The sequence below is a fragment of the Lotus japonicus genome, chromosome 6 (genome assembly GCF_012489685.1).
Source record: "Lotus japonicus ecotype B-129 chromosome 6, LjGifu_v1.2".
Taxonomy (NCBI): Eukaryota; Viridiplantae; Streptophyta; class Magnoliopsida; order Fabales; family Fabaceae; genus Lotus; species Lotus japonicus.
Genome location: NC_080046.1, coordinates 44,990,347 through 45,061,406, shown reverse-complemented (window position 1 = coordinate 45,061,406; position 71,060 = coordinate 44,990,347). Strand labels below are relative to the sequence as shown.

The following is a 71,060-nucleotide window of genomic DNA, read 5'->3' as shown; positions in this document are numbered from 1 at the left end:
TAATGATAAAATAACTTTAACAGTTATTCATTGAATTATTAATAAAATGCCAGATTAGTTATTTTAAGGCCGTAGATGTTCTTCACAATGTTAGGACAACAACTGTTAATTTAAACCCCAGTCTATGTTTTTCCGCAAACCACAGTTGTTTTACCTATCTATTTCAGTACAGCTAACATTAGTTGCCAACTTGCAATAACATTAAGAATCTTCCTTGTCCCTTGACAATCTACCTAACTCAAACTCACTGCTTAGTTTGTTTTTAAAATCCAACAGCAACAAGGCTGTGCAAGAGTTATCACCGCGTCGGTGTATTCACAATATTAAGCCAGCTTAGGATACCTAGCAAACTAAATATAGAGACATGGCCAAAGGCTGATATACAAAAAGAACACTCATGAGTAAACTATACAGCTTTCGAAGATAATGTTCATTATAATAAAGGATACAAAAGCTGAACATGAATACATGATACTCTGAGTATGGAAGACAGTACTTGAATTTAACAATGGGTGGTTGTCATTTGTCAAAAAATCAGTACTGGCAGGACAAAGATTCTATGATTCTAGATCTATAAATATGTACTGTCAGTACTTGGTGATAAAGGGATATATTTCAATTAAAAATAAGAATAATTCAGTATCTTGTTCACTTGCAGTGTAACGGTAAATGCGATTAATCGGGGCATTTTATCTAACTTTTACCTTCATACTTCAGAAACATAAACTATCCGGATATATATGCCTTTCAGCCTATCATTTCGACATTTCTTAAAATGCTTCCTGAATTTTAGTCTTCTTCCCTTAAATTGAATCCTAGAACTGTTATTCTTACTTACTTCAATTTAATTTGTTATACTAAATACAAGCCATGTTCATATAGTTCAAATTATGGATAAGAAAATTATGTATAGTTCAGACACTAATAATTCTAGCATTGCTTGTCTTATCCTGTATTTTATTCTTGATAGTCTCAGTATTACACTTTAACTATAATAAATTCATAATAGCACATGAATATTAGTACTTAAAAGATCCATACATGCTTAAGAAAATCATTTGTTGGGGAAGTCAACAAGGTTAAGGAAGATATTACCGACCAAGTTCATAGTAGAAGTCACCAATTCCTAACAGCTCTGCCCAGAAACCCTTATTTGAGGCCAAAGGATCTACTCCAACTTTAGCACACATCTCATGAAACTGTGATCTGAATGCAGGGTTCTTGCGGATATCATTCTGAACAAGTGATATCAACCATTAGCATGACTTGATTTAATCATTAACTGTTTATACATATGAAGTAGGACTTTTTTAAAAGGGCCGATATAAGAAATCAGAGGACATGAACAACGCGAGTTGTTGGTCAACCATGCCCCCGAAGTTACAACTTGCCAGGCCTTCAAATTATTCAAGCACACCCCGGAACACAACTCTCCTGGCATGCAAAAGCTGATAGCAACCACCAAAACATTATCGCCATTACGTCACTCAGCAATCAACATCATAGCTACAAATACATCAAATCCATCCTTTTCCCACACAATGATTGCAATCATGCCGTTAACTCCCCGGAACAGCTGTGTTTCCAACCACAACTTCTGCAATTAACCTCACAATTGACACCCAACTATATTGAAGTTTACCAGAATCCAAGAACAGCACAACAAATCTATCTCCAGAGCTACAAACTTTCATCAACTCCCACTCAAAAACAGCCAAACCCAGATGCTAGAAATTATCAAAACAACTTCTCTTGCATTCAAAACATTAAATTTCAGAGACCCAGTTGAAAAATTCCAACCCCCAGAACAAAAAATCAACTCTTTATTGCCCCCACAAACTTAGTATACAGTATACACCCACACAAGGCCAAGTATAAAGAAGAAGAAAAAAAGAAACCAACCTTGTGTTTGCGAGCAAAATCTTCAAGCTGAGAGCGAAAAGTGGAAAGCTGCTCCTTCATCATATCGGTTCTGATCTTGGCTACATTCTCACCCAGCAACCGATATTGATCCCTTGCAGCAGCAGCTGTCTGCAACCCTCCAATTCCAGGCCTTCTTCTCATTGTGATTTTGCCAAATCTATATCCCAATTATCGTTTCTGCAAATTGGAATTTCTGGGGCAGTGTTTTGGATGATCAAAGTTCGCTTTCTAATTCAACATGAGACCGAGGTACCCTTGAACCAACGTGATTCCTCTTTGACGGTGGAGATTCATCGGAGGATCACCGTTGATGGAGAAGCTGCGGTGTTTTGACTGATCGGAATGGATGGAAACACACGATGAAGGGGTTTTAGAAATTAACTACGACGAGGTACAATTTCATGTTCCCAGTTTTGTGTTCAAAAGTCTCTGACAAAAAGAACACAATGTTGTGTGGACTCTTGGGTAGCGTTTGGTAAACAGGTGCGAAGGGAACGGAACTGGACATTTATGTGTTTGTCATGATTTTGAGTTGGAACGAAACGGGACATAAGACCCCTGGAACGGGACATTTTGGTTCCATAGAAAAGGGTGGAACGGAAGAAAACAGAACAGAATACTCAATTAAAAGACAAAAATGCCCATAAATTTATTACATGAATCTGCTTATCAATTCACTCTACTATAATATTTTTTTCATCAATCTAAGAAAACCTGAATATATATATATATAGGGAGCATATCAGGTGAGAGGAGTGGTTTATGGTGAGAGATGAGAGGATATAATAATAACCGTTTGATCAATATAAACGGTTTTTTTCCCAAACCCACGCGCATCTCTCTTTCTTTCCTGCGCGTGTAACCTATCTTTGTCTTCCTCCCCTTTCTCCCATCTGCCATTGCCACCCATCAGAAGAAGCTTCCAAAATTTCTACGGCATTTTTCCTCTCAAATACCCAGTCTGAACTCTGGACCCATGAACCTCATCAAATTTCGCTTGGAGGTCAAAGATCCTCTGCCATGTGGGTAACAAGCAATTCAAATTTTGTTTCTGAAATTGGATGAATTCGTGATCCATTCGGTAACTGCATCTAATCCATTTGATGGTTAGCATAACAGTAAGGATTTTAGTGACCAAATTATTTGATTGTAATATATATGTGTTCCGTACTAGGGAGTTCTGACGTCGGAAACTGACAGAAAGTAAACCCTAGCAGAGTACTAAAAATATCACAAAAGGAATATTCTCATTAAATGTTTGAAAGGTACTTTTTACAAGGAGTTGACCTCTCCTTTTATAGAGGGAATGATCATAACATGGACTGTCACTGTATTTGGGTCTGACAACCGGGGCCCAAGCCTCTATACATATAAGACAAAACTAAAGGAATCTTCCAGCTGGCGCGTGGACCCATCCAGAAGACGGGCGGGCTTCGACGTTGTTCCATAATCCCGCCATGGCTGCTTTCGTTCATCTAAATGCTTGATTTTGGCGGGAATAAGGGATACTTATATCCCGCCCAGTCCACATGCCCCCAAGACATGAGGCTTAAGTAAGTTGAGTCGAAATGTCTTTATACGTTGCTTCGTCGCCTACCTTTATCATTTACTTCGTTCTTCTGATAATTGTGTCGCCGTTCTTTCACTTGTGTAGGTGTCCCGCCCAGTCCACATGCCCCCCCAAGACATGAGACTTAGGTTCCTTGAGTCGAGACGTCTTTACAGTGTATCGCCATTCTTTGTAGTCATGGGTCTGTCGTCACATTCTTGCTTATGAATTCTCGCCATTTTCATGCTCCTTTATATGTCGCCATTCTTTATCTTTGTCGATATCTCGCCGTTATCACACCTGTCAAACACGTCTTTTCAACTGACGCACGTATCCTTCTTTTCCGGGATTTTGCCATCATTTGCCATAAATGTCGTTGTGCGTCTCGAGGAGTTACGTCTTTTCGTTTCATACCTTTTCAAATTTCGAACCCACGATCCCACGATCCTTCGCAGTTTTTCCCACCCATTCTCTCTCTTCCTTTTTCTTCTATAAATACCCTTTTTACCTTTCACTTTTCACTTTTCTGAAAACCTTTGCTCTGAAAACTTTTTCATCGCAGCTTTCCCTCTCTTCTTTGCTCTCCGGTGAACCTTGCTCACCCCGGCCGTCGTCATTGCGCGGTGCTCCCCCATCGCCGACGTTCTCTTTACTCAATCCTCCGCTTCTTCCTCCGGTGAGTCCTTCCCCTTTCTCTTTTCTTGACACTGTGTCTTCTTCTTTCTTTGTGTTTGGACCTGTTCATCTTCTTTTTTATTTTTATGAAATTACCCAGCATGTCGACACAAAATTTTAGCATTTCCTCCTTAGAGCTCACTTCCCCTTCTACGGAGGGGGAAGTTTCTGCCCCCACCGTTATCGAAATACAATCCTCGCCCTCCACTCACGAGGATTCCGGTCCCGCCGGCTCCGTTGATTCTATTCTCTCCTCTAATGGAGATTTGTCTTCGCCCGAATGGCGTTCCAATGCGCATTTAGTTGAAGATAAGTGTCTTTGGCGCTCCATCTGGGGTAGCCTTGGGAGCATCAGTTCGCTTCGAATATCTTCTCAAGGGTTTACAAAGATAAATCCCGCCACCTCAAATAACGAAGATCACCTGTTAAATGTTCTTCCATGTGGCGAGGACGATTGCGTTCTTTTTCGCAAGGAACCCACTGATCAATCGCCCGATTTCTTTTTTGTTTATGGTTATTTTTTCTTGGATTTGAATATCAAACTCCCTTTCTCGCCCTTCATATGCCACGTTCTTACCTTTTTGAACGTGGCGCCTTGTCAACTCCAGCCCAACGCCTGGGGTTTCATACGCTGCTTTGAAATTCTCTGTGAACATTTGAGTTGCACTCCCACCTATCCCTTATTTTTCCTTTTTTATAAGACAGTCACCACAAAACCTACATCTGTCAAGTGGGTTCCCCTTTTGGCTCGCAAGAACATGAGCCGATTCACCGCCCTTAAAAGCCATTACAAAGTGTGGCAGAAAAAATATTTCAAAGTCATGGAGTCGCCTGAAATGAATAACTTGTTTCGAGATTCCAATAACCACCCTCTTTTCCCCTTTTACTGGACAAAAAACCCTCGCCGAAAAATATCCGTTTCATACGACGCCTTGGATGAATCCGAGCAAGCCATCGCCGATTACCTCCGCACCTTACCAGTGATCTCTGGTCATGACTTGATTGAAGCGTCGAAATCCGGCACTTTAAATCAATTTTTTAGTAAGTTTATGATTTTTGCACAATTTATTTTTCTTTTTGTTTATGTACCTCGCCTAATTGATGTTTTCCATGCAGCCACGATGGGAAAAAGCAAGGTTGATGCCAACCCCCTCAAGATGAAGGAATACCTCGCCCAGTCTGCTGCGGCGGCGAAGAAAAGGGCCGTCGAGACTGAGCAAAAGAAAAAGAATGAAGGTACTTCGGGCTCTGATAACGTCAGGGACCCAAAGCGCCAAAAAACTTCGAGCACTGCTGGTGTTAAACCTCTTCACCAATCAACTCTTGACCCAAAAGGTCGTCCGACTGAGAAAAAGAAGGGGCATGACAATGTCCCGCCACATCAACCGGATTCAGGCGCACTGATCAACCGCCCTTCAACTCCATTCGTCCAAGCTGGCCCTAGCTCAGCTATTGGTGGCGAGGCTCCTCCCCCTTTGCTGAACCTATCTGATCCTCACTTCAACGGATTGGATTTTATGAATCGTACCTTTGACAACCGGATTCACAAGGATGTTTCCGGTCAAGGCCCTCCCAACATTGCTTCTGTGGCGATCCATCATGCGCTCTCTGCCGCCAGTACTGTGGCGGGAATGGCTCAGTGCGTGAAGGAGTTGATAGCAACCAAGAACCGTTATGAAAAGAAGGCGGCTGACTATAAGACTGCCTATGAGCAAGCAAAAGCCGATGCTGAGACCGCCAACAAAAACCTGAAGGCTGCTGAGGAGAGGTGTGCTAAGTTAACTGATAACTTGGCGGCTTCTGACTTGCTTCTCCAAAAGACCAAATCTCTGAAAGAAACTATCAACGACAAACACACTGCTGTTCAGGCCAAGTGCCAAAAACTGGAAAAGAAGTACGAACGCCTAAGCGCTTCCATCTTGGGGCGTGCTTCTCTCCAGTTTGCTCAAGGCTTTCTGGCGGCCAAAGAGCAGATTAGTGTGGTTGAGCCGGGCTTTGATCTTTCCCGTATTGGGTGGCTGAAGGAGATCAAAGATGGTCAAGTAGTTGGTGATGATGACATTAGCCTCGACCTCCTTCCCCAATTCGATGATGAAAGTGAGCCTGAAGAAGGTGGCGAGGATGGGAATGAGCAGCACAAGAACGAGGATCACGAGAAGGAAGACCCTCAAGCTGGGACAAGCCAGGGCAACAACGCCAACAATGAGAACCTGGCTTGAATTTCTTTTTTTTTTTTTTTATTTCATGAAGTTAGAATTTTGCTTTGGGCATTGCCCTGTCTTTTATCATCATTCCAAATTATGTACGGGCGTCGCCCCCTTTGCCTTACTTTTAATGAATACAATTTTAAGTTCATTCGTTGTTACCTTGAGTTGTTGCTAACTTTTGTTGTTACTTTGAGTTGTTACTAACTTTTGTTGTTACTTTGGTTTGCATACCTTAGTCGATTTTTCGACGAGGCTTGGTTTCTAGTGGCCACTAGAATTGCCAAGGCTTTTAACATTTGATGGCGACACTTTCTTATTCCGAAAGGTTTACTCGCAGTATTGCATACTTTGATACGATTTGCATTGCATGAACTCGTAATATAAATTATATTGAATTAAAAAATACAGGCAATTTTGTTGAAATAACCTTTTCATTAATTTTCTTTCACATGAGAACAATTGTCCCATTCTTTTTACATGCCGCCTCATTAAAAACCTCTCCAAAGAAAGGAAAAAAGAGTGCGACTTCATTCACCCTTGGTTGTTTCAATTAACTAAAATACTGCTTGAGATGAGAGGCGTTCCATGTTCGTGGAACCTTTTGACCATTTAGTTGTTCCAACTTATAAGCTCCTCCTCCAACATCACCTATAATCCTGTAAGGCCCGCCCCAGTTGGGTGAAAGTTTGTTGTGTTTATCGGGTATTGTATTTTTTCGGAGCACTAAGTCTCCTACCCTCATTTTTCTAGGCACTACTTTCGTTGAGAATTTTCTTGCAACCTTCACTTTTCCCGCCTCATTCCTTATGTGAGCCTCACGTTGTTCCTCGGGCAGCATGATTAGATTTGCTATTAAATTTTCCCCGTTGTCATTCTCATTAAACCGAACCACTCGCCAATTTTGATTTTCAATTTCAACTGGGAGCATGGCGTCAGTCCCATAAGTTAAACGATACGGGGTTTCCTTTGTGCTTGACTGTTCAGTGGTGTTGTATGCCCAAAGAACGCCTGGTAGTTCCTCCGCCCAAAGCCCTTTTGCTTCATCCAGTTTCTTCTTTAAACCTTTCAGGATAACCTTGTTAGCCGATTCAGCCTGCCCATTGGTTTGTGGATGTTCTACAGAGGCGAATCGCATCTCGATTCCCATTTCTGTACAAAATTCCCGGGTAACATTACTTGTGAATTGTGTTCCATTATCCATTACTAACGCCCTGGGGACCCCAAATCTACAAACAATCCTTCGCCACAAGAAGCTCCTGACCTTGGCAGCCGTGATAGTTGTCACCGCCTCGGCTTCTATCCATTTAGTGAAGTAATCAACCGCCACGATGATATACTTCATTTGTGCCTTCGCTACTGGGAATGGTCCCAAAATGTCTACCCCCCACATAGCAAATGGCCAAGGCGCCATCATGGTTGTTAACTCTTCTGGCGGAGCCTTGTGCAAGTCAGAGAAGACTTGGCATTTTTCACATTTCTTAACATACTCAAGACAGTCCTTCTTCATTGTCGGCCAATAAAATCCAGCTCTCACGATTTTCACCGCCAAGGATTTCCCGCCTATATGGCTTGAACAAAAACCTTCATGGACTTCCGCCATTATTCCATGGCCGTTCTTGGTGTCAACGCATTTGAGCATAGGGGACATAATTCCCCGCCGATACAACTCACCATCCACCACTGTGTAAAAACTGGCTTCCCTTCGTTTCGCTCTTGTGTTCACATCGTCATCCTTTGGAGGGTTTTCTAGGAAGATTTTGATTGACTCCATCCAAGAAGGCTCGCCTTCAATTACTGACTTGACTGCTTTCAACTTTATTTCTACCAAATCAATGCTCGGGCGAGGCAGGGTTTCCTGAATGACTGTTTGGTAATTGCCCAATCTCCCTGTGCTCGCCAATTTTGCTAACACATCTGCCCTCTCATTTTGGCCCCTCGGGACATGTTCTATCTTAATTTCTTTGACCTCCATCATCAATCTGTGTACCACTTCCAAGTATTTGGAAAGTTGCGGATCCTTTACTTGGTACTCGCCTTTCACCTGTTTAACCACTAACTGCGAATCTCCCTTGATAAATAACTTTTGGACCCCCAGCTCAATGGCTAGCCTTAAGTCGGCAATCAAAGCCTCATACTCAGATTGATTGTTGCTCGCCTTGAACTCGAACTTTAGAGACTGTTCAATGATCATTTTGTCTGGACTTTCAATTGTTATCCCAGCCCCACTTCCAGTCTTATTAGAGGATCCATCCACAGATAGGACCCATTCTCCTCGAGTCTTCTCGCCTTCCGTGGGTGTTAATTCCGCCACGAAGTCGATCAAACTTTGAACTGTGACTTGGCCCCTTGGCTCATATTGTATGTCATATTCTGACAATTCCACTGACCAGCTAACCAATCGCCCTGACAAATCGGGCTTCTGAAGTACTTGTCTTAAGGGGACATCAGTTTTAACTTTAACTTGGAAACTTTGGAAATAAGGCCTAAGGCGCCTCGCAGTTTTCAAAATCGCCAATGCAGCCTTTTCAATTTTTTGGTACCGCAACTCTGCCCCCTGTAAAGTATGGCTCACGAAATATATAACTTTCTGCTTTTTTCCCTCTTCCTGGAGCAACACTGTACTCACCGCCTTGTCAGTAACTGCTAGATAGAGCACTAATGGAAAGCCTGGTGTTGGCTTGGAAAGTACTGGCAATGTGGCCAATGATTCCTTTAATTTGGTAAAAGCTTGTTCGCATTCCTCTGTCCACTGAAACTTTGAATTCTTTTTTAAGCATGTGAAGAATGGGGCCGCTTTGTCACCCGCCATTGGCAAGAAACGTGACAAGGCGGCCATTCGTCCTGTCAAACGCTGAACTTCTTTGACACTTGTTGGGCTTTTCATCTCTAAGATCGCCCTTCCCTTATCAGGATTCACTTCTATTCCTCTCGATGTCAACATGAATCCCAAGAACTTTCCTCCCTGGATCCCAAAAGAACACTTCTCAGGATTTAACTTCATTTGATATGTTCTTAATTGAGTAAACGCTTCCTTAAGATCGCCGCCATGATCACTAGCCCTGGTGGACTTTACGATCATGTCGTCCACATATACCTCCATATTCCTGCCCACTTGTTTTGAAAAGATTTTATCCATGAGCCGTTGGTACGTAGCTCCTGCATTCTTCAATCCAAAAGGCATTGTCCTGTAACAGTAATTCGCCTGATTGGTCATAAATGTTGTACTCTCTTCATCCGATGGATGCATCATGATTTGATTGTAGCCCGAATAAGCATCCATGAGACTTAAAAGTTCATTCCCCGACGCTCCATCCACAAGCTTATCGACATTGGGAAGTGGATATGAATCTTTAGGACACACTTTGTTCAAGCTTGTGTAGTCCGTGCACATTCGCCACTTCCCATTGGATTTTTTTACCATCACAACATTGGCGAGCCATGTCGGGTACTGCACCTCACGGATGAAGCGAGCCTTGATTAGTTTCTCTGTCTCTAATTGTACTGCCTTATTCTTTTCATCACTCATTCTCCGCCTTGGCTGGATGACTGGGGTCGCCCCTGGTCGAATAGCCAATTTGTGAGTGATCACATTGGGGTCAATCCCTGGTACATCATTGATGGTCCATGCAAAGAGATCCAAATTATCACCCAGCAGCGTGATCAACCTTTCCTCTTGTTCCTTTGTCAAACTGCTGCCAATCTTTAAAACTTTATCCTTAATTTGCACTTGCTTGGTTTCTTCCAGAGGTTGTGGGCGGAAATCATCAGCATCGTCTCTTGGATCCAAACTGAATCCCTCTTGCGGAAAGATTTCTGTGATTCTGTGACTTTCTTTGGCGGCCTTACGCCCATAAAGCGCCACACTTCTTAAATAACATTCTCTTGCTGCATTTTGGTCCACATGTAATACCCCAACCTTTCCATTGCAGGCTGGATATTTAACAGTCAAATGAGCTGTTGAAACGACCGCACATAGCTTGTTGAGGGTGTCTCGTCCCAAGAGTACATTGTAGTTGGCTCTGCACGCCAGGACTAAGTACTTCACTTGAAATTTCTTTACAAACTCTCCTTCGCCAAAAGCAGTTGGTATTTCCACATATCCTCGAACAGTGACACGGTCCCCTGTAAACCCTACCAAGGTTCCTTTATACGGCCTCAAGTCTGACTCTTTTAGCCCCAGGCGATCAAAGGCATCACCATAAATGATATCCGCCGAAGACCCCTGGTCTAAAAATACTTTCTTCGTGACATAATTGTTAACCCTGATTGTTACCACAATTGGGTCGTTGTCATGGGGAATCACGTGCGCAAAATCCTGAGGAGTGAATATGATAGGGGAGTGATTCACCCAACACTCGCTTTCGCTTGCCTCATGTACTGAGTGTACTGCCGCCACATAGCGCTTTCTAGCCTTACTTGAAATTGCACCCCCGCCAAATCCTCCTGCAATAGATGAACATTCCCCAACAGGATCGCCCAACTCTTCCACTATCTCCTTGCCTTTGCCTTTGTCTCCTTGGGTGATCCTAGCGACTTCTGGCGTTGCTGTGTCTTTAACGAAGTTTGCCAGATGACCAGCCTTAATCAATCGATCAATTTCCCGCCTCAAATTCCAACAATTATCCGTCGTATGCCCCAACGCTTTGTGGTACTCGCACCACCTATTGGTATCTACATTAGCTGGCGGTCGCCGCGGGGGTGGCGGGTACTGCACAACATTCGTTTGCCCAACGGCCCTTAAAATGGTGCTTAAGGGCGCATTTAACTTTGTAAGTGGAACTGGAGCTGGCGCAGTACCATGCTGACCAGTTGTGGCTGCAGCGGGACCTTGAGAATTACGGTGCCATGTATTTTGAAATCCTGGTTTGGAGTTTTGATATGGTCCCGGTCTTGGTACACGGGGGGTTTGTGCTACCCTGGTTTCCTTCCCTGCCTTAGGTTTATCCTGCGAAACCCCGCCGGAATGGGCTTGCTTGCGTCCTTCCTCTCTTTCTTGTTTTTTCTGATCATCCTGCTCAATTAATATGAATTCCTGAACACGAGCACGAAGGTCCATCATGTCTTTTGCTGGTCGCCTCGTCAAGTCCCGATTCAAGTCACCCGCCCGAAGACCATTTTTGAAAGACGCAAGGCAAACATCCGGATTGCCCTCCTCCAGTTGAACCGCCATTTTACTAAATCGCGCCATGTAGTTCTTGAGCTTCTCCCCTGGCTGTTGATGTATGCTGATAAGATCAAACATGGTTGCCTTGGTAGTTTTATTGGCGGAGAATTGAGTTAAGAACTTTGTGGACAAATCAGTAAAATTGTCAATGGAGAAGGGCGGTTGACGGATGAACCATTGCATCGCCATCCCCTTGAATGTTGATGGTAACAACCTACACTTCACCTCATCTGTTGCTCCTCCAATAACCATTTTCGTGTTAAAATAACGCAAGTGTTCCATGGGGTCTAAGTCACCTGAAAAGGCGTCCAACGCCATCGTTTGCAGATGTTTTGGTATGCCCACCTGTGTGATGGCGGGAACAAAAGGCTGGAATTCAACAACGTCTTCGGCCTCGAGCCGTTGTTCTTGCTTATAGTCTTGTCGCTGAGTTAAGTACTGCACCTGGGCTTGCAACTGCTCGTTCTGGCTTTGTACTTTTTGCAAAGTGTCCAACATTTGTTGCAAGGCCGCCGGAGTGATTCCCGTCACCACCTCTGGCGCTTTTCTCGGAACGCTGGTTTTGAGGTCATCTAGATTTACATACTCAGGCGGCGCTGATCGTCGGCTGACTCCTGGATCTGATCTAGCTATCAGATCTGAAGGTCTTCCTGGAGCTGCATTCACCAACGAGACCGGTGACTGCGCCACCGAGTGAACCCCCGCCGAAGAAGCCTCCTGCTCCGGCTCTTGAGGTACTTCGCGGTTGTTGTACCGTCCACCGCCGCGGCCGCCGTGACGACCACCCCTCCGGCGATGATCGCGGCGGCCCACACCACACGAACGAGTTTCCATGGATCTTAAAACGCACCCTCTATGTCAAGTAGTAGATCGAAGTAAGACCCACAGACGGCGCCAATGTTCCGTACTAGGGAGTTCTGACGTCGGAAACTGACAGAAAGTAAACCCTAGCAGAGTACTAAAAATATCAAAAAAGGAATATTCTCATTAAATGTTTGAAAGGTACTTTTTACAAGGGGTTGACCTCTCCTTTTATAGAGGGAATGATCATAACATGGACTGTCACTGTACTTGGGCCTGACAACCGGAGCCCAAGCCTCTATACATATAAGACAAAACTAAAGGAATCTTCCAGCTGGCGCGTGGACCCATCCAGAAGACGGGCGGGCTTCGACGTTGTTCCATAATCCCACCATGGCTGCTTTCGTTCATCTAAATGCTTGATTTTGGCGGGAATAAGGGATACTTCTAAATGCTTGATTTTGGCGGGAATAAGGGATACTTATATCCCGCCCAGTCCAATATGTCATGTGAGACCCAAACAAAGTAAGGATCTTGATTTGCCAATTTTCTTTACAGATCGTGTATGATTATGAACGGAGAGGGATTAACTGCGTCTATGGATGAGTGGCAATGGCGGAAAACACAAGCAGGAAAGTAAAGGTGCATCCATGGTGGGGGTCGGAAAGTTACTGCGAATGAGAAAAGGGGGCCAGCGGCAGCGAGCGTGTGGGATTGGGGAATTGCTTACGTGTATTCATTTAAGTTGGAATAAATCTGAACCGTTTATATCAATCAAACGGTTATTATTATACCCTCTCATCTCTCACAATAACACACCACTCTCACCTGATATGCTCCCTATATATATATATATATATATATATATATATATATATATATATTATTTTGGTGTTTTGCTAATATTTTATTTTAAATTTTATTATTAACATAAACAGAATTAATTATAACTATTTAACTTATGTAACTAAATATATAAGTTTATTGATGAAATTTATTATAAATCGGAGATAATAATAAATGAGATTAATGGATATGCACTGTCAGTAAAGAAGTTTTACACTGACGTCCAATCACATTATGCCACATAAGACTAAGTAGTTACAAATCTTTTTAATTTTAATTAGTAAATTAATAAATTGCTGATGTGGCGGAAATCAATTGGGTGCATGTGTAAAACAAGTTTACACTGTCAGTGCATCTCCTATTTTCTCATAATAAATTTTAAACTTTTAAGTTAATTTGTATACAATATAGTATATGAATAATATAATATATGAATAAGTTATTCTATTTAATTAACTTTTTTGTTTAATAAATATTAAACATGATAGGGGTATATATGTAATTAATTGTGTGGTTCTGTTTTGTTCCCTTTGTATTTACCAAACACAGTGCACATAAAAAAATTGTCCTGTTCCATCCTGTTACGTTCTGTTCCGTTCAGTTTCCAAACGCTACCTTAGAACACAGTGTGTTTGGCTGGTGTGGAATGGAGAAGAGAAAAAAACTAGGGGAAGAGTTTTTTAAAATTACTATCTTGTTTGATTAATTTTTAAGAGGGTAAAAGAGGGGTAAAAACTCATTATAATTTTGTGTCCCCTCTAAAAGTGATGGGTTTGGGTTTACCAACCATCATTGGTAGGTCGAAAACTCACATATTTAGCTTTGTCAAGGATAGAGTTTGGAAGAAGCTTAAAGGGTGGAAGGAAAAGTTTCTCTCACGAGCTGGTAGGGAAGTTTTGATTAAATCAGTGGTTCAGGCAATACCCTCTTATGTTATGTCCTACTTTATTTTACCTGATGGCTTATGTGCAGATATTGACCGCATGGTCTCAAAATTTTTCTGGGGCGGTGACCCGAATCGTCAAGGGTTGCATTGGACAAAGTGGGAGAATCTATGTAAAGGAAAATCGGAAGGTGGCCTAGGCTTTCGTGACTTTAAGGCGTTTAATTTAGCTCTGGTAGCTAAGAACTGGTGGCGAATTTACACAAAGCCGGAGTGCTTAATGGCGCGTGTGTTTAAGGCGGTATACTTTCATAATTGTGATTTGAGGAGTGCTAAGCGAGGCTTTCGCCCAAGCTTTGCCTGAACAAGCATCATGAAAACGGGCTGGATTTTTGAGAGGGGTGGTATGTGGCGTATTGGGGATGGAACACAAGTCACTATCTTGACAGATAAATGGGTCCCAAGGGCGTCTACACTTGCTTGTAGACAGGACCTTCTTGAGGAGCTGGCTATATCAAAAGTGGCAGATTTAATTGACCAGGAGAGGAAATGTTGGAGAAGGGATTTGGTGGAGTTTTGTTTTAGTCCAGGCACAGCAGAGTTGATTCTCTCTATCCCGCTAAGTGTGCAAGGAGGCCGTGATTTAATTTTTTGGCCTGGAAACTCTGATGGAAACTACACTTCCAAAGCTGGCTACAATTTCATGCGCGAGCTGCAACAACGTGACCTTCCTTCCTCTTCTCACCGGCTCGCCTTGGTCCCAGCTTCTGGAAGAGATTTTGGGCATCTCCAGCCCTGCCACGGTGCAAAGAAACTTGCTAGCGTTCTGCTTCGGGTTTCTTACCGTTGAAGGAGCGTTTGTTCCGGCGACATGTCGACGTCGACCCAGGATGCGGTTTGTGTGCAGCTGAACATGAGAATGAAGATCATTTTTTCCTCAGATGCCCGTTCGCACGACAGGTGTGGTTTGCATCCTCTTTGACCCTTCGCGTGGACTCTTTCTCTTCTTATGTAGATTTTTGGCTGGCGGTTTGTGCTCAAGATGACAGTGAGAACTTGGCCCTGGTCCAGTCGATAGTTTATGCTATTTGGGAGGCCAGAAACCGCATCCTCTTTCAGCAACATGAGGCCTCCACAGCGCTGGTTCTTAGGCGAGCAGCTGACTTGTGTGGCCAGATTCGAGACCGAGATGGAGGAGCAACCATGCGACAGGCACCAGCCCATGCCATATGGCGCAGACCCGAGTCAGGCACTATAAAATGTAACTTTGATGCATCTTTCAAGGATGGTGGTATCACAGGCTTGGGCATGGTGGCTCGAAATAGTGAGGGAGAGGTGATGGCTTCTGCGTGCTCTTTCCCGGTGCTTACTAGCTCACCTCTACTTGCTGAGGCTTTGGGTCTGAGATGGACGATGCAGCTGGCTGTTGATTTGGGGTTTCGCCGGGTAGTTTTCGAGACAGATTGTTTGCAGTTATTTACTTCATGGAAGGCACACCAGGAGGGTCGCTCTTATTTGAGTTCCATTATTAGCGATTGTCGTATTTTAGTTTCAGCTTTTGATTATGTTGTTCTTTCTTTTGTTCGACGCACGGGTAATACCGTTGCGGATTTTCTGGCTAGGAACGCTGACACTTATGCCAATTTGGTATGGGTTGAAGAGGTTCCATTAGCAGTTGTTCCGTTGATTGACACAGATGTAACAAACTCTTTGTCGGTTGGCACTTAATATATTTGTTGTTGAATTTCAAAAAAAAATAATAAAAGTGATGGGATTGGAGGGAAAATATTATAGAGGGTAAAAATGTCATTCTTTATCTTCAGCTTCTTAAAAGAAATTAAGAGTAATAAAAGTAAATATGTTTCAGAATCTTTCTTCTCTCCTCTTGAACCAAATAAGAAAGGAGTTATTTCTCATTATGTCTATGTCAAAAAAAATTCTTATTATGTCACCTCCTCTTAACCACTTATGATAAGATTAAAAATATATCTCATCTCTTCCCCTCCCTTCCATAAAAATCTGCCCCCCCCACCCACCCCCCCCCCCCCAATTTCCTTTGAACCAAACACACTCTAAATCAGACAGAGCTATATTGTATCTTTTGAAAAGGAGGACACCCATACACCCATTCAAAAGTTTACATAAAAATGAAATCATTATATATATTTTAAAGAACTTTAGATATTGTTTTGGTAAAGAGTTACGGAACGTAAGTGTAGGATGATGGTATAATGGGAAGAGTTGCTTCGTTGAACTACTCCTCCCTAGAAGGGTCTTTATCTTCTCATATTGAGCGATCAGGTGGGCACCAAATAAGGGTACTTGCAAGGTAATTCGACACTCAAATCAGCAAAGAAGAGTGAGAGATAAAGATTATAGTTAGAAGGTAGTGTGTCTTTCAAGAGTGTCCCCTTATCCCGTATTTATATAGAATGGTGGAACAAATCTGGAGAAAATCATGTGAAGATATGATATTAACATATAAGATATATTATCCGGTAATAGTTGATGTAATATATTTTTATTCTCATATGAGTAAGACGTCGTCCATATTAGGTCAAGTCAATCTTTGTCCCTAGTTTGAGTATTTAAGGCATTAGGGTCCTTGAAGTGTCAAGATTCGAGATAGTCTTTAGTACGAAGCAATGACATGTTTGGCCTGCCCCTTGGGTATAACTGTGACCTGAGATGCGTTTAAAAGCTTCAAGACATGCATTCATAATGATATGAAATTTGTATTGCCTTAAGTTTTTCCTCATATATTGACACCTTCTTCAAGGTCCATCTAAAATGAGAAGAAGTGCTTCTTGTCACGATTTAATCGTTGATGAGAATATGTGGACGCATGCGATCCTTAGACTGGTGAGGATTGATTTGACAAAATTCGTTAAAGATGAAGTAGTGATGGGTTGTGAAGTGGAAAATGTGGTATTTTCCCTCGCTTGAGAAGTGAAAGATCGTCCATATGCCCTTGGTTCGCTACCTTTAAATTATGACGTCAGGAGTGATGGGTAATCTGCAAGTGTACAGAATCCGCACGGTTTTAATTATCGAATCCACAGAGATTGTGAGTGATAGGCCTTGGTTTAAGCCTAAAGTTTGCAAGTTTGGAAAGCAATTGAAATTCAGTTTTTGAGTTGTTTGTTTGTGACAAAAAGATGTCGTAGTAGCAATGGTAAAAACGTGTGAAATAACAATGATAAAGACGCCTTGGGTTTTCATTCAACTAATTCATTTTAGTCAACCTGTAAGGCCCAAGTTTTTCAGCTTAGGCTAAGTGAATAAATTTCTTATTCACGATTAGGGTTGATGTAATGTGAAGGGAAACCTGAACAAAAGTTTATTAAATGAAATATATTTATGAAGGAGAAAGTTCAGGAAAAGTCTGAGGATCGTATTGAAGTCGATTTAAATTATAGCACGATCGTTATACGCTTAAACCTAGGTCAGAAACCCTAGGATATAGCTAATTTTCACTTTTAGGCACGATGGAAGTTAATTCCAAAAATCTTCAGAGAAATGTTAGAACTTCTCTTTTTCCATATATCACAATCGTTTCGAGGCGAAACTCTAGGATCTAAGAACGTCCGATTCCAATCATCGGAAGTTTGCCAAAACTGAAACCCTGGTATTTCAAAACCCTAGAATCACCCGACAATGAAGACTTTTTCTATTCAGAGCTTCAAATGAATATTCTACACGCGTACACCCATTTCTCTTAATGATTTCAATCTTTCTTCAGAAGGAAGTTTTCTATTCCGACATTCGATGCAAAAAGCAACTTATCGGGTAAAATAGTTTTACACCGACTATGCATTAGTTGCCAAAAATACAAGGAGACCTCATTTTAGTTTTGGAATTCTTTCGCCAAAACCTATCTTAGAATTCACGGAGAATGACGCCGGAAAAATCAGATTCGCGAAACTTTCATTTTACCGCGTTTTGCCAACCTCTATATATAGCCAAGAAAGGAAGAAAAACACAAATTTTCCACCATTTTCCCCACCCAAACCCGCGGCCAAGAAGAAGAAGAAGGAGGAAGAGATTTTGTTCAATCCTTGCTTGATCGTCGATCAATCAGTTGCTGCTTCAAGGTTTCGAGGTATAGTCGCTAATCCTTACCTCTGATCGCTTTTTCCATAGCTTTTTTGTAGACTTTTCTGAGCTGATAGTTTTGAGGTTTTTGCAAAACTATCCTGAATATTTCATTTCTGATTCTAAACCTCTTCCTTATGTGCCCAAGATCACTTCTGCCGGGTTAGATTTTCCGTTATGTCGCCGGAATCAATTTTAGCCTAAAATACCCATTTTTGGAGTTTTTGGAGTAAAGCTTCAACCTTTAGGCTGAAAACTATCGCCTTAGCTTAGTGCTAGTAGGATTAGTTGTCATAAACGTCGTTGGTGACGTCCCTGCAAAATTTGGTTTTTGGGATTTCAGTTTTGAAATTTCTAAGTTAAAAATCATGACCAAAATACCCCTGCGACAGTTTTTGATCCGATAATTTTTCCGAGTTCAGAATACCCTTAGTTACGGCTAATGATAGCATAGGAACCAAGTTTGATCGAAGAAAAATCGAGTCTCCTAATTACCTAAAGTGGCCGAGCCTATAGGGGGAGGAGGAGGAAAATTTCCTTTTCCGAAAACTTGTCTTTCGCGCTAGATTATCGTACCTTAGAGTATAGATTACTTCGAGTAACCTTAGTAAGTATCGATAGCTTAGTTTTCGATAGATTCTGATAGTATTTCTGTGGTTTTGCTCTAAAGGTGATTTTGAGGAATTCCCAGAGGAGCAAGCCTTTGATTGTGAACAAGTGTTAGGAGATCGTCCTGGAGAATCTACAGGTGAGGGCTTCTCACTGAATCTCTAGTTAATGCTTAGGGTCGATGCTTTCGACATTGTTTACTGTTTATGCACTGGATTGTGTGTGATTGGAAAATGTTTTCTGAGGCTTCGGCTGACAATGTAGATGATGAATCTACTGAATGCTTTTGAGATTGAATCTCCATGCTAAGTGCTAATTGGGTAATTTAGGATGTGTGGTGCATGCCTTATATGCTAAGTGCTATGTGGTTATTGCTTAATATATTGATATATGACATGTTGATTGGTTGTGCTGAGTTATTTATACTTATGCAATGAAATCTGAGTTTCTGAACGGTGAGAATAGCGGGCAGGTCATGCCGATTTTATTTTGAGAGTTTTAAGAAAGTTTGATAGGACGAATGAGATTCGGACCTTGTTATGATGTTTATGGATCGAGACATTCTCTGGAGTCAATTGGGGATTAGGAGATCCCGAGAACTTATAGGATTTGCGATAAGACTAAAAAGGATAGTATTTTGTAAAGAAAACTCATAAGACATTAAACAACCTCTAAATCTTCAATTAATGATAATAAACTCGAAAGGAAGCTTCGTATGCAAATCTTAGTCTTTGGAAAACGAGAAGTGTCGTCGGATCCAATCGTTGAGGAAGCTGAGAAGTGTGAGTATGTTGATGCTCTTGTGCTGTTGGAGCAGCTATGCGTTGTTGGGCTATCCTGGGGATAAGTCCGGGAAACCGTTAGTTTCCGAGAGTGTAATACTCTGTGCTCGTTGAGCAGTTATGACCATCGGATTGAGATGAGTCGGATGATTTGGAGATCATCATGAGTTACCATGTTGTTGTGAAGGAGTGTCTTTTGTCGCAGAATCGACTTTACCTTAGGGTAAGCTTTTAGAGACATTAATCTAGCTAGAACACGTGGTGACGTGTCGAGTGAGGTCGGAGACGTTGTATGGCTAATCACTGCATTGCATGCACTCATTAAGTGGTTTAAACACGGCGAGATACCGGACCACGGCGGATTCCAAAATTGGTTATAAGACCAGGATTTCCGCGTAAGAGCGCTGTTAGGTGACTCTTAGTAGCAGACCGAAATGGCAGACCTACGGGTTTACTGCTGATCTGACTACCGCTGTCGTTGGAGTAAGAGGCACGCGGGCCGAAATGGCTCCACCGTGGCTGGTGTTAGGGCCGATCCGTTGATGTCCATCCGTTCCGGAATGCATATTGGTTGACTGGGTTAACCTGCATTGCATATCATGCAACATGCATACTAATTTAGTTGTCGAATGTGATTGTTATTTGTTAATCCTATTTGGAACATGTTAATTGTTATTATTGCTGTTAAGTTCATTATGGAACATGAAACCCTAGGATGCTATCTCTAGTTATAAGCCTAAGTGGCTATTTTATTATCTGTACCTATTGGGTTTATTATCTACATAGTTCTTTAGAGTTGACCCTCGCGTCTTCTGTGTGTGTTTTGGCGGACAACGCCTTTTGTCAGATGTCCATTGCGGACTAGTTCACAATGGTCCACCCTTCGGGGGGGATTAGGTACGAGATGATCGATCAGGACGACCCCGGGTCGTGGGTGGTTGACCCCGCGAGCCATCGAGCGACGTATTCGGGGCGTATCATGGAGGACTACGTAGATAGTGGAGGACTCCTGAGGTCAGGAGTGTTGAGGAGATGCTCTGTCAGCTTCAACTTGCCACCGGGCGTTCACTGTGGACCAGGACTTGGAGGACCACCACCACCACCGTTGTCTTCAGACGAGGAGGATCCCTCAGAGGAGGAGCCAGTGGGAGTGCCTTCGGCAGGGTCTAGTGCACCCAGCGTTGCGGTCATTGATGATCAGGGTTCGGGCCCTAAGCCCGTGAGTCCAGCATCGGAGCGCACTGCGGTTGCGAGGGAAGGACGGATAGGGTTGGTAGACTTAGTTGTTCTGGATTCTGATTCAGACGACGATCATGCTGACACATAGTCTTGAGTGTTAGTGTGAGCTCCTCGAGTTAGGATTAGTGTAGGAGTAGAGTTTAGCTCTGACAGTCTTTGCTTCATTTGTTTCTTTAGGGGACAGGGTAGTTCCGCCTATAGCTTTTTGTGTGGTTTCCTTATGGGAATCACAGAGAGTTGGTTGGACTTAGGAGGTCTTATTTTCAGGCCATTGGGTCAGCTTATTCTCAGTTTTGAGGGACAGTGTTGCGGACACTTACCTTTATATATTCGGTTTGTACATATTGCCTAAGGGCGCTACTCTTCTATTACCCGTCACTGGAGGTTTACTCGTGACGAGGTTGCTACTTACAGTGGGGGCTGTTCTATATATTGTATATTAGTTCTGTTTATCGTTACTGTTGGGTTTTATTTAATTCAGTTATGTCTTAGTTATTATCAAAAAAAAATATTCACGTTTTTCCGCATTAAGTTTACTTTTGGTTACTAAAGTGACGCCACCGAAATCGGGGTGTTACACAACCTATCCTATACATGTGAATTCATGAGTCTCTTTTTTATGTTATACATTTGTTTGAAGCATTAAGCATGTAATATTTAGGCCAACAAACTCCAACCCTTTCTCTATTCCTAGCAGCAAGTATAGAAAGGGGTAATCCCAAAACAAGTCCCTAAACTACAATACAACTTTCGTTCTGATTATAGTTTCGCAAAAAGAAAGCGTGCACTCAAGCTTATAAAGAAAATCAGAAATGAGATTCAAATACTAACTCAAGAACACATGCATAGAGATGAGAATTAAAACTCAAACTTCATAGTATCACTTAAACCCAAAGCAAAAGGTAACTAGCCAAGCATGGCTAGAGAATCCATACAAGAAATGTAAAGAAAAATCTGAGTTACAAAGCCCTGGAAACCTCCCACAAGCACCAGAATGTACCTCAGTTCTAAACTTATGCAAAATGTTCCAGATCTTTCAAAACAAAACAGCTAAAACTATTTGTAGACTCAAATCAACGAGTCTGGGCGCTCGAGCGCCAATTGGCTACTGTAAAAACAGTTCTCGCACAGGACAGATGTCGAACACGATGCTGGGACAACCGGTTCGACAACTGACTAACAGTAACAAAACCAGAAAAATAATAAAGTAGAACACAGAAGATTGGTAACCCAGTTCGGTGAAACTTCACCTACGTCTGGAGGGTTTGCACCCAAAGAAAGGAAATCCACTATCTCAAGATTCAGGAATTACAGACACTCATGAACACCACGGTTCATAGTTCACTTCCTAATCTACCCAAGTGTATTTCTACTTAGTATCTCAACCTAAGTATGAGAGCCCCTCTCCCTTTCTCTCAATCACTGCCACAGTGATTGGTAACAGACAATCAACAATCAGAGTTTGAAGAATTAAAGAACACAGAACACAACTTTGCTTTATAGAATCAGGGAGCAAAGTTTGTTCACAAGAAACAAGGATAAAGAACAATGAACAACCCTAAAATACTTGATCTCTCTCTATTAGCTTCAGTGGTGTTCAAGCTTTAGGTCTTCATCCTTTTTATAGACTTCAGCAGCAGCAGGTAGGCACTAGGGTTTGCTTGGGCTGAAGTAACAGATTGCAACAATAATCAAATCAAAACAGAATCTCCAAAGATCTTGTTGCGTTTTTCCCAAGTAAAGATAGAAACAAATCTTTTATCAAAGATTGTTTCAACAAATAACAACCCAACAATTAAAACCCTTCTGGAATGGCTACTTGCTCCTCAAGTAACTCAAAAACATATCTTCAGTAAATCTTCAGAGGGCCCACAAAATTAAACTTCAGCAAAGGACTGATGTCCTAGCTTCACGAAATCAGATGCCACGGCATCTGCTTCGACAATCAGTTGTTTTTGACAAAATGCATGACAAAATGTTCCAACAATCTCCCCCTTTGTCAAATTTTGTCTAAAACAACTCACAGATCAGAGAGGATAAAAACTAGAGAAACAACTCTCCCCCTTAGTCAGAGCTCCCCCTCAACAAACACATCTACACATCCAACTACCATACTTCAGAAGGCATAGTCGGAACAAACCACTTAGCAGCACAAACACACAACCAGAGGTACAATCAGCCTAAGCACATGATGACACCAAAATAGATCAACTTGAACATCATCGTATCAGAAATACTACCATCAGAAGCTGGCAGCACATGATCAGAAGTACTACTATCAGAAATACTGTTTATCAGAAGCAACATCAGAAATACTGCTTATCAGAAGTAACGTTTCAGAAACAAACATAGCCATTGTCTTGAACTTGTCTTCAAATTGAACAGACCAAAGCTAACACTATCAGAACACACATAGCGAAAACAGAAGCAGCTTCACAGTAGAGACAGAAGTCTTCAAAAACTTCTGAAAACTCAAACATCTGAATCACAAACTTCTGAAAACTCAAACATCTGAAACACAAACTTCTGAAAACTCAAACATCTGAAAACTCAAACATCTGAATCACAAACTTCTAAATCACAAACTTCTGAAAACTACTCCCCATTTTTAGCACAAATTTGGCAAAGGTAGCACAGCATAAACAAACCATCTCTTCTAAGACCAGAATGACAACAATTCATGAACACTTTCAACAACTGACTTCTTGCAAACGGTAGATGGTTCAGAACCCAAGGTAGATTAATGGATTTGGAGATCAAGTTCAGATGTGTCAACAATGGGGTTTGGATTTCCAACAGAGGGTCCCATACTCACATCTGAAGTAGTCTCAACTAATGTGTCAACATGGGGTTCAACCTTTGGAACAGAAACAGATTCAACTGATATCTCATGAATCACACTAGGCACAATAGCATTAGGATCTGCACTTACAGATTCACCTATGCTTGCATGAACAGTTGATGGTGCATTTGAACCTTCAAGAGAACTTGCAGCAACAAATTTCTTCCTCCATTCCTTCATAACATCTACACCAAAACTCTGAGATTTAAGAAGAGCAACATCCTTTTTGGTCATGAGAAAATGCCTAGGAGCCTTCACAATCTCTTTCTTCTCCTTCTCTTTAAGCCCACTTGGTTTCCATTCTTTCCTTGTTGGAGTTACTTGTGGATTGGTCCTTGGTTGATCATGAGACTGAGGATATCCATATAGCTTGTAACAGTAAGGCCTTATATGACCAAGTTTGCCACAGTGATGACATCTCCAAGTAGATTTCTTGGATTTTCTGAACTGAGGGTACACATGTCGTACAGAATGATGCGAAATTGGGTCTGACATTGGTTGCTTAGTTTGCTTTTTAGATGAAGCAGACTTATTTGCACTCTTGTAGCTGAAGCCTATCCCCTCCATATCTCCAACTGTTTTCCCAACTTCCAGAATCTCCTCTAACACATTAGTACTTTTATTCATCATACGAATAGACTTTTTCATACCTTCAAGCTTTGAGTTCAGTAATGTTACCTCCTCCTGCAGTTTTGCATTAGTGATCTGAAGTTTCTCATTCTCCTCACGCAACTTGCTGATGGTCTTTACTTCTTCTTGCAAACTGGAGTTATTACTCTGAAGTTGCTTCTTCTCAGCAATCAAATCCTTGACTTCTTTTCTCATTTTCTCACCATACATACATGATTCCTCCCACTTAGCCAGCAACAATTTGTAGGTTTCAACTAGTTCTTCCTCATCACCATCACTTGACTCAGCATCAGAATAGCACTTCCCAATGAGAGCCTTTACATGAATAGCCTTGGTTGTATCATTCTCATGTTTGTCTTTGAGTTGAAATTCAGTATTCTTCACATTGTCTGACACATTGTCCAGGACATTTGTATTTGACATTCTGCCCAAACTCTTCAACGCTTTGTTAAGTAATGATACAGCTTCTGCAATGTTTGCATCAGTATCCTTCTCCCTCTGATCTTCATCTTCTTCAGTTTTGGACACAAAGGTTATACTCTTCGCCTTCTTCTCAGATCTACCATTAAGAGACATCTCAAAGGTTTGCAAGGAACCAATGAGTTCATCAACCTTGATGTTACTGATGTCTTGGGCTTCTTCAATGGCAGTTACCTTCATATCAAACCTCTTGGGGAGAGACCTGAGAATCTTTCTTGCTAACTTTTCTTCAGACATTGGTTCCCCTAGGGCAAAAGAAGAGTTGGCTAGATCTCTTATTCGCATGTGAAACTCATATATGGATTCATCCTCATTCATCTTCATAGTTTCAAACTGAGTTGTAAGAAGTTGAAGCTTTGACATACGTACTTTTGATGTTCCTTCATGAGCAGTCTTGAGAATCTCCCATGCTTCTTTAGCCACAGTACATGTGTTAATTAACCTGAACATATTTTTGTCAACTCCATTAAAAATAGCATTCAAGGCTTTGGAGTTTCCAAGAGCTTCGTCATCTTCTTTCTTTGTCCACTTATCTTCAGGCTTCAATTCAGTTGTGGATGCTATCACAGGATGTTTCCACCCCTTGACTATTGCCTTCCATGTTATACTGTCCATAGATTTGAGAAACACCATCATTCGAGCCTTCCAGTAGTCATAATTGGTACCATCCAAAATTGGTGGCATATAGATTGATCTTCTTGCATCCATAATGTTGTCCTTGAGAACAGAATATATTCCCTGGAGCTCACCCAACAGAGTAGGGTGCCTGCTCTGATGCCAATTGTAAAAACAGTTCTCGCACAGGACAGATGTCGAACACGATGCTGGGACAACCGGTTCGACAACTGACTAACAGTAACAAAACCAGAAAAATAATAAAGTAGAACACAGAAGATTGGTAACCCAGTTCGGTGAAACTTCACCTACGTCTGGAGGGTTTGCACCCAAAGAAAGGAAATCCACTATCTCAAGATTCAGGAATTACAGACACTCATGAACACCACGGTTCATAGTTCACTTCCTAATCTACCCAAGTGTATTTCTACTTAGTATCTCAACCTAAGTATGAGAGCCCCTCTCCCTTTCTCTCAATCACTGCCACAGTGATTGGTAACAGACAATCAACAATCAGAGTTTGAAGAATTAAAGAACACAGAACACAACTTTGCTTTATAGAATCAGGGAGCAAAGTTTGTTCACAAGAAACAAGGATAAAGAACAATGAACAACCCTAAAATACTTGATCTCTCTCTATTAGCTTCAGTGGTGTTCAAGCTTTAGGTCTTCATCCTTTTTATAGACTTCAGCAGCAGCAGGTAGGCACTAGGGTTTGCTTGGGCTGAAGTAACAGATTGCAACAATAATCAAATCAAAACAGAATCTCCAAAGATCTTGTTGCGTTTTTCCCAAGTAAAGATAGAAACAAATCTTTTATCAAAGATTGTTTCAACAAATAACAACCCAACAATTAAAACCCTTCTGGAATGGCTACTTGCTCCTCAAGTAACTCAAAAACATATCTTTAGTAAATCTTCAGAGGGCCCACAAAATTAAACTTCAGCAAAGGACTGATGTCCTAGCTTCACGAAATCAGATGCCACGGCATCTGCTTCGACAATCAGTTGTTTTGACAAAATGCATGACAAAATGTTCCAACAGCTACGCTCGAGTGCTAATGGCTCAAGAATTCTCCATTTGCCACTGCCTCTCCCGGCGCTCGAGCGCCAATGTCCCACGCTCGAGCGCCAAATGCTTTTCTTGCCAGTCTTCAGCCATTGTAAATGGTGGCGCTCAAGCACCAAAAGGGGGCGCTTGAGCACCAATTGCAAGCTAGAAAACTTCTTCAATTCACTTCAATGCAAACTCCAAGGCTCCAAGCCTCTTGATCTTCCTTTTTCTTCAGTTTTCATATGCTTTCTTCATTAACCATCTCAAGGAAAATACTATAATACCAAAGATTTATTTTCGCAAAAGACCCAAGACAAGTGACAATTAACTAAGACTCAAAACTTTACCAAAATGATACAAAAGTCCCTATAAAACCACAAAATTGCATAACTAATGAAAATGCACAAATAAAGATAAAAATGCATGAGAAAACATGAAACATTATATAAAATGATGAAAAAGACTCAAAAGAAATAAAGAAATGACCTGAAAAACTAGGACAAATGGAGGGTCATCAAGGAGCCATTTTGCCTTCTTTCATTTTTGCCACCTTTGTTGTGAGTTCCTCTTTGGAAATTGTTCTAAAACTTTGTTCCAAGACACGCAAGGAATTTGTCCTAAAGATCATTTGTCTTCATTTTTGATAGGTTCTTCAACCTTCTCGTTATTTTCCTTTTTTATTTTGCACAGTAGCATGTTATATCATAAATAAAATTGGGAACTTTGTATTGTTGCCTTGTAGGCTCCACCATTGGGCGGGTGGCCAGTTAGTAGTGTTCGTCTTATGTTCTCTTGCTGCTTTGTGTGGTATGGTTTGTTGAAGATATTTTATTTTGAACCATTTTATGGTAATCGTCGGCTAAAGGTGTTGTCTATAAGGTGTCGGGCCCTGCGAGTTTCTTCCTAGATTGGTGTGAAAATTCTTCTGTTGTTAACAATAGTTTATGCTTACTCCAGTTCCAGTATAGCTTCTCTATGCATGGGTATAAAGTGTTCTTTTGCAACGTGAACTAAGGTTTATTCTACGCTTCAGGACCCTTTCAAGGGTCTTCATTCCGCTTCGACTTGGATTGACTTGACCGTTCTATCAATTGGCCAGCCGGCCAAGATCCTCTAACCTTGAGGGAATGCTTCAAACTGACCGAGGGAGGCTGGAGAGAAGAGAAATTTGACATTGAAGGCTGACTCCATGTGTATGTTGCAAGTGACATAGCATCCAATTGTAAATTTTAATTAGTTTTTATTTTTTATTTTCATGTGTTTAATAAATAATTAAATTAAAATAAATTAAATTTTTTAGTTAATAAACAAAAATTTCAAAAATCATAATTTTTTAATTCAAAACTCTTAACCCCTAATCTCTAATCACTTAACTCAAATCTTTCATCTTCTTCTTGTATGCTTTGTATCTTCATCCTTCTTTAATTTCATCATCCACTTATGGTTAACCCAAATAAAAAACATGGGCAAAGTCACAAAAGCTAAAACTAAGGCATTTCATTAAATATATGATTGTTTTTATAGTTTTACTGTAGCAGGCTAACAGAAGACGAAAATCACATTTTGATCTTTTTAGAGGGAAAAAAACATATTTAACCTATTTTAATTTTACTTATCCATCCATCGTTCAAAAAAAAGAAATTACTTATCCATGTTATGTTTTTTTTTTTTTGATAAGCCACTTATCCATGTTATGTAATTCGTCTCTCTGACAAAAAGGACCTTGATAGATTGATAAATACAACAAGATTTTTACTAATATTAAAAGTTAAGAAATTTAGATCATCAAACTTTTCCAATGATATAACTCTAATTTGTGATCAGTTATAAGAACATTTAACTGACATGAATGCAGAGAGCATAACATCACACAACTGTTTTTAAGAGTATTTTTTTAGCTGCATCATCTTTCTTTATGTGAAATGTATAAATAAATATAATTAGTTTTTTATACACTTCATTTTCACATATTTTTATTTCTCTCTCTCTTCTTATCATTTATCATATCTTATATTTTCTCTCTCTTACTTTTTATTTTCTTCTTATCCCTCTCCTCCTCCTCCACCTCTTTCCACCTCATTTTGAGGTGTGAACAAATAATTATTCCATTCATTGTTTACTATTATGCAAATAGCATATTTTTATGGGATTATATTGAGATGATATGTTTCCAAATGGTTCTAACATTTCCTATCTCAATTAATGACATTAGGCTATGGATATGATATGTATAAGTTATAACTTTATACTAGATATTATACCCGTGCAACGCACGGGTTTACTTACAATATTTTTTAACATTTTTTAAAAATTATTATAGTTCAACTAAATAAATAATTTTTTTTATTATAAATATAAAAAAATTGAGTTAAGACATTTCAATAAATATTATTATAGTTATTTTTGTACAAATAATTAATATTGTTTAAATTTAATTATTAGAATAGAAATAATTTTAACAATTAGAATTTTTATTTATTTAATAATATGAAAAATTATTAAATTTATTTAAAATATTTAAATTACGTAAAAATGTTAAGTAATAAGTGTTGATATCATTTTTTATATATTTTACCTGGAAAGTCATTTACGTACTATGACATTTCAAGACCAAGAAGAATAAATTAATTTTAACTTTTTGAATTATAATAAGTGATAACTTAAAATAGCCTTTTCACAAAAAATTTCTTAAAATACTATCTCATGAATTTAGTTTTTTTCAACTTATTTAGTTTGCGAATGTTTTCTCACATCTGATAGTCATGAGACTAATCTCTTGAGGCTCTACGATCACGTTAAGTAGATAGGTCAAACCTCTCACAACAAACATTTATTCAACTTTAGCTGTTATTATTTTTCTCTATTATGCTTCCTCGAGTAATTAAATACATTTTAGCGGCATTTTTCAATTTCAAAATATTTGATCCATATTATTTGTTATTAAATAATTTTAATTTTTAATATTTGTCAAATGCAAAACTTAAGATAATTTAAGCGTTTTTTGAAGTAAATTTTAAGTTGATGAATGATGTTAATTAAGTAAGTGGTTGAATATTTTTTGACAATACAATTTTTTTTTCTGTTTTTAATTATTTTTTAATATGTTATTACATGAGAGTTTTATGGTTTAATGTATTCAATGTAAAACTCAAGTCTCATTTACTGATAAATAGTTTTTTTTAATTTTAAAACTTTTTTATCTAAATTTTTGTTAATAAATATTATTTTTATTGAATTTAGTTTTTAATATTTGTGAAATACAATACATTAGAGGTTGAAATATGTCATGCTTTTTTTGGTATTTGGTTTGGTTCTGACCCATCATGAGAGGGCTTGTTCTCATGTTTTTTTTATCATTCAATAATATATTTTGTTTACGAAAAAAAAATATTTGTGAAATACAAAGTTCAAGTAAATTTTAAGTTTATGAATGTTTTTATTTAATGTAAATAGTTTAATAGTTTTTGACAATATAATTTTTTTCAATTTTAATATAATTATTGTTTAATATATTTATTACATTTTTTTTATGCTTTTAATATGCAACACTTGAGTTTTGCTTATGTATTTAATGCAAAAACTCAAGTGTGCTTTACATATATATATAGATGAGTGATTTTTAATTAATATGACATAATCTCATTTGTGACATATGAAATAAAACATCATTTGAGTACAAAAAAATTTCATTCGTTTTTTGTACAACACCACTTCTCTCAGCATGATTTATGAATTCAAGACCTCTGTTCAAGCTAAAACAATTTTTCACCCGATGATCTACATGTGTGGTATCAACTAGACTTTAACTACGAACAATATTTTGTGAATTGAAATTAAGCCTTTTAAAGATGTTTTTCCATTAATTATTGGTTTGTTGATCGCTCCTTCTATACAACTGGTAATTCGTGGAAGAAACACAACCTTACATGCTACCATAATGTCACGAAAACATGGGTGAGTGGTCACAAAGTACTAGAAAGTCTTCACTCTTTTTATTTCCATTCGTTGCTTGCTACTTGTAACTCAGCCACGCCATCCAATCCAATAAAACATGCTCATGGGACCACAAAAAATTGCAATTGTTTTTGTCCAAGTAAAACAATAATCAAGATTGCTCTTGTAACACTTTCTCTCATAAGAAACGTAAAGGAGTATGTGATACAAATTCAATGTAAATCTCCAACATCCTTTGAGAACTCCATAACACCACGCATCCTCCTTGCCCACCACAACATAACTTCTCTTACTTCCACAAACTCAGCATTTCTTCCCAGTTAATTATGCAACTACTATTCAAGTAGCTCTCCAATTTTGCAATTCATTTTTCTCTCTCTCTCTCTCTAGCTCTTATATACACAAATACAAGCATTTGATTAATTCCTCTTCAACTTCTCCAATGTCTTCCTTAGCCCAACACAAGCATCTACCAAGCTTGCACCACCAAGTTTGCAAAAGGCAACTACTCCTCCACCCAGTTCGCGTTTATTGCTCAAGTTCCAATTCCACCACCACCACTGCCGCCGCCACCACCAACCCCAAGCCCAATGGTAACCAATTGGTCATCGAGCCCAGGCCTGCGCCATCCCGACCGACAGTGGTTACCGCCGCTACCCGCCCCATGGACAATAATGACCCAAGTTTGCAATCAACATGGTCTCATAGGGCATGGGTAACAGCTGGGTGCACAACCTTGCTCATTTCTTTGGGAGAGTCAATAAAGGGTTCAATTGGTTTGCACATGTGGGCTGAGCCCATTTTGGCAGGATGCGCCGGTTACATCTTAGCAGATCTTGGGTCAGGGGTGTACCATTGGGCCATTGATAATTATGGAGATGGCACAACCCCATTGTTTGGAGCCCAAATTGAAGCTTTCCAAGGGCACCACAAGTTTCCATGGACTATTACAAGGCGCCAATTTGCAAACAACTTGCACGCACTCGCACGTGTGGTGACATTCACAGTGCTTCCTATAGCCATTCTTTGCCATGACCCAGTTGTTCAAGGTTTTGTTGCGTTGTTTGCCGGTTGCATCATGTTTAGCCAACAATTTCACGCGTGGGCACACGGCACCAAGAGCCGGCTTCCACCACTCGTGGTGGCGCTGCAAGAGGCCGGGGTGCTGGTGTCGCGGTCGCAGCACGCGGCGCACCACCGGCCACCTTATGACAACAATTACTGCATAGTGAGTGGGGTGTGGAATGAGTTCTTGGATAAGAATAGAGTTCTTGAGGCCTTGGAGATGATGTTGTATTTTCAACTTGGGCTTAGACCCAGGTCGTGGAGTGAGCCTGCCTCTGAGTGGATGGAGGAGGTTGAGATCACTACTCAAATTGAAGCCCAATAAGTAACTACTCATTCATTATCATCTCTTTTTTTTTTCCCTTTGCTTTTTAAAAGGTTAATTGATCGCACAGTGGTGCAATTAATTTATGGCTGCTATCTATGTTTTTATCAATGTGATGTGATTCCTGAAAATATATAGATTGAAGGTTGAAATAATAGATCATTATGGACTCAAGCTAAGCTAAGCTACATTTGCTGTGTGAATTTTTTTTCATCTATTGTTGAAGCAACTAAGCAACTTCAACTGCTGTGAACTTAAATATAAATTTGAAGCCATATATGCATTTGTTAGTGATTTACTAGATACGGATAATATAACAGAATAGACTCATTCAATGCTTTAAGATTTTAGATGAAAATGTCATAATTTCCTATGATACATAGCCAAATTTGAGAAGCAGTCCAAAGTTGTTCAGACACTAACTTTCCCTTTTAATCTGATATTATTGTTGAGCTTCATTTTAGTGACAATCAGTTTGGTCATTATACCACTCATGATCTTAGCATCAATGTTCCCATCCCAAATCCCAAATGTTTGTAAGGTGTGCAATTATACATCAGCTAAAGGAAATCGAGAATTCAATATTTTAGTGAAGAAAGAGATATCGCTGCTTAGATATGGTCATTCACAGAGCATGATTAGTTAACAGGAAAGAGTCAAAGTCCAAGGCAGGGTGTTAAAGTTGTAGAACATAGTACATTAAACAATGAATTGATGGATAAGAGAAGCCATTTTCAGATTGCCTTGTGGCGAGGTTTTAAATTAACCCAACTTGTAAAAAACCATTTGAGTATCTAATGAAAACAAACAATTTGTAATATTTTATTTTTTAGCAAATTTGAATAAGATTAAGGATCGTTTTATCTCCTTTTCTACTCCTTCACAACCTCATTCTCAGCTGCTATAAAAGCAATATCATTAGGATTATGATCCTCTTAAGTGACTTGATAATGTGAAGTGAAATATCATGTTAACTATTTTTTCATAAAGATGAGGGATCTATTGACTCCATGAGTAAATTAAAAAAGTGACTCCACATCCTGACCTTTGATTTTATGGCTACAATTTATGAGAATCCAAGTTAAGGTGAATTTGGGTATGTTTGCTCGGCCCAAAAGGCTATCAGACCTAATATGAACAATGACAACTCAAATGATCCACAGTTAAATAGACTCCAAAATAGTCTGTTGAGACAACCAAAAGCAAATTTTATCTCGTCCAACTCATAGCCGAACAAACTCAATCGACAACAAGATTGCTCACAGGCAATAACGCCTTGGGTACAACTATTCGCACGTCTAAAAATATATGTTTGATCGTTCATTTTCATAAGCATTACTTGCTTTACTATCTCATTGTACTTTTATGACTTTAAATTTTTCTCTTCTTGCTCTCTCATTGAGTTGGACGTCGTAGTTTCTTTGTAGACACCTCCTACACCATGCTATCACAACACCACTGTGCTAGAAGATCCACTCAAGACCGTTCACCACCGCACAGAATCAAATGCACCATCTTGCTCAAATTTTCGAAGAACAAGATCCTTTGCATTTGAATGTTTTTTTCATCCCTATGTAAAGTAATTCTACATTCTTTTAACTACTTGTCAAAATATATTTAATAATAATAATCATAAAATTATCTTAACCCTTAAAGAAAAATATAGGATTAAGATTTTTTAGGAGAGATGCTCTATTAGAGAGGATCTTTATTCAATTAAGGCATCTGTTGATAGCTATAAACCTAGATATATAATAGAAGTCTAGCAAATAGTTGAGTTTTGATTCATTCACATCTAATTCTCTCTTCTATCTCATTTTCACTAACTTTATCTCTTCTTTTTTTCTTATCATATCGCTCATTTCTCTCTTCTCTCCTATCTTTCATGCCCTTTGATTTTGTGAAATCCTTTGTTACCATTTTTTCTTTGTCTAGAGCCTCGCTACAATTTTTGTTTAATCTTTTTGCCCTTTAGGCTCTCTGGATTGAGTTTCTTTTGTTCAAATTCAAGGGCTAGGCATCACAGTAGTCAGTTATTTGGGCTTTGGGCTGACAGCCACAGTCAAATTTTATATTAGTTCAAATAGAATGTTTTGGACTTCACTCTCAACAATCAGAGTGGCGCAGCGGAAGCGTGGTGGGCCCATAACCCACAGGTCCCTGGATCGAAACCAGGCTCTGATATAAAAGAGTGGCTTCTGCTATTATTTTTTCACCACAATTTAATTTATTCAACATAACAATAATTTCTTCTTGGGCTTTTTTTTTGAAAGGTTCTTGGGCTTAATTTCTTCTTGGATTTACATGACATGAAGAATGACTTCTCTCCCTAATTTTCAACAATTGTGTTGCGTTCTTTTTTTTTTTTTTATTTTGGGTAAGAATGAGTCCAAAATCAAGGAAATTAAGTAAATCAACATAGCCATGGAGAAAGAAGCTCGCCTATATAAAATCTTGATCAATTAAAGCAATGACACACAGATAAGTGGTGTTAGTGTGAATTGATTCAAGTAAAATGATTACAGTACCCAGGGAGAGCATGGTAAGGAAGGAAGTGCAATGATATATGTTGTAAATTTAAAACTAGTTAGTGGTAAATTTGTCAAATCTGAATGAAATTTGTGAAATTCACGTCAAATATAAAAATATAATAGAGTTATTTATATATGTAGCAATGTGTATTTCTATATTCATAATCATCTCGGGCAATTATCTTATTTAAATGAAATAAAAGTTGCAACAAAAAAAATGAAGAGATGACATGATGAACTGAAAATAAACAATAATGATATATACACACCTCATTTTCTAAACACTTCATTTCCACCTATTTTTATTTATACCTCTCTCCTCTTATCATCTATCACAACTCATACTTTATCTCTCTTATTTTTTCTTTTCTTCCTATCTCTCTCTTCCTTCCATCTCTTTCCACCCCAAAGAGAGGTGTGAAAGAAATATTATTGGAAAACAAAATAGTAGTATTCCAAACAAATTGTTCTACCCATCTAAAATTGCAACTTAATTAGCACCACCTTGGCGGAATCCAAGTGGTATTAAGTTGTTCTCTCGTACAATGAAAATCTACCACTTCAGAGTTTTCAAATGTGTGGTACTTTTTTGTTTCTAATGAATAAAATACCATGTTTTGACCATAAAATCTAGGAAAATATATTTTTTTTTTCATTTCAGGAATGTCGGCCACAGTAGAAAACGATTGATTACCAACAAAAAGCATATGATCTTCAAGACTTTCCACTTGCACCCATGTCATTTTAGACTCATTCAATTAGAGAGGATCTTTATTCAATTAAGGCATCCGTTGATAGCTATAAACCTAGATATATAATAGAAGTCTAGCAAATAGTTGAGTTTTGATTCATTAACATCTAATTCTCTCTTTTATCTCATTTTCACGAACTTTATCTTCTTCTTGTTTTCTTATCATATCTCTCATTTCTCTCTTCTCTCCTATCTTTCATGCCCTCTGATTTTGTGAAATCCTTTGTTACCATTTTTTTTTGTCTAGAGCCTCGCTACAATTTTAGTTTAATCGTTTTGCCCTTTGGGGTTTCTGGATTGAGTTTCTTTTGTTCAAATTCAAGGGCTAGGCATCACAGTAGTCAGTTATTTGGGCTTTCGGCTGACAGCCACAGTCAAATTATATATTAGTTCAAATAAAATGTTTTGGACTTCACTCTCAACAATCAGAGTGGCGCAGCGGAAGCGTGGTGGGCCCATAACCCACAGGTCCCTGGATCGAAACCAGGCTCTGATAAAAAAGAGTGGCTTCCGAATTATTTTTTTGCCACATTCTCACCATCTCATTTCTCAGTTCTATAACTTATTAGTGGTCTATTACCATGTCTCTAACTTATAATTGGTTCCCATTGCACAATAAACATAAACGATTTCAAATGCTTAGCTACCATTTCATAGGTTAGGTCCTATAAATATCAAGCTTAACTTATTTTTCTTCTTCCTTTAAAGTTGAGTTTCTATCCAGAACTTTAACTTCATTTTCTTTTAACCTTCCAATCATTGATTATAATCAGTTTGGCTTCGTTGCCCATGTTATTAAGGGGGGAAAATGAAGAATTAAGAACACAGGTTATTGAATTGAAAAGGTATGACAGAGAGAGCTTAGTGGTGACACTATAATAATCCTAGAATGTTTACCAGCACGAATATCTTAACAAGTAAGAAGTTTAATTTCATAAATTGCATTCAGATGCGCAACGGCGTTTTGATAAATGATTAACCAAATCTAAATTCACTTAGAAGTTAAAACCAATTTTGAAGATAATGATGTGTAAAAAGTGACTTGCTGACCAAAATTGTTGCTACAAGAGTATATACAATCAGTATAATAATTTTGTGATTATCAAAAGAGAATTGTATAAACCAGATTTATATAATCCTCATTTCCCGTTTACAAGTGTAAAATACCAGCTGTGATGGACCTAGAAAAAACTAATGTAACTGAAGTCAATCTCAATTGTAGTCATTAACTCGTAACCTATGCTGCTACACCTGTAGCTTCTTTTGGTATCAGAAACAGAAAAGCAACTGGAATGCAATAGCACAAGGTTTGAATGGTGATGCCCAATAGAAGATTGTCAAATGATCCTGAATCAATGTTCAATATAGAAGCCAAGCCAGCACCCACAAAAGACCCCACTGTTGACCCCAAATTGTTTATTGACATGAAAAGGGCAAATAAAGTCCCTTCAATCCCAGGAGGACATAGTTGTCCAGATAAGATCAGGAAAGGCATAAACCTGCAGTTTTTCCCAAAATACAAAATAATAATCAGCTAAAGAATAGGAACTTAGGATGTAAATATAAAAAGTGGTTCAAATCATTGTGTTTCCAGAAACAAAAGCTCAAAAGCACAAATGTAGGTGCCAATGGCACACCAAAATTTAATGGAATGCAAAAGATTACTATGTAATGAAAATGAAGTACATGCCATCAATATCAAATGTTTTTCATCTCTATTTTGAGATGAAGATGGCACGGAAATTCGATAAAGTAACAAACTTTACTTGAAAACATTTATGTTTTTCTTGGAAATGTTTTCACCTATCTTGCCATGCACATCTTTAATTAAAAATACTTAGTAAATAACAGAAACTGAAGAGAGAAGTAATGACAAACTTGAATTGATTGACTCCAAAAGCAAGAGCCGAGCTAAAGAGCACCATAACCCTGTCAGATACTCCAAAGGCAATATTTTTCCTAGACACTACAGCCATCTGCAGAAGATTCAAGAAGACCAACCCAATATGGGCACACCTGAAATCATGATGAGAACATATCAGTAAATTGAACATGCACAAGTTAACCATACACAGACACTAATGAAAAATATTCTTTAATTGCTTACATGAGAATTTTTCTTAGGGTCATATACTTCAGGTGGCGATTATAAATAAAGGTGCCCAGCATAAGTCCTGACCACCCAACAACCCGGGCAGTCCCGAGAAAAGACGCTTCCAGCTTCAGAACCTCGGTTTCATAGTAGAAAATGACTGTTGAAAGATCGGGAAGAGTAATGTGGGCAAGGAAAAACCAAGTCATAGGTCTGCCATCCCAAAGAAAGATTGTTAATAACAGTTTATAGCATATGAGCGCATTAAGTGAATAAGCTACACTCTGTCATTGAAAATATACACAGAATAGAAAATCTTTAAAGACTACTTTAGTTACCTCCAAATCGTTGGCTGTTTAAACGCACGGCACAAATCATAAATTGCATCTTTCAAAGAATGGAACCACTTTAATGCCATGGAATCTCCTTTCTCAAATTTTTTGGGTTTGCTGGTATTTACTGCTTTATTTTTCTTGTTCTTTTTGCCGTTCTTTCTTCTTCTTGTACTCTTGTGGGACTTTTTGGTTAAAGGACTATCTTCATCTGGGATACTACTACTATCATTCGTATGTGAATCAATAGAATCCTCTGGTAAAACTTTGCTATTTACAGAGCTCTCCTCCACAAACCAGCATGATAACAACTGCATGCAAGGCAGCACAGAAAATAGAAGAAAAATAGCATCCATCCGTAAATTGGATAATGCAAACCCCCCTGACAAACTCCCACATATCCCTCCCAAAGCCATTGCAGACCAAGATATTGATTGGAGGTCGCCTGCATATGAAGCCCTGACCAACAAAAGGCAGTACTTAATCCGAGAGTATAAGAAAAAGCATTCTGCAAAAGATAGCATGAACTACATACAGGGTCCAGGGTCTGAGACAAATGTTAGACACCAATGCAACATATAGCCATTAGCTAATGCCAAGAAAGATATCCATCATAGAAGATTCAGTAAGGTTAATTTTATCCAGGCCAAACCTTATATGTGGATATAATAGCTGAAATAAGTCTAAGTTACAAGGGTTATCAACAAAAGTTGAAAAGTTAACCCATCCAGTTTTCGTCTTGAAAACTACCTTCATTAGTCCATTCTATTGAGAGATTGAAAGTCCGTTATTACAAAAAGAACAAATTGAATTGAACTTATTCATCTAGTGAGAAGGGTGGCATGTAAGAATCACATTAAAACAAAATATTATCTTACGAAGTCTTGTAAATTCGAGCCAGAACAAGGTGCATGGAATTAGTAAATGAGTCTCACAAAATGTTAAACTTGGAAAACGCAAAAATAACAGAACAAACTTTTATTGTTATTTACGAGTCATGCTACTCTCTCTCAACTCCATTTCCCATCCTTTCTTAAAATTTCTTACCTTCTCTTTTTCAACTATCAAGCACTAACATGTATGCCACTGGATCCCATTATTTGAATTCAACTTTTACTTTTGTTGTGAAGATAGAGCAAATGTACAAAAGCTCATAAACTGCAACTACAATTGCAACGTTTAGTGTTTCTGCATTTTTCTTCAGATTTTCTTAATTATTATTCCAATATAAGATCCCAAACTTTTGCATTATTAAAAATATCTATATGCAGGGTTTTGTCAGCAGAATATGAATATAAGGAACTGAAGATGCAAACTTACTTGTCATCTCTTACTGCCTCCGCTATCATTGCGTCAACAACAACATCTGCCATGGCCGAGCCCAAGTTTTGCACAGTCAAAAATACCATTAGGTGCCCTGTTGAATCCCTCAATGTTGAATTTAAGCCTAAAATCAACCATGGCACAAGGGAGAGCACAGTTGCAATCACTAAGTAGGGAACCCGTTTTCTTCCTTTGATTGGGATACAATCAGAAATTATTCTGCTCATCAATAATCAAATCAGATTGCAATGAAGTAGTGTGAAATTGTAGTAAACAGACAGATACAAATATACACAAAACCCACAAAAATGCTGAAGCTTCCAATTGTTAACACAGTTCAGTAGGTTCGGAAGATATTCATAAGCATTACTAAAATTTATGTTTATGCAGCTTAGAAACATAAGCATTGAACATAATAGAATCATAATATGTTATATATTCTCGGTAGGTGTCAAGAAAACTAACAACAGACCATAGAATCATTGCCACTCTCATGTTTTAAACTAATAAACAAAATCATAGACCATAATCACAATAAAAAAATTATTCATATTCATATAGTTTGCAAATCTACAATCACATATCTACATTAAGATATGTTAGTTTTATATGCATGTATGGAAGTGTTTATATGTGTGGACACTCAATTGCAAAAAGAATAAAAAATCAATTCAATTCAATTATCCATACCCATATAATGGTTTGATGCTCCATGGAAAAAATGCTACTGAAATCACAAATTGGGAAGCTGAAGGTGACAACTTAAGATTATCCTTAAGCTGGTAGGAAATTGATGTCCAGACAAAGGACCTAAAACCCTGCATTAACAGAGTAATTGAGTCAATGAAGGCATAACCATGATTATCAATTCAGCATGCCACAAAAACAATCTAATAACAGCTGAAAAATACATAAAACATTTATGTATAAAAAAGGACCATGAATTGATCAACAACATTCAACACCTAATTTGACAAAACCAATAAGAAACTATCAGATCTCGAAGGAAAACAAAAACCCACATGAAAATGAAGAAAATGTGAAGAATTGAAACCTGGGTGAAGTAAACCAAGCAAATCAGCCAAAGAAATGAAGCCCCAAATGCAGCGTTCAATCGCTTCGTCCATTCGATCATTGTCGATAAAACAAAACAAAACAAAAACACAGAGATTTCAAAACCCTTCTGTTTCTATTACTCTCTGTCTGTCACTTTGTTCTGACTATGAAGTTGCTGATTCCATTGTTGGTTTTGGAGAAGGAGTATGGTCACAACAGAGAACAGTTTCGAGTTTCCCTCCCAACGGTTTCGACAATGTGGAAGTTATTAGATTTTTGACGGTTTTGTCCCTGTCAGCTTCGTTATCTAATGTCACTAAGCGGTAGTTATTTTCGTCATTTAATCAGTGTAGCTGACACGTCCATGAACCAATAAGATCTCGCCACGTAAGCTACTCGACCCCACTTTTCAATTGTTGTGAGTGACATTTTGACTTTTCTAAAAAGGATGACTTTGACTTGAAAGGTGGTTTTCAGTCCTTACATTTTCATTTATTTAGTTGAGTCACTATTTTGCAAAGGTGGTTTTAATCACTATCGTGACTATCCAAAAAGAAATCCCTGTCATGACTCGTTACAAAAAAAATGATGTGACTAAAAAAGTTTCACGTCAGCGTTTGACACCTCATCTATGTACCTACGTGGCCTCCTACATGGCGTTTTTAATTTAACTGACATTAAGTAAGGAGTAAAGTCAAATGATCTATAAGATTGGAAATATAGGGCCCCTCCATTTTTCATTCTTCTACTTCCCCATCTTCTTCACCTACTTCGACGAAGAACTTGCCCCTACAACCAACCACCCATAACCTCCATCCACCACACCTTAAATCCAAACCATCATCCTCTAAAGTCTAAATATAGAGGCCCAAACTCATACTAAGAAAAGCCTAAGATGATAGTCATCGGATCTACTCCTCTTTCCACTGTGAAAAAGTTCGACGGGGTTCCCTCCACTGAGCTCAATCCCACAATCATTGAGCTCATCCCCTGAACCAAACCTCTAATCCACCACGACGAACAAACCCTTTCATTGTCGTTCCCATTTCACTTCACAGCAACCCGAACTCCCACATTGGACTGGCAAGGGCGCCACACCCTAAAGTTGGCGTCGAACCCGACGTAAGCTTATTGAGTGCTACCAACACACTCTTTTAAGAACATACTCCAAAATACTCTTTGAGATTGGCTTATTTTTTAAAAAGTCAATATATTTCTCACTTCTTAAAAAATAAGATGATTTTTCAAAAAATAAAGCAATCAAAATGTGTTGGAATGTCTCCAAAAAGAGTGTGTTGCTAACATTTCTCTTTTACTCAAATAAATATAAAAATGAATAGGTAGTTGCAGATCCCAATGATTCTTTACAGAGTCGAAAGACTAGTAATTCTTCTAGTTTTCTTTGTTTTGATACTTCAAAGTATAATTAACAGAATGGACCATAACAAAAATGAAGAGCACAAAGGTATACAATACTTTATTCTGGCAAAACTGTACCTATTGTTCATCTACAATACACAATTTGACTGCATTACTGGAAAGCAGTTTTCTTCTTTTTTGTAACAAATAAAACAAAAAGACAATGGCCTTTAATAATTCCTCATAACATTTTTCAAATTCCATGCAAAAAATTGGCTACACAAAGTGAACCATTCCCAAGCCAATTCTTTCATAAGTGATCCACCTTAAACTCAGGAATTTCATAGCAATCTCAATCATGGCATAACACTGGTGGTAGCAGTGTTGTAGAACACAACCCCAAATTTCAAACATTGAAGTACTTGGAAGCAGTTTGAACATCCTTATCCCCTCTGCCACTGCAGTTAACCACAACCTTAGTTCCATTCGGAAGGGTAGGACAGAGCTTCTCTAAATAAGCCAAAGCATGAGATGTCTCCAAAGCTGGAATTATGCCTTCCAGCTGGGACAGTCTTTTAAAAGCTGCAGATACAAAAGCACTTGAATATGAGATAAAGATACATGATACAGCATATAAAAAGCAACTTCAACTTCTAACCTTAGAACAAAGAAAGAATATATGTCACTGACAGTTTCTTTACTTGATAAATGGAATGCTGCCTATGACAATTATTGAGATATTGTTATTTTTAAACTGCATGAAGTGACAAGGTCTTGTGTCATATAGTGGCCAACAAGGTAAAACTTGATCTCAAGATTTTTTTCCAGAAACCTTAGTCTTATTTTCGAACAGATGACTACAATAAGGTATTAAGGTGTTCATACTTAAAATTTTAGTCACTCAAAAGTTCTGAAACAATAAATTAATGTCAAGGTAAAAATGAGCTAATAATATCATAGCAAGATATCTTCTCAAATTGCAGCAGTATTGTAAATGGGTCAAAATGCTAAATATATAGCAAATGAAGCAAGAAAGGAAACAACAGATTAACCACTTATTTGGTGTTGTGGTTAGGAACACCATAACCACGTTGAGGGAGAAGCTACAAAATGTATCTTTTGGGGTTGCCATGAACAACAAATTAACTACTTATTTGGTGTTGTGGTTAGGAACTCCATAACCACGTTGACGGAGAAGCTCCAAAATGTATCTTTTGGGGATGCCATGCTTTGGATTGAGTGTTGACAGTCAATTCTAACTTTAAGAGCAAAACAAAATGGACATTGAACATGGAATTCTGATTCATAACCACAACTACCACCAACATGTACTACCATCTATAATTAAGGTGGAAAATAGTTGCATCCTGTATAAGTAGTCAGTACCACTAGTTATAAAAAAAAATTCTCCGACTTCAAGCCACTTCATTATTATAGTTCTTGCTTCTCTCCATTTCACATGTTTCAGTTACATCCTTAATGTAGTTAGGGATTTACGGAGGGAATGTCAAGTGACACAAGAACAAAGAAAAGCATAAATAATTAAACAACCAATGAAAACTAAAATTCAATCCATTTCTAACAAAGATATCATTATACATTTGGCAAAGCAATAGAGATAAAGCAGTACTACCTTCTAGTGCTTCTTCATCAGTAACACTGTAGTATTCAGCCCGCCCTACATCTTTCAAGAAGCTATGCTCTGGTCCAACCCCAGGGTAGTCCAACCTGCACCATGAAAACAAGAAATGAAAACTGGAACGGACATAATCTGGATAGACACAAGAAAAAGGGTAACCAAATATCAATCAGAAGAATTACCCTGCACTAATAGAGTGAGGCTCAATTATTTGCCCATCATCATCTTGCAAAAGATAGCTCATTGCTCCATGCAAAACTCCGATCTCTCCTTTTGTTAATGTAGCGGCATGCTTACCGCTTTCTAGGCCCAACCCAGCAGCCTCCACTCCAATCAGCCTAACATCTTTGTCATCGATAAATTCATGGAAAAGTCCCATCGCATTCGAACCACCACCAACACATGCTACCAGAATATCTGGCTTCCCTCCCCATTTCTCCAATGCTTGCTTTCTTGTTTCTTTGCCAATCACGGCTTGAAACTCTCTTACCATCATAGGATACGGATGTGGTCCCGCAACCGAACCCAAAATATAATGTGTTGTCTCCACATTAGTCACCCAATCCCTTATAGCTTCTGACGTAGCATCCTTCAGCGTAGCAGTCCCAGAATGTACTGCTCTCACCTAAATCACAAAATTACCTAATTATCAAGCCCAGCGAAAAAGGCATATTGATAAACTTGTCAGACAAAAACCACCAAGTCTTATCCCACTATGTAAGTTCAACTACATGAATCAAACAAAGCCATTGGCTCTACAAAAAAATTATTAAAATGGTCAAACAGATATTTTAAAGTCAACATCTAGCAATGGATACACCCTGCATTTCCAATAAGATGCCTTTTTCCCATGTCTTATTCCAATGTTAATACATTAAAGTTAGTCAAGAATACCAAGTTACCAACCGCTGATCCTTGAAAGCAATTAGGATTAGCCAATTAAACAACAATTCACATGAACAATTACTAGGAATAGGATTGACTAACAAATGAGCAATTTCTCATAAATCTTCATTCTCCCAAGATACTACTATACAGAATGTACCATCCTAATAAAACAAAACACCAACCACAAGTACAATAAGGGCAAGATACCTCAGCACCAAGTAGACGCATTCTGAAAACATTAAGGGACTGCCTTTCCATATCCTGAGCACCCATATAAACAACACATTCCAACCCGAACCGAGCACACACAGTGGCAGTAGCAACTCCATGCTGCCCAGCACCAGTCTCAGCAATAACCCTCTTCTTCCCCAACCTCTTGGCAAGCAAAGCCTGAGCAACAGCATTATTAATCTTATGAGCACCAGTGTGGTTGAGATCCTCCCTCTTCAGATACACATGAGGCCCTTCCCCATCACCACGCCTGTAGTGCTCAGTCAGTCTCTCAGCAAAGTAAAGTGGGCTCTCCCTACCCACATAGTCCCTCAGTATCCCACCAAGCTCTTTCTGCAAAATTTAGAAACTTTATTAGTCCCTGAAGATACCCATTTGAATTTTCTTCACAAAAACTGAAAATCCCAAGTGGGTTTTGGGATTCAAAGGTAACAAAAACAACAGAAAAAGGTGAAAATGGTGAAAAAAACAGAACCTGGAAGGCTTCATCATGAGCAAGGGAATGGAACGCTGCCTCTAGCTCAGTGATTGCATGCATGAGAGTTTCAGGGACATACTTGCCACCAAACCGACCATACCGGCCAAATGAATCGGGTCGGTGAGATAGGACAGAACTGCCATTGGTTTCTTCACTGTCTTGTTTGGTGCGGTCCTCCATTTGGAAGAAAGAACAGTGCTGAATGTGAATGCTTGATTGAGTTGAGAATGAATGGAGAAGAAAAGGGAAAAGTTGCAAAATTTGATGAATTCAAACTTACAAAGGGTTATGGTTGTTTGTGAAGGAGATGAGTTTTGCTGCTGGAGGAGGATCAAGAAGGTTTTTATTTTTTATTTTTTTAAATTAACTTTTCCTTTTATTTTCATGGGATGAGTTGTTAGTTGGTATAAGGCATTGTATTGGGGATATACTATAGACTAGGAACTTCTAGTCAACTATCCTCTTAGTTGACTAATAGTAGCTATTATAATAGTCTTTAGGTAAGACTATATATACTTGAATATACTCTTGTAATGTTCACCTTTTCATAACAGAATCAATCAGTTACAACAACCTCTCTCTCTCTACTCTCTCTCTCTTCTAACTCTCTCTCTCTCTTTTCTGCGTTTGGTTCATTCTCAACATGGTATCAAGAGCTAGCTTCGATCCATGGCCATGGCTGCCAGTGTTTCTACCACTGAGAACTCTCTCTCTAAGTCTCTTTCGCACAGTATAAGCATCAAGCTTGATGACAAAAATTTTCTCTCCTGGAAGCAGCAGATCGAAGGTGTGATTCGATCACACAAGCTTCAAAGATTTGTTGTAGATCCAGTGATTCCAGATCGCTTCCTTTCTGATGAAGATCGTGCATCTGATAGTGTTAATCCAGCGTACTCTGTCTGGGAACAACAAGATTCAGCGTTGTTCACATGGTTGCTGGCTTCGCTTTCGGAGTCGCTTCTTCTGATCGTGATCAATTGTAGACATTCGTATCAGGTTTGGGATGAGATTATCGATTTCCATGAATCGAAAGCACACGCGCAGTCAACGCAGCTTCGATCTGAGCTCAAATCCATCACCAAAGGTTCGTTATCCGCTTCTGAATATTTGCGTAAGATCAAGTCGATTATCAACACATTGATTTCGATTGGAGATCCGGTTTCGTTTCGCGATCATCTGGATTTCATCTTCGATGGTCTTCCAGAGGAGTTCAGTCCTCTTATGACACTTGTGTTCAATCGTGGAACTCCTTGCTCCATCAACGAAGTTGAATCGGTGATTATCAGTCATGAAGCGCGACTGGATCGAGTGAAGAAGAAGAATTCCAGTGATTCGTTGATCACTGCAAATGTCGCACAAGCTACTGTTGCTCATGTGCAATCCTCTGCAGATTCATATGGAACGCAACACTCAAATTCTGATCATTCCAATGGTGATTATCAAGGTGATTATCGCAATAGCAGCGGAGGACGCGGTGGTGGCCGTGGCGGTGGCCGGGGCGGTCGCCGTGGACGCAATGGAAAAGATTACTCAGTTCAGTGCCAGATTTGCTCAAAATTTGGTCATGATGCCTCTATCTGTTATCACAGACACACTTCTGGTACTGGCGCTTCTCAATTTGGGGGTTTTCCATCACAGTATGGATTTCCTGGAGCAATGCCTCATCAGTTTGGATTTCCTGGTTTTCCTGGTTTCTCTCCTATGTCAGGTTTTCCCTCTATGCCTGGTTTTGGTATTCCTGGCAGACCTACTGCACCTTCCTGGTATTCACAGCAATTTTCTCCTGGAGGATATGCTTCTTTCAATTCCCATCCACAACACAACTCTCAACCTGGCTGGAATTCACAAAGAGCATTAGCACCTGCTCCTTCACAACCCACACAAAGGCCACCACAATCCTATCTCACTGGTCCAATAGCCTCTTCTGATAACAGCTCACAGTTAGGACCAGCACCTCAGGGACTACTAGCAGGGTCAAATTCTCTTCATGGTGCAGGAAGTTGGTATCCTGATTCTGGTGCCACTCATCATATCACCAATGACTCAACACTGTTTTCAGATACCAATTCTGTTGCCAGCAGTGATCATGTCCTTATGGGCAATGGTCAAGGTGTGTCTATCAAATCCATTGGCACAGCTAAGCTAAATTCACCTATTCAACCTCACACTACTTTAACACTTAGAAAATTGCTTTTGGTTCCCTCAATTACAAAGAATCTTGTTAGTGTGAGCAAGTTTGCAAAAGATAATGGAGTCTTTTTTGAGTTCTGGCCAAATGATTGTTTTGTGAAATCTCAGGCCACTTTTGATTTGCTTGTTCAAGGAAAGCTTGGCAGTGATGGTCTCTACAGCTTTGAAGATTTTCAACCTGCACAAGCTCCCTCCACTACTGATAAGCCTACTGCTACTTCTGCAACTTCTTTAGTTTCTGTTTCTAGTTTACAATCCAATAAAGAGCAAGTGTCATCTACTAGTTCAGCACTTGCTCCTACTACTTCTTATGATCTATGGCATAATAGGTTTGGGCATCCTCATCATGAGGCCCTCAAGCATGCCCTACAACAATGTAGTATAAATATTCCTTCTAAGCATACCAATATTGTATGCACTGCTTGCTGCCTTGGTAAATCTCATAGGCTTCCTTCCCATACCTCTACCACAGTTTATACATCTCCTCTGCAACTTGTGTTTGTTGACCTATGGGGTCCAGCCTCTGTTCAATCTACTTGTGGTTATCACTACTTTCTCACCTGTGTTGATGCCTTTTCCAAGTATACATGGATCTATCCTCTCAAGGCAAAATCAGAGGCCTACACAATTTTTACACAGTTCAAGACTATGGTAGAATTGCAATACAATCACAAACTCAAAGCTGTTCAGAGTGATGGAGGAGGAGAATTCAGGCCTCTTTCCAAGTTCTTTGCTGATCATGGGATAGTCCATAGAGTGACTTGCCCTCACACACATCACCAAAATGGAAGTGTGGAGAGAAAGCACAGACAAGTGGTTGAAGTTGGCTTAACTTTACTTGCTCATGCCAAGCTTCCATTGAAGTACTGGGATCATGCCTTCTTGACTGCTACCTTCCTCATAAACAGGACTCCCTCTTCAGCTATAGGCAATCTCAGTCCATACCACAAGCTTTACAATCAACCCTTTGATTGTAAATTTCTGAAAGTCTTTGGATGTGCTTGCTATCCTTTCTTAAGACCATATACCAACATCAAATTAGCATTCAGATCTAAGGAGTGCCTCTTCCTGGGTTATTCTCCTAATCACAAAGGTTACAAGTGCTTGGACAGCACAGGGAGGATTTTCATCTCTAAAGATGTTGTATTCAATGAAGGAAAGTTTCCCTATTCAGAGTTGTTTTCCTCTCCCTCTGCTACGGTTCCTGTTCAGTCTCCTATACTGGCTCAGATTCCTTTGTTCTCAGCACCAGTTCAGCAGGCTACCTCTTCTCAACCTCCTCCTGGCTTTCAGCTTGCTAGTCCTGCCTCCAGTACTGCTGCCATCAATACTCAGCTGCCATCATCAGGTTCCTCATCCAGTGGACACTCTCCTTCCCCTCCACCAGAGGGACCTACTTCTGCAGTCACTTCTGTCCCAGAACCTACAGCACCAATAAACACTCATGCTATGACTACAAGAGCCAAATCTGGGATTGTGAAACCCAGACTGTTTCCAACACTTTTATTGGCTCAAGCAGAACCCAAAACTGCTAAACAAGCTTTGAAAGACCCCAAATGGATGCAAGCTATGCAACAAGAGTATGATGCTCTTCTTTCCAATCACACTTGGTCTCTAGTCCCACTTCCTCTTGGCAGAAAACCTATAGGCTGCAAATGGGTTTTCCGGATCAAGGAGAATGCTGATGGGTCAATTGATAGGTACAAGGCCCGATTAGTGGCCAAGGGGTTTCATCATAGACCTGGCATAGACTACACATAGACTTTCTCCCCAGTTGTTAAACCGACCACAATTAGAGTCATTCTCACTTTGGCTGTTACACATGGTTGGCATATACAACAGTTAGATGTCAACAATGCCTTCCTCAATGGTTTCTTGGAAGAGGAGGTGTACATGCAACAGCCCCCTGGTTTTGAAAATCAGGATAAATCCTTGGTTTGCAAGTTGCAAAGATCCTTATATGGTCTGAAACAAGCCCCCAGGGCTTGGTTTGAAAGGCTCAAGGCTGCATTACTAACATATGGCTTCAAGTCCAGTAGGTGTGACCCTTCTTTGTTCACCTTTTCCTCTGGTCATGACAAGGTGTATCTACTTGTATATGTAGATGATATCATTGTTACTTGCTCATCCATTCCCTTGATTCAGAAGTTAGTTCAAAAGCTCCACAAGGATTTTGCTTTGAAGCAATTAGGTGATCTGGACTATTTCTTGGGCATCCAAGTTCAGCGACTTCAGGATGGTTCTCTTCTTCTTTCCCAAACTAAGTATATTCATGACCTCCTTGAAAGAGCTAATATGGCTGAAGCAAAGGGAATATCCACACCTATGGTCAGTTCAACCAGGTTAACCAAGTATGGAGCCAATTAATTACTTGCAAGATCCTACTATGTACAGATCTATTGTTGGGGCATTGCAGTATGCTACCCTCACTAGACCTGAAATTAGTTTTTCTGTGAACAAGGTTTGTCAATTTCTCTCTCAGCCTCTTGAAGAACACTGGGCTGCAGTAAAAAGAATCCTGAGATATCTCAAAGGTACTGCACATCATGGTTTGTTGCTGCAAAAGGGCTTCAAGCATCAACCTATGCCTCTAAAGGCCTACTGTGATGCTGACTGGGCATCTGATCCTGATGACAGGAGATCAACTTCTGGTTTTGGTATTTTCTTTGGTCCAAATTTGGTCAGCTGGAGCTCTAAGAAGCAAACTCTTGTAGCTCGCTCCAGCACAGAAGTTGAGTATCGCAGCCTGGCCAATACAACTGCTGAAATTCTCTGGATTCAGTCTTTACTTCAAGAGCTGCAGATTCCCTATCTCACTCCCCATGTCTTCTGTGATAACATGGGTGCAGTGGCTCTTACTCACAATCATGTTCTCCATGCTAGGACCAAACATATGGAACTTGACATCTTCTTTGTTAGGGACAAAGTGATTAACAAAAGTCTGATTGTGACTCATGTACCTTCCCTGGATCAGGTTGCTGATATTTTTACTAAAGCCTTGTCTCCAACAAGGTTTGCTGCATTGGCTTCCAATCTCAAGGTTGTTGATAAGTTTACACTTCATCTCCCACCTTGAGCTTGCGAGGGTGTATTAGGGATATACTATAGACTAGTAACTTCTAGTCAACTATCCTGTTAGTTGACTAATAGTAGCTAGTAGCTATTATAATAGTCTTTAGGTAAGACTATATATACTTGAATATACTCTTGTAATGTTCACCTTTTCATAACAGAATCAATCAGTTACAACAACCTCTCTCTCTCTACTCTCTCTCTCTTCTAACTCTCTCTCTCTCTTTTCTTCGTTTGGTTCATTCTCAACACATTGCTATTTATGGAAAGATTATTCCTTTGTTTCATTTATGAAAATATATTTCATTTTAGCTATAAAAACATTACCTTCATTTTTTTTTGTTTTTCAAAATTTGTGTTAGCAAGAATCAAATTAAGAAAAAAACATTTTTCTATTTTCAGTTTTCCACTAAACAAATATTTGAAAGTAAAAAATAAGGTGCTTTTTTCATACAAGATTATCTCATAACAAGTGTTTTTTATTTTTTTGGTACATGGGAATGAAAAAACAAAAGACAAAAACCAAAACACAAACAAACTAACCACACCCCATTAAAGGAATAACCTCAGAAGGTGGGTTTTCTAACGTAGTGAAGTTCCAACGAAGGCTCATCCCCAATTTGGCTAGCGCATCTGCGGGTTTATTCCTCTCCCTAGTGTGATGAAAAATAGACACTTCCCAATCCTGGTGGAGCAAGCTTCTGGCTTCTGCTAAGTATGCAGCACAAGAATATAAATTAAAGGACCCTGAACCAGTTAAAGCCTTCACCATATCCTCACAATAATGAGCTTCCTGATTCCTCGCTCCCACGCTAGAGACAAGCCTCTAATAACAGCAAGTAACTCGGCCAGGAAGACCTCTCCAATACCTTCAAAGCTAACAAAACCCAGCACCCAAGCACCATGATGGTCTCTCATAAGTCCGCCACAGCTCATGTTAGACGATGATCGATAGAAACTGCCATCAACATGCAGACTGACCCAGCCAGGTGGAGGAGGAACAAAACGCGATGACTGCTGAGTGTTCTTCATACTACCCCGCAACCAATCAGGGTTCGGTCTGGTGCTCACAATCTGACGTTTAACATACTCTAAAGTCCACACCTCATCACCAAGAATCATATTATTTCTCCACCGCCACACCCACCAAAGAACATGGAGCAAGAATTCTGCATCGGGGTGAATCAGCAAGTCTTCTATCCAATGCCACAGATTACCAACAAAGAAACTAGGAGGAAGGGTGCCACCCGTGCTGAGCCAAAGTTCCTTCGAATGCGGGCAATCGCGAAGGCCATGAAGGCCATCCTCTGACACATGGGAGCACCGGGTGCAAGCTGGGCTCATCGTAAGCTTGCAAGTGAATCGATGCTCATTTACTGGAAGGGAGTTATGGAGACAAAGCCACAAGAGGAACTTATACTTTTCAGGAATGTGCATCTTCCACAACTTGCTCCAGATCGGGTTCTCAACACCCTCATGACTTTGATCCCGTAACCAGGAGTAGCTCGAAGCCACAGAATAACACCCATCAGGCCGCTGATTCCATCGCCACGTATCCTGGAACTCCACTCCCGTTGGCCCTGGGAGGGAGTTTAGGTGAGTACGAATATCATTGGGAATGATTGACCAAAGTTTATCCCACTGCCAACCATTATCCCAGATATCATGCACTCGCAAATCACTATCGCTTATGTGAACAAAGGGAATAAGATTGCAAAGTGCTCCCAAGCCTGACCAATTCGTATACCAAAGAGAGGAGTTTCCCTGTTGAAGAAGAAAAGAAAACTCGTCCCGTAATGCATCTCTGGCTCTTATGATACTTCTCCAGGCAATGGAAGTAGAGCCTTTAATTTCATAATCAAAAAAAGTTGGTCCCCTTCAAATATATATTCTGGAACTGCTGCACCCAGAGACATGTAGGTTCATTAACCATTTTCCACACCAGCTTGCCAAGGAGGGCAACATTCCCTTTATGCGTCTCACGCACACCCAACCCCCCTTTGTTCTTAACGTTAGTCACCTCTCGCCAGTTCACAAGGTGCCAGCCTTTCCGAGACGGGTTAGAGCTCCAAATAAATTTTCTGCTTATCTGATCAATGCGGCTACAAGTGTCCGTTGGAAGCCAGGCCACTTGCATATCATATACAGGTAAGGAGCTTAACACAGACTTCACTAGACAGACTTTGCCCGCTCTATTTAGCATCTTCATTTTCCAGGAGGAGAGACGTCGCTCAATTCGTTCAAGAACATAGCTAAAATGACGTCGACTGCTACGGTCCTGAGACAGCTTCACTCCCAAATACTTCCCCAAGTCAGAAGTGCCCCCTATGGAAGTGATAGAGGTAAAGGCTTGACGTCTAACATGAGAGACCTTTGGGGAACAAAACATCTTAGACTTATCCATGTTAACCCGCAAACCAGACGCTAAAGCAAAATCTTGGAGCGCCTTGGAGATTACTTGAACCTGAGCGGTCGAGGCATGACCAAAAAGCACTATATCATCTGCAAAAAGAAGATGAGATAAACCCGGGCTATTCCGTGCAAGGTGAATAGGTTTCCAAACTCCTTGCTGCACAAGTTCATGAATATGAAGTGACAAGATCTCCATACATAGAAGGAACAGATAAGGAGACATTGGGTCCCCTTGGCGAAGTCCTCTGGATGGAGCAAAACGCTCAAGGCGCGTTCCATTCCAAAGGATGCTAAGTTTAGAGTTGGTGACACACCACATAATAAGCTGGACAATACTAGAGGGGAATCCAAACTGAACCAAAGTGCTGCGCAGAAAATCCCAACTAATATTGTCATAAGCTTTTTCCAAATCTATCTTCATAGCCAAGACCCCATTCTTGTTTTTTGACTTTTTCATAAAATGGAGCGCTTCTTGAGCCAGAAGGATATTATCTGCCGAGCATCGTCCTGGGATAAATCTCCCTTGCAATGGTCCGATCAGCTCTCCAAGAAAAGGTCTCATACGTCCTACAAGCACCTTAGTAAGGATTTTGTAAATCACCGTGCACAAGCTTATGGGTCGAAATTCCTTAAGTTTTTTCGAGCACTCAACTTTAGGAATTAGGACTATAAGGGTATCAAGTATCTCAGGATCTGCATGGCCTGTAGAAAAAGCATCGGCTACGAATCTCCACACCTCATCACCTACAAGGGGCCAATAGTTTTTAAAGAAGAAAGGTTGAAAACCATCCGATCCAGGCGCTTTGAAGGACTTCATGCTGAACGTTGCTAAGCGAACCTCCTCCTTCGTTATTGGGGCTAGGAGCACTTCTACCCCTTTCATACTCAGCTTAGGCAAGTTCTGAAGTTGAATACTATCTGGGTCAGAAACTGTTGGTAGAGCAAACAAACCCTTGAAGAAAGATTGCGCTTCCTCAACAAGTTTATTTTGATCCGTTGACCAACTGCCATCACCAAGCATGAGACCGTGAATTTTATTTCGTTTTCGCCGGATCACCGTTTGAGCGTGGAAAAAACGGGTATTCCGATCCCCAAAACGAACCCACTGTTCACGAGATTTTTGGAACCAAAGGAGTTCCTCCTGATAAGGGATAGTACCGTATTCTTGCTGCATCTCCTTCTCCAACCGGAGCAAGCTCTTAGATTCCCTTTCCTCAATGGCGCGCTGCACTCCCTTCAAACGGTTCTCACAAGTTCTTTTCCGTTGAAATATATTGCCAAAGATTTTTTTATTAAAATCCATTGCGCCTTGCCGCACGCTCCCAAGCCGCTGAAGCATGCCTTCATCACTTGTACCCCACCCTGTTTCCACAACTTCCTGGAATTGGGGATGTGTGGCCCATGATGCAAGAAAGCGAAACGGCCTAGGTCCCTTCAGCACATCAAAACCACCACAACGAAGTAGGAGAGGACAATGGTCAGAGTGTACTCGAGGAAGGTTCTCCACCACCGCTTCAGGGAACAAATGACGCCAATCCACATCACACAACGCTCTATCCAAACGTCTGGCAGTAGATTGTCCCGTTCCTGTTCGGCGAAACCAGGTATACTTACTGCCCATAGCGCCGAGGTCTAACATGTCACATCTGTCCATCATCGTTAGGAGTCGCTGGGCTCTCTGAGAGCAGAAGTTGCCTCCTTTAATCTCAGAGGGGTAGGCCACTTCATTAAAGTCTCCACACAATAGCCAAGGGAATGGAACTCGACGTCGGAGTTTTACCAAATAATTCCAAAGTTCATCTCTGCCTGAAGGGTTTGGGCTCGCATAGACGGCACTAAAAGTCCATGCTGACTCTAAACCGGTTACCTGCACTGTAACTACCTGTTTGTGTATATCCAAAGCTGAGATTGTGAAAGTCCTGTTTTTGGCGCCAAGGACCCAAATACCACCAGCAAATCCAGTGGCCTTAGCTTTCGCACAGTCGTCATAACCCAGCTTCTCCCAAAATGAAGCTGCCTTCGAGAAAGGACAATGAGTTTCCACAAGAACAAACACATCTGGCCTGAATCTCTCCACTAGTTCCCTCACCACTCTCTGCCCACGGACACTTACTGCCCCACGCACGTTCCAGACAATAACTTTTGTGTCTATAAAATTCATAAAACAACTATGGCAATAGGGGCAGCAGAGTCAGAGTTCCTACGTTGGAGTTGACTGTTGAGGGAGCACCCTTTCCACATGCTCATTACTACGTTGAAAGTCAGCCATATTTTCCTCCATATCATCGGGGCAAAAACGATAGTGATTTCCCTCCACATGTTCCACATTCATCATAACAGGTATGTCAGGTGACGTGACTGTGGCTACTACACCATCCATCCCACTTGGCTCCGACGCACTTGAGGAGGAACTACCCAATAGCGTGCCTCCTCCCACATCGGTTGGTCGTAGTCTCTTCTTCCCCTGAGTCTCTTTCTGTGGTAGCATATGCCCTGGTGCTGAGAACTTCTGCTGTGAGGGATTACTTTGCAGTTTCTTGGCTCGTTCCTTGATTTTGAGTTCTGCATGGGCCCCAGCACGAACTGGATTGCTTGGTATGACCTTGGGCCTTGTTTGAAACTTCTCTTGAATCTTAGGCCCATTAGTGCGAACCGCTTGTGGTTTAGGTTTTGACTTCCTCCTGGATACAGTCAACCATGTGCCATGCATATCTGGAATATCCTCCTTAGTATCTCCCATTTTGGCATCTTTCTGAATAACCCCATGAGTTTCGCCAATTTCCATAACTGATGCAACCGTTTCTGAGTTATTTTGGAACTGACCAATGATTGCGGCCTCAACATTCAATGCAATTATGGCCTCATCGTTTGACCCTGCCACCTCAGCCCTAGTCTCTGCACTGTCAGTTTGAACCGCTGAAACCACCGATGACGGCGTCGGCGTATGCCCGTCCTTTTTAGCTTGTAGTGGAGTCTCAACCTGAGTGCATTGGCGAAGTAGGTGTCCATAGCAGCCACACTTAGCACATAGTAGATGAAGGCCTTCATACTCCACCTTGTACCAATAGTTCCGGAACCAAACCCTTCCCACGACAGGAAGATTCAAGTCAATTTCTACACAGACTCTGGCAAACTTGCCTCTGGTAATATTCAGTGTTGTTAGGTCCACCTTTACAGGTTTTCCCACAGCAGAGGCTAACGCCATGAGAATGCGTTTATCATAGAGAGCTACACTCAGGCTAGGAAAATGAATCCACACACAAGTCTTCTCCTCCTTTGCTTCCGACGCAATGAACTCCGGTGTCCAAGGTCTCATGCACAAGTAGTGATCGAACAAGAGCCATGGTCCACCTTCCAGCGCCTTCCTCCTATCCTCTTCGAGATCAAAATTAACCATAAAGTAACCATGTCCAACGTCCAGCACATCCATGCCCCCACGGGGACGCCACAGTGCTCGAAGCCCATCTCTCATTGCCATGAAACCAACAGACTTGCCAAGGAGCTTCACCACTATAGTATCCTTCCATGGGGCGCAAACGCTCTGAAACACCTCTTCCCTGATGAAACACATGGGAAGCAGACGGTTCCCTCCTTCATGCTCAATCGTAAATAGTCCTTTCTCCCGTAGATCAGCATCAGCATCCACAACATCACACGTTTTCTTACCAACCAGTTTATCCCGAAAAGAGACTGGTTTCTCAAACTCCTTCATGCCCTTGTCCGGTGGTTCCTTCGAGCCGCCACCACTGCCCTGAGAGAACACAAAGCCAGTCGCTGTCGCCATTCGCCGCTTGTGTCAGTGTTTTTAAGTGTTTTTTATAGTTTTCTAGAACAAGATATGACAAACTATCATCTTTAATTGTAATTCAGTGTTTGTTGAGATAATATGATATAATAAGCTTATCTTGTTTGTTTATTTCATAAGTATTTATAAGTGTGAAGTTTATCTTAGAGTGAAGTGAGGTCAAATGCGAGTATGATACTTATAAATTTTTTATGAACTACTCCAAAAAAATTTAAATTACTCAATTATGCATTAAGTTGAAATATCTTAACAAATAGACTGTGTAATCAGAGGTAGGGAAACATATCAGGTGAGAGTGTGAGAAAAGTTAATTATAACCATACAACCATACATGAGACCTCTCATTCTTGCCACTCTCAATGACAAAGCCAATTGCTCTCTATGTAAATGCCATTTACAATTATTTATATAATTTTTCATGCTCTACTTAGACCTCCATATAAATACATATTGATCAAAACTACACTTGCACACACTAACAGACTTATGACTCTAACAATCCAGTCCACAGTATAATCAGAGATAGGGAAACATATCAGGTGAGATCTCTCATTCTTGCCACTCTCAATGATAAAGCCATTTGCAATGAATTTAAATTGCTCTCTATGTAAATGCCATTTACAATTATTTATATAATTTTTCATGCTGTACTTAGACCAACCTCCATATAAATACATACTGATCAAAACTACACATACACTATAAAGAGATTATGTCCATATACTCATTAGTTTCTATTGAAGTTCAACCAAGCACACGCACAGCCAGATTCAGAACAAGCCACTGTGTATCAAATGCAGTATGTTGGAACACTGACAGGTCGATAAATAAAGGTTCTGACAGAATGTGAACGTCCTGATGGGTGATTGTAACTGAATTTCACCCCTGGGCTGCCCTGACCAAGATGAGTGCAGTGCTCATGGAAACTGCTGATGGGTCGAGCAAGACATGCATCCCAACGGTCACTCTCAGGCATTGTCTCTGCCACTGTGTATATCCCTTTAGCATCAGTAAATGCCTGATAATTTAGAACCTCCCCGGACTTGGTGATGCAAAGAACAGCAACCTCAGCACCTGCATTAATCTTCCAATATGTTACTATCATGTTAAAGTCAATCTAGGGAAACTGCATCCTAGCTCTGAACCAAGAATGAAGTATCATTTCTGATAGAGGCCACATTAAATTCTGTTGTGACAGAATCAATATTACATATTGCTTAAAGAAAAATGGAAAGAACAGCCATGAAACATCACATGGATCTTTAGGATAAAATTTGAAAGTTGATTGCTTTAAAACATGAAGCTGTTTGTCTAGTTTTTCACCAATTGTGAAAATGAAAAAAAACCAGCATTTTGAGAGGTCTACTTTTCAACAACCTAGGTTCCTGCAGTTTATGAAAATAGGAGGAAATTACTTTGAATGACAGGGGAACAGAGAAGAAAACAGAGAATAGAAGAAAATGTTATCCTGATAAGTATCAAAGCTTAATAGCTTATGTAAGAATACATTCATGAGAAACCTATCTCCTGAAAAGACAACTCAATCAGACACTTTTTTTTACAACATACTGTCCCGTAAACAGGTAGTTCCTATACGTTTAGTCATCCTTAATGGCACTAAATTCTCTCGTGAACTCACTTTGCAAGAACACTAAGAATTGGGACACTCCATCCTTTATATACCTCTTAACCAGAATCTGCTTATGTGAAATACACTTATCCTTATGCATGCAAAAAGGAAACCAAATGTGTAGGGAGTAAAATATAATTAATCATAGCAGTAGGATGGTAAAAGGATGTCATGAAATTAGTTTGGAAATTATTAACTATTACAAGACAATCGGATGCAATCTAATAAAGGGATGTGACTATTATGGAATATATATCTTTGAACCTACGATACCATTACTAAATATTATATACATAACATAGTAGTCAACAGCGCGCTATAGCGGCATAGCGGAGCAGAGTGGCTCCCTGCCGCTATTGAGATGAAATAGCGGCACCTAACAATAGCTCCCGTAGCGACATGAATAGCGGCCAAAATAGCGACAGATCACGGCCAATATATGGACGAAGGACAAAATGACTCAAGCCCCTAGGTTTTAAACAGTTGAGGAACCTTTTTAGGGGCATTTTAGGACTTTCCAGGGCCAATTTAGGTCAAACTTGCGAGAATGAAGCTTCATTCTTCGTTAAGAATTGCAAATCGGACCGTCTCAGCCCTCTTCTCACTACTCACTTTGCCCTCTCACCTTTGAGCTCCAAGGACCAGCACCCTTCTCCAGTGACCATCCTTCACTAGTGACCACCCTTCACTACTTACTTTGTTTTGATCAGTGTGAAGGGAAAAAACAAATAATTTGGCATAGGTCATCACCATGATCATAACTTCCTAAGGGTTTATGGTAGCATCTCTCATTAGATAAATAAATTCTGAAAACATGTTCCATATTCAATCACATGTGTGACAGCAACAGACTTATGACTATAACAAATTAACAATCCAGTCCACAGTCAATTGTTCTAATGCAAGCTTCCTCCACTGATCATACAACATAAAATCAAGCAAGAAATTGGCACATGAAATGCTTAAATCTTAAAAATATTCATCACTAATTACACCACCAATACCAAAACACACAAGTACACAGCCAAATTCAATAATTGGTGGAGAATGATAAGCCTATCAACACAAAAAGCAAACAAATTTCATCAAAAGGGAAAAAACCCCACTTCAAAAACTCAATCAAAACAACATAGAATTGCAATATAACACCAATTAGAGAGAGACCTTCAAGAACATGGTCTTCAGGTCCAAGAGAAGAATCCCCACAAACATCACAAACAACTCTTCCATGGATTTCACCAGTCCAAGCACTCACACCCAAAGCAGAGAACAACAACAGAATCAAACTCATCACCATCTTCTGATTCATGGCTTCCATTGCTGATGCTGAGATTGAGAACAAAACAATGCCTTTCTCGGAGTTCTCAGCTTTTGGGTTTATGGGGCAGTTTTCACCGACACTTGATGACTCACTGAGTCCAATGCCCGAGTCCACGTAAATGCTTCGGCAAGGACTAAAGTGACATTATGGAAATATCCCAGGGACTAAATTGGAAAACCCTCCACCATGCTTCTTCCTATAAATACAACCCAAACCCTTTCGTATGTTGTTGTGTTGCGCCGCTTCTAGGTTGTTTCTCAAACCCTATGTTTGTGTTCTTCAGAAATTGTTCTTGGGTTGTGAATTTTTTTGATTGTGAGGTCTTCAATTTTCCTGTTTGTGTATATCATGCTTAGTTCAATTTTTTTTTTTCTGTTGGATATGTTGATTGATGTTTCTGAAGAGTGGAAAATCAACTAGTTGATGAATGTTATTGCTTTTGTTTTCATTGCTTCTTCATTATCAGTGTTCATGAAATGCTTCTGGGTTTTTTTGTTTTTATGAATGAGTTTCCCTATGATGATTTATAATATTGAAAGTAGTGGACTGAATTCCATTGAAGAGAAATGAAATCAGAGGGATGTTATAATTTGCTGTAAATCTATGTTTTGCAATTCTGACCTGTTTGGATGCAAACTAAAAATCACTTATTGGAATTTATTTAGTGCATTTTTTAGTAGATAAGCTTCAATAAGTTCTGATAAGCCTGTATGTAAATGGGTTCATCTATTTGTTCGTATCTATCCTACGGCCTCAATTGTTATTTTTGTGCAATTGTTATTTTGTGTTAAATGTTTTGACTGAGGCAGTTTAATTCATTAGTTTGTGTTGACTGATTTGTTTGTACAAGCACAGCCCTTAAGATCGCCTTCCCTAACACATGGAAGCGTTTTGAGTCATAGCTGTGCAAAATCAAATTCCTATGGAGGTTTTCCATTAGGGTTTTCCTTTTGGATCCTCCTCATCCCACTTGTGTTTATTGATGAGGCATTGACCTTTAACCTCTGGACTTTGTTCCTTTGGTGCTCCATTAATGCCTCAGGTAGTATGTGGGAAACATTATGTCTAATATTACTTTTTGTATGTTTTGTGGGCTTGTACCTTGATGATGATTTGTTGCTTTGCCTTGTTTGCTTTTGCTAGTTCTGTTTTAGTTGAAGATACTGAAGTCAATGTTGATGTATCAATTGAAACAATGAGAGAGTTCATTTCTAAACTCAAATTCTTAGGCATTTTGATTTTGATGTATCTGAGTTGCTACAATGAAATTGTTTCATGATGGGCTTGCTCTAAGTTATCAATGTTATGTCATCCAAATCACGGTGCTAAAATGATCTCTGGTTATGACTGCCATCACTTGATCACAGGTTCAAAAGAAGTCATTTTGTCATCTTGATTTGGTTGTCATGACAATTGACACCAACTGTTGGTCACCATATGAAGACGGTTCTTGTTATTGAAATAAACTAGGATTGAGTTTTGGTCACGCTGGATGAACTTAATTAATAGAGCTCGCAATTACTCCAAAAACTTGAGATCATTTTGTTGGCTGACCACTATTTATCATTAGGTCTTTTATTTTCCCCTTGTTTACTAATTACTTTGTTTTTATTAAGATAAATTGTATGAGCATTAATTGTTTAGTGCCTTAGTTACTTTTTAATCATTTTAAATTTCATGCAATTCTGGTTTGTATATTTTTGAAGATTGTCGTTTATAGATCAAAATCACTAATTTGAATGCAACTCACTAGCTGAAACGTGTTGAATATCACTAAGCTTTTGACACTATTCACAGGACATTTCATATTCTGTGCGATCATTCATTACATATGTCTAAAATAAACTAGAATTTTGTAAATTATCACCTATTTGCTTTCTTAAATCATTAGGAGCTAAATCAACAATCACAAAAACTTAAATTGATCATTTGAACTCAACTTCTCTTTTAAGACACACACATTGACGGCAGTTAAGAACATCAATCTATTTGTCATTTTGTCTACCATTTCCATGCAATATTTTACTTTTCAATCCCCTCAAGATGAACAGGTCCTTCAAGATAGTAAATTAACCAAACAATATAATAGGACGGACAAGTAGTGATGGAAAATAATTTTTTGATCAAGAAATATATTCTGATTTTTCAATGATAAGCCAAGGCCATAAAGATAAGACCAAAAGGTCCACTGAAACGGTTGGAGCACATCAAACATGAAATTGAACGTGCAGCAACTCAGGATGTAGTTTTGAGACAGTTATCACACGTTAGATCCCTGCTTGCATGCTTTTCTATCAAAATCTTATCCAAAGCGTATGAGCAAAGTTTCTCTTCGACATTTAAACTTCAGTTCATTGTACTGTAGTGAAGGAAAATAATCCCAGGTCCTTCAGATGAACATTACAGTCCCAATTACAAGTTTTTGTTTTTAATAAGCAACAAATCTAATAAAGGCACAAGGGGTGCAACCCAAGACAAACACAAATACAACTCACACAGAAGGAAAAGACTAAAATGGTTAAGGAGTTTAATTATCTACTAAATACAACCAAAAAATCTAGATTGTGTTCGCTGACATATATTGCGTTTAATTTGTTTTTGGCTTTGTTGGTAGATTGTGACACCCAAAAAATGTTTTACTATCTTCTGCCATGGAGATGCTGCCACATAGCTGCCTGCTTCAATATCTTGTTGCCGTGCTACTTTATTTTTGTTTTTTTCCAGAATTCTCTCACTCAATGAATGAGATATTAATATTTTGAATAGGGATGCATATGGATCGGATCAACCCAATGAAACTATCTAACCCAACTCGATCCAATGATAACAATGCGGGTTAGATTGGGCAAACATGTCTATCGGATGAATTTTATTACGATTTAATCATCTTTGGATCAAATATCGGATTTCATAATAATCTATCCAACACAACCTGAAATTCAGTTATATAATAATAATATATTATTTAATATAATTTTTTAATAATTTTACCTAAAACCTACTAGTAGGTTATGTGATTTATGGAGACTGAGTCCTACTATTAGAGTAACTTTTAGGAGACTTATAGACTAATTTGTTTATAATTATTTATCATATTTGAAGACTTGGACTACTTGTTTAGTTATGTGTTATTGTATGAGTGTGAGTAGACGGTAATTATGAACTTATGATGTAATTGCATGTTGGAGATTTAAATTACTTATTTTTTAATACTTTTCAATATTTGAGAGTTATTATTTCTATTTTTATTTTAATACAACGATCTAATCAATCCATCCAAACCAACCTGAAGATTGTTGAATTGGGTTGGTTCTGATCCGTAGGTGAAAATTCACGAAATCCCACCAAAACAGTTTAAATTTCATCGGATCTTGATTGACCAAAATCCGTTTACCACAACCCAGGTACATTTTCACTCTTTTGAAGATTCTATTATGCACCAAAAAAAAAAAAAGAATTGAATCCAAGACGGCAAGACCGCATGCTTATACTTTAGAGAACCGTCCCCACTACTTTATTGAATAAACTAGAAAAATAATGAATATGAATAAAATGACTATGAGTATCTAAAAAATACATATTAAAAAAAATCACAATAAAATATTAAGTTGCATAAATATCTTTCCCTTCGTAATAGTACACTAGACAAGAAACAGAGTCATCGAGAGGCAGAGATGGAGCTGCTTTCAATAATCTGGGTGGTGGTAACAGTGACAGTTGCTGTGATTCCGATATGGGCCTTGCAGGTGCTGTGGCTGAAACCAAAGAAGATGGAAAATCTTCTAAGAGCTCAAGGTCTTCAAGGCCAGCCTTACAAGCTTAACCTTTTCAGTGACAACTCCAAGCAAAACCACATGCTCAAGCTGCAACATGAAGCCAACTCCAAACCCATTACTCTCTCCGATGATGTTGCACCACATGTATTCTTGCCTTCATTTCAAACTGTCCACAAATATGGTACAAATATAATTTGATTTTTTGTTATATACAACAATATGTGTGTATATATGTTGTGTTGTGTTATTTGATTGTTGTTGAGTTTTCAAACTTTGAATCCTAAGGGAAGATTTTTTTTTTTTTTTTAATTTGTTACTGGAGATCCATTCATTCAATAGAGGTTCAATCATGCACTTAAGGCCATCTTAGTCAAAACTATGTGCAAGTAGAAGAACATGTGAACAACCAATTATCTAAAAAGCTTAAGTTGTCACATACCATGTGCTTAAATTCAACTTTTTTATCCGAAGAATTGGGGGAAATAAAGATCGAACTCTGGACCGCTTGGTCATAGAAGCTCTGATATCATGTCAAGCAACCAATTATTCCAAAAGCTTAAGCGGTTGAGTAAGGGTCACATGAATTGGTTCCTATTATATTCTAACAGACTAATCATGGTTAGTTGCGTTTCTTCTCTAGATGCTCCTTCAGGTCGAAACATGTTAACTTAGCTTTCTTCTAATCTTCTCTAGACTTTTTTGAAAGGTTTTTTACAATTATTTTTAAGAGTCATGTTCTTCAAATTGGCTAAGTGCTGAAGAAGTAACTAACACTTGTCGAAGCCGATAGACTTGATTATTTAATAGGACACCTGATGAAAGTTGTAGTACAGGGAACATTCCAACTCATCAAGAGGATAAGTTTTCATTTTTCATAGCCCAATCATCAATTTCTGCTGAATATTTGCTAGAAAATGAATAATAGAATTCTGATTCAGAGGTGAGAATTAATTTGAACCTGACCATGGTTTACAAAGAATTTGGAGGGAGATCCAAGCAAACATTGAAACCTAATCATCATGATAACACTGAAGCCATTTTAGGATTTTGAATGCCTAATCATGAGAGCAAAGCAGTGAGTGAGAAAGAATTTCACATCTTACACTGAAGTTCAAAGTTTGAAATGGGAAGAAAACCTCCATTGAAATAGAGAGCAAAGAGCTAAAAGCCATAGATAGAGCTCAACAGAAATATTAGGATTAAGGAATTTGTCCAATTACGGACATTATGTGTCATTTGTACTTTTACTTAGAAAAAAATCAGTTAAAGTCCCATCATTTTTCAAACAATTTATTCTATCATTATTCATTTCAATTCCTCTCTTTAAATTGATTACTCTTGAAATTATTTATCCAAGATAAATGTAATTTGGGAGATCTTTTGGTTGAAATGCATTCATGACTGTTACCTAGTGGGTAACATAAGACAAAGCTATGACGATGCTTGAGTACACAGTTTTTTTGCCCCTCTTTTTAACATGGAAGTGAGGGTTGGGGTTATATGGTTGCTAGAATGGTAGTGGTAAAGATAGCTGTGAATACATGGGTAAAAGAGAGTACTGTAGGAGTTTATATTATTATCAAATTTAGGCAACAAATATTGTATGCCCTTGATGCTAATATGAGATGTAGAAGATCAGTCCTCCTTGAAGTTGTTGCTTCTTTGAACAGTTGCTAATAGTAAATGGATGTGCAGGCAAGAATTCCTTTTTATGGGAAGGTACAACACCACAGGTGATCATCACAAACCCAGAACAAATCAAAGAAGTCTTTAACAAGATGCAAGACTTCCCTAAACCAAAGTCAAATTCCATTGTCAAATTTTTTAGTGTTGGTCTGGTAGAATATGAGGGTGAAAAATGGGCTAAGCATCGAAAAATTATTACCCCGGCATTCCACACAGATAAATTGAAAGTAAGGTTAATGCTTTCATTTATTCATGAACTTTGTTGTCAACCTCTAGTTTTTCTTTTGCTAATGTGATTTACTGCACAATTTACAGATTATGCTGCCAGCTTTTTTAAAAAGCAGCCATGATATGATTAGCAAATGGAAGGAAATGTTGTCATTGGATGGATCATGTGAGATTGATGTTTGGCCTTTTCTTCAGAATTTGACTTGCGATGCGATTTCTAGAACGGCATTTGGAAGCAACTATGCAGAAGGAACAAAAATGTTTGGGCTTCTGAAAAAGCAGGGATATCTTTTAATGACAGCACGGTAAGACTACTATGATTTTGGTGTCCTTGACAGCTAAATTAAGCATGTTCTAGTTTTATCAGAATAAATTCACCATGATTTATAAAGAAAACAATCTATCACCATTTATCTCCACGTTAATTAGTCTTAAGAAAAGATCTTTTGTTCCCAAATTGTGTCTCAATTTCTTGTCCCACCAGTGAAATCTTGTCATGTTAATTTAAAAAGACATGAGGGGGCACTTACAAACTAGTATGGTGGATTTTAATTTACATGTCAAAACTTTATTGCTGGGACAGAAAATGAACTACACAGTTTTGGGACAACAGATTTCAACCTTAATGTACAAGATTTTTGTTATGTTTACATTCTATCTAATCTAACTAAAAAGTACTTAGAAAGCTTGTACCTGCCATTTGCCTGTCAATATCACATTAAACATGGGATGATGGGAGTGCTTGATGTCAAACAAGTCCATGGTCTCTGTAGTCTGAAGCATCTCATTCTTGTCAAAAGAATCATAAGACCCAATATCGATGTTGGAGTCTATGTGTTTAAGATATAACATGTAAACTGAAAACAATGAATTTGAGTCTTGAATATTGCATACATATTTTGATTTACTATGCTATTAAGTCGAGAGTCATAGATGAGATTTATATTATATTTTTAAGGCAATCCCTGAGCTCTTTTGACTTAAAGTGTGGACATTATATTGCACAGACCCCTTTATCTTGTGCTGAAATTCACTTTTTCATATTGACTGAATTTTAGACCATCAGGTCATAGAGAATAAACTCACAATCTCGAAAGTTATTAGGTGCGAAGATACATTAATGGTTTTTATATTATATTTCTAACTTAAATATGCTTTTACCAATATATTTGATATCTAGTTTTCAGAAAGTCATAAATTCTAGAGATATGAAATACCAATTGATTCACATGAGAGATGCTACCAGAGTTCAAGTTGTTATGAATAATAATGCATGTCAGTTACAAAAAGAAAAGAAGAAAGTTCTTTATTCGTACATAATTAACATCACTAGATATTTTCTAGGCGTCTACAAGCTAGCACCAAGAGGAGGATGAAGGAAATTGATAGAGATATTCATGATTCACTTGAGGGTATCATTAAAAAACGAGAGCAAGCCATGAAGAACGGTGTAGCCACAAATGATGATTTATTAGGCCTACTTTTGGAATCAAATCACATTGAAAATCAAGGACTTGGAAACAGTAAAAATGGTGGAATGACCAACCAAGAAGTAATTGAGGAATGCAAGATATTCTACATTGCAGGGCAAGAGACCACATCAACTTTACTAGTTTGGACAATGGTATTATTGGCTCGGTATCCTGAATGGCAAGAACGTGCAAGGCAGGAAGTTTTGCAGGTTTTTGGCACCCAAAATCCAAACTTTGATGGCTTAAGTCACCTTAAAATTGTATGTATCACGACATAGTTTCATTTTGAAGATTATTATTGTTATTATAACTGTTTCTGGTGCTAATCTACTTCTCGTAACTTTTTGTCCCATAGGTGACCATGATTTTATATGAGGTTCTCAGGTTATACCCACCTGTAATTTACTTCATTCGAACTGTTCAAAAGGATTTGAAACTTGGAAACCTGTTACTACCTGCAGGAACCCGTATTTCCTTACCAATACTATTGATGCACCATGATAGTGAAATATGGGGTGATGATGTAAAGGAGTTCAAACCTGAAAGGTTCTCTGAAGGCATTGCTAAAGCCACTAAAGGCCAAGTTTCATATTTCCCATTTGGATGGGGTCCTAGGATATGTATTGGCCAAAATTTTGCCTTGTTAGAAGCAAAAATAGTATTGTCATTGCTTCTGCAAAATTTCTCATTTGAGCTTTCTGCGGCCTATGCCCATGTTCCCACCACTTCGGTTACTTTGCAGCCGAAACATGGGGCGCAACTCATTTTGCATAAAGTGTAGTATCAATCATATGTAGCACATAGACTGTAAGCCATATTTTAAGAATCCTGTAATGCATGTATGTTTACATTCAGCTAGTAGTTTGAATCAATAAATACATGTATGAATTCATAGTAAGGACACTTGTTCCAAAATCAAATACCATATCTTGTAGAAGAATCCACGGTTTGATTTGGAGGACTTTACACTCAAGCTATTGTAGATGAATTTTTATTAGGTATTTAGGTTCTATTTGGAGGAAATAAAGTTATTGTGCATGTATGTTTATTAGGAGAGGTGAACTCTGAACATGCCAAGTTTCATGCACATTTCCCTATTTATCATTGCATGGTAAGCTCTCATTTTGTGAATATTTCATTGAATCAACTGTGAATCACATGAACATTTTATGGGTGTAGAAAATCAAAGCATTATTTTGGTTTTCTTCATATACTTATTCCACATAACTCTATGACTCTATCAAATATCAATTTACAAATATATAAGTCTGAACTCTGAAGTGCACACAATGTAGCAGATATGACTCTTCTTCAATTGATGTCATTTAGATGCCTTCCATTACATGTTTGCTGTCTGATCTAGCAGCTGCTATATATATAGACTGGTTTTTTTGGCCTGAAACTTTTTGGAATCTTTTATTGTAAAATGAGTTCCTATAGTGACATATTTTTTTAACTTATTATTTTATGCATTTTGTTTTTCCTGTGAACTGAGTACTACTCTTAAATTATCTTTGAAAGACTATAGAACAGTTACATGATGATCTTGTTAGTTGTTTAATTTGATTCACTACAGAGAGCAAGCTTATTGAAGAAGCTTGAAGAAGATGAAATCTTGAGTATATTGACCAGATCGAATGATTTTCATTACAAAGCTAAACAACTAATCTGTAACTAACTACCTAATTCTGTTTTAACCAACCTAACTACTTGCCAGCTCACCCATTACACACTAACTACTAGTATTTACAAACAAGTCCCTATGTTGCTTAGAACTGGTCCTTGAACTCTTGTATTTTCACATTCTCGTTAAGGGGAGACCATAAGCCTTTAAATAAATGTTTTTTATTCTTGATTGTTAACGTCTTAGCCATATGCTTTTGTCTTTCATACACTCGTGAAACCTTAATTAGTTTGGTTTTTTTAACTGGTTGTTAAAAATAATAATATAAAATTAATCATTTGATCATTATCTAATGCTTAAGTAATTATTTATTGATATAGTATCAGAGTTTTTATAATCAAGCTACTTATAGTTTGATCTTTGTCGAATATTTTTAAATATGCAAGCTTGTCTTCCCGTGAAAAAAAAAAAAATTAAATCCAAGTTGAAACGTTTTTTGTTTGTTTGTTCATGAATTCGGTCCCCACCACCGCTTCACTGATTCTGTTTCTGCTATAAAGAAGAACAACATGTTGCACTGCCCTGAGTGTTGGTCTGTAATGAGCAAAATGATAAAAAGGGAAATAGCTTTGTATTGATTGAATTAAAACCACTTCCAGAATAGAATCCTAGAAGGAAAGTACACAGATGCAAATTCTGGGAAATTAGAGAGTAAGAGAGGGAGAACAGAATAGAGATAATTCTCACAACTTGCATAAAAATAACTACTATCAATTATTCCTTATATACTAGCGAATAATTATATCTTCACACTTCATAAATGAGGTGTTATAAGAAGAAAGAAGAGAAAGTAAAGATGTGATAGCCACGCGTTTCCTCATTCCCTTTCTTTGCCCCGGGGCCATTGCTACCACATTGATTCTCCTTTTCTCCATGTGGGCCCTCTTCCTCTAACCTGGCATGATACGTGCCTTTCTTCACCATTGCCATGGAGATGCTGCCACATACCTGCCTACTCTCCAATATATTGTTGCCGTGCAGCTTTATTTTTGGTTTTTTCCATAATCTTATCACTTAATAAATGAGAGATTAATCGTTCTAGGTAGTGTTATACACTAAAATGAAGATTTTTTTCCTATACACACAGATATGTAAAAATTGAATTCAAGACTAGATGCTTAATAGAACCGGTTTCCGCTACTTTATTGAATAAACCATGACATAATTAAAGTCACAATAAAATATCTACCAAAAAAAGAAAGTCACAATAAAATATTTAGTTGCATAAATATCTTACCTTGGCAATAGTACACTAGACAAGAAGCAGAGTCATCCAGAGGCAGAGATGGAGATGCTTTCAATAATGTGGGTTGTGGTGACAGTGATAGTTGCTGTGATTCCGATGTGGGCCTTGCAGGTGCTGTGGCTGAAACCAAAGAAGATGGAAAATCTTCTGAGAGCTCAAGGTCAACCTTACAAGCTTAAGCTTTTTGATAACGATTCCAAGCAAAACCACATGCTCAAGCTGCAACATGAAGCCAACTCCAAACCCATTACTCTCTCCGATGATGTTGCGCCACATGTATTCTTGCCTACCCATCAAACTGTCCAGAAATATGGTATGCAACTCGTTTAGTGTTTCGTGTGTTGTGTTAAGAAACTTCAAATCTTAAAGGGCATGTCTTTTCATTGTTGCTGAATATCCTTTTGTCTTGTATGTCATGATGTGAAAAAAATTGAACTTCCTACTGCCCTGATCATGTTGCCAAACAATCTCTGTAGTTCTTCTGTACGTGCTGCAATATAAATTACCCCTCTATAACTTCTACATGATAGCAGTACACAACTAAGTGTTAATTTTTCATAGAACAATCAACAATTTCTGTTGAGTATTAGCTAGAAAATGAATAATAGAATTCAGATTCAGCTGTGAGAATAAATTTGACCCTGACCTTGGTTTACAAAGAATTTGGAGGAAGATCCAAGCAAATATTGAAACCTGATCATCCTGAGAACACTGAAATTTAGGATTTTGAAAGCCTAATCATGAGAGCAAAGGCTAATTGAAGAAAACAGTGGGTGAGAAAGAATTTCACATCTTGCATTGAAGTTCAAAGTTTGAAATGGAAAGAAAACCTCAACTGAAATAGAGAGCAAAGAGCCAAAAGCAACAGAAACAAACAGCCTTATCCCACTAAGTGCTAAGTGAGGTCGTCTATATGAATCACACTATGGCATTGAGCTTGATCGAAAATCAGATTTGGAGGGATATTATTGATATTGATGTCATTTTTAGCAATATCTTCCATTATTCTTTTTGATCTCCCTCTACCCCTCTTCACAGGACTAAAGAGCTTAGAAAAACAAAAACTCAGTTAAAATCCCATAACTTTTCAAATTTGCTGGATTTAATATCCAAATAAGCCATTTTATCACAATTCATTTCAATTCCTCTCTTTAACTCGATTGATCTTGAAATTCTTATCCGAGATAAATGTAATTTGGGAGGTCTTACGGTTGAAATGCATTCATAATTGATACCCTTTAGTTGACAGTTTATTTTTGGCCCCTTAATTTAACAAGGAAGTGATGGTAGGGGTTATATGATGGCTATAGTGGTAGTGGTAAGGATAGCTGTGAATACATGGGTAAAAAGAAGTATTGGAGGAGTTTATAGTATTATCAAATTTAGGCACCAAACATTATATGCTCTTGAAGCTAATATGAAATGTAGAACTTGAAGTTGTTCCTTGTTTGAACAGTTGCTAATAATAAATGGATGTACAGGCAAGAATTCCTTTTTATGGGAAGGTGTGACACCAAAGGTGATCATCACAAACCCAGAACAAATCAAAGAAGTCTTCAATAAGATGCAAGACTTCCCTAAACCAAAGTTAAATTCCATTTCCAAATTCTTTAGTGTTGGACTGGTAGAACATCAGGGTGAAAAATGGGCTAAACATCGGAAAATTATTACCCCGGCATTCCACGCAGATAAATTGAAAGTAAGGTTATGGCTTTCATTTATTCATGTACTTAGTTTTCAACCTCTAATTTTTCTTTTGCTTATGTGATTTATTGCACAACTTTCAGAATATGCTACCAGCTTTTTTAAAAAGCAGTCATGATATGATTAGCAAATGGAAGGAAATGTTGTCATTAGATGGATCATGTGAGATTGATGTTTGGCCTTTTCTTCAGAATTTGACTTGTGATGTAATTTCTAGAACGGCATTTGGAAGCAGCTATGCAGAAGGAACAAAAATGTTTGGGCTTCTGAGAAGGCAGGGGTATCTTTTAATGACGGCACTGTATACAAACATCCCAATGTGGTGGTAAGACTACTATGACTTTGGTGTCCTTGACAACTAAATTAAGCATGCTCTAGTTTTACCAGAAGAAAACTCACCATGATTTATAAAGGGAT

General features: G+C 38.9%; 6 protein-coding genes, 3 non-coding genes and 1 pseudogene across 9 annotated transcripts in view; 6 read left to right on the top strand and 4 right to left on the bottom strand.

The window, feature by feature from the left end:
• Positions 1 to 2,391, bottom strand: part of LOC130724385 (vacuolar protein sorting-associated protein 22 homolog 1) — a 6,540-nt gene extending 4,149 nt beyond the window's left edge. Inside the window, exons 1-2 of the mRNA XM_057575603.1 lie at positions 1,903 to 2,391; positions 1,100 to 1,235 (exon numbers count right to left, since the gene is read on the bottom strand). Of these exons, the coding sequence (XP_057431586.1) occupies positions 1,100 to 1,235; positions 1,903 to 2,064 (298 nt within the window). The 5' untranslated portion in view covers positions 2,065 to 2,391. The remainder of the gene's footprint in view (positions 1 to 1,099; positions 1,236 to 1,902) is intronic.
• A 28,177-nt stretch (positions 2,392 to 30,568) lies between these two features.
• LOC130726147 (fatty acid desaturase 4, chloroplastic-like) lies at positions 30,569 to 32,038 on the top strand. The gene has a single exon (XM_057577377.1). It carries the CDS (start codon positions 30,790 to 30,792, stop codon positions 31,735 to 31,737), a length of 948 nt encoding a protein of 315 aa, XP_057433360.1. The 5' UTR covers positions 30,569 to 30,789; the 3' UTR covers positions 31,738 to 32,038.
• Positions 32,039 to 33,849: 1,811 nt separating this feature from the next.
• TRNAM-CAU (transfer RNA methionine (anticodon CAU)) lies at positions 33,850 to 33,921 on the top strand. Its single transcript has one exon. It is a non-coding gene; the product is annotated as a tRNA-Met (tRNA).
• Positions 33,922 to 35,443: 1,522 nt separating this feature from the next.
• TRNAM-CAU (transfer RNA methionine (anticodon CAU)) lies at positions 35,444 to 35,515 on the top strand. Its single transcript has one exon. It is a non-coding gene; the product is annotated as a tRNA-Met (tRNA).
• Positions 35,516 to 36,048: 533 nt separating this feature from the next.
• LOC130726057 (probable folate-biopterin transporter 4) lies at positions 36,049 to 40,089 on the bottom strand. The gene is made up of 7 exons (XM_057577276.1): positions 39,821 to 40,089; positions 39,457 to 39,584; positions 38,764 to 38,985; positions 37,450 to 37,902; positions 37,127 to 37,324; positions 36,898 to 37,035; positions 36,049 to 36,518 (listed from the first exon to the last, which is right to left on the bottom strand). Exons 1-7 carry the CDS (start codon positions 39,899 to 39,901, stop codon positions 36,257 to 36,259), a joined length of 1,482 nt encoding a protein of 493 aa, XP_057433259.1. The 5' UTR covers positions 39,902 to 40,089; the 3' UTR covers positions 36,049 to 36,256.
• A 1,187-nt stretch (positions 40,090 to 41,276) lies between these two features.
• LOC130722509 (tryptophan synthase beta chain 1) lies at positions 41,277 to 44,803 on the bottom strand. Its single transcript, XM_057573252.1, has 6 exons — positions 44,698 to 44,803; positions 44,415 to 44,615; positions 43,916 to 44,272; positions 43,003 to 43,445; positions 42,815 to 42,909; positions 41,277 to 41,763 (listed from the first exon to the last, which is right to left on the bottom strand). Exons 2-6 carry the CDS (start codon positions 44,595 to 44,597, stop codon positions 41,588 to 41,590), a joined length of 1,254 nt encoding a protein of 417 aa, XP_057429235.1. The 5' UTR covers positions 44,598 to 44,615; positions 44,698 to 44,803; the 3' UTR covers positions 41,277 to 41,587.
• Positions 44,804 to 56,482: 11,679 nt separating this feature from the next.
• LOC130722510 (uncharacterized) lies at positions 56,483 to 58,946 on the bottom strand. The gene is made up of 2 exons (XM_057573253.1): positions 58,691 to 58,946; positions 56,483 to 56,970 (listed from the first exon to the last, which is right to left on the bottom strand). Exons 1-2 carry the CDS (start codon positions 58,842 to 58,844, stop codon positions 56,687 to 56,689), a joined length of 438 nt encoding a protein of 145 aa, XP_057429236.1. The 5' UTR covers positions 58,845 to 58,946; the 3' UTR covers positions 56,483 to 56,686.
• Positions 58,947 to 59,356: 410 nt separating this feature from the next.
• On the top strand, positions 59,357 to 59,430 carry LOC130727122 (small nucleolar RNA R21). Its single transcript, XR_009015158.1, has one exon. It is a non-coding gene; the product is annotated as a small nucleolar RNA R21 (small nucleolar RNA).
• A 3,043-nt stretch (positions 59,431 to 62,473) lies between these two features.
• Positions 62,474 to 66,949, top strand: LOC130722508 (11-oxo-beta-amyrin 30-oxidase-like). Its single transcript, XM_057573251.1, has 5 exons — positions 62,474 to 62,804; positions 64,319 to 64,536; positions 64,625 to 64,842; positions 65,882 to 66,269; positions 66,365 to 66,949. Exons 1-5 carry the CDS (start codon positions 62,522 to 62,524, stop codon positions 66,788 to 66,790), a joined length of 1,533 nt encoding a protein of 510 aa, XP_057429234.1. The 5' UTR covers positions 62,474 to 62,521; the 3' UTR covers positions 66,791 to 66,949.
• A 1,830-nt stretch (positions 66,950 to 68,779) lies between these two features.
• LOC130726360 (11-oxo-beta-amyrin 30-oxidase-like) overlaps positions 68,780 to 71,060 on the top strand; it is a 3,623-nt pseudogene continuing 1,342 nt past the window's right edge.

Coding starts and splice junctions, on each gene's coding strand:
- LOC130722508 (XM_057573251.1), top strand. CDS start 62,522: ATGGAGCTGCTTTCAATAATCTGGGTGGTGGTAACAGTGACAGTTGCT. Junction 64,843..65,881: donor TATCTTTTAATGACAGCACG/GTAAGACTACTA, acceptor GATATTTTCTAG/GCGTCTACAAGCTAGCACCA. Junction 66,270..66,364: donor GCTTAAGTCACCTTAAAATT/GTATGTATCACG, acceptor TTTGTCCCATAG/GTGACCATGATTTTATATGA.
- LOC130726057 (XM_057577276.1), bottom strand. CDS start 39,901: ATGATCGAATGGACGAAGCGATTGAACGCTGCATTTGGGGCTTCATTT. Junction 38,986..39,456: donor AGCATCAAACCATTATATGG/GTATGGATAATT, acceptor ATTGATGAGCAG/AATAATTTCTGATTGTATCC. Junction 37,325..37,449: donor AAACAGCCAACGATTTGGAG/GTAACTAAAGTA, acceptor TTGGGATGGCAG/ACCTATGACTTGGTTTTTCC.
- LOC130722510 (XM_057573253.1), bottom strand. CDS start 58,844: ATGGAAGCCATGAATCAGAAGATGGTGATGAGTTTGATTCTGTTGTTG. Junction 56,971..58,690: donor TGAAGACCATGTTCTTGAAG/GTCTCTCTCTAA, acceptor AGATTAATGCAG/GTGCTGAGGTTGCTGTTCTT.
- LOC130726147 (XM_057577377.1), top strand. CDS start 30,790: ATGTCTTCCTTAGCCCAACACAAGCATCTACCAAGCTTGCACCACCAA.
- LOC130722509 (XM_057573252.1), bottom strand. CDS start 44,597: ATGGAGGACCGCACCAAACAAGACAGTGAAGAAACCAATGGCAGTTCT. Junction 43,446..43,915: donor TGCGTCTACTTGGTGCTGAG/GTATCTTGCCCT, acceptor TTTGTGATTTAG/GTGAGAGCAGTACATTCTGG. Junction 41,764..42,814: donor TGATGAAGAAGCACTAGAAG/GTAGTACTGCTT, acceptor TTGTATCTGCAG/CTTTTAAAAGACTGTCCCAG.